The sequence below is a fragment of the Oryza sativa genome, chromosome 3, assembly GCF_034140825.1.
Source record: "Oryza sativa Japonica Group chromosome 3, ASM3414082v1".
In the NCBI taxonomy this organism is placed as follows: domain Eukaryota; kingdom Viridiplantae; phylum Streptophyta; class Magnoliopsida; order Poales; family Poaceae; genus Oryza; species Oryza sativa.
Window position 1 is genome coordinate 25,306,552 of NC_089037.1, and position 67,764 is coordinate 25,374,315.

General features: G+C 40.7%; 4 protein-coding genes, 2 long non-coding RNA genes and 1 other non-coding gene across 7 annotated transcripts; 4 read left to right on the forward strand and 3 right to left on the reverse strand.

The window, feature by feature from the left end:
- The first annotated feature begins 5,713 nt into the window (after positions 1-5,713).
- Positions 5,714-10,500, forward strand: LOC4333528 (organic cation/carnitine transporter 7). The gene is made up of 7 exons (XM_015776577.3): positions 5,714-6,201; positions 6,488-6,811; positions 7,159-7,445; positions 7,843-8,080; positions 8,604-9,138; positions 9,224-9,426; positions 10,008-10,500. The coding sequence occupies exons 3-7, from the start codon at positions 7,189-7,191 to the stop codon at positions 10,215-10,217; spliced, it is 1,443 nt and encodes a 480-aa protein (XP_015632063.1). The 5' UTR covers positions 5,714-6,201; positions 6,488-6,811; positions 7,159-7,188; the 3' UTR covers positions 10,218-10,500.
- A 654-nt stretch (positions 10,501-11,154) lies between these two features.
- On the reverse strand, positions 11,155-17,333 carry LOC9269021 (protein tesmin/TSO1-like CXC 2). The gene is made up of 12 exons (XM_026023924.2): positions 16,983-17,333; positions 15,887-16,056; positions 15,031-15,799; positions 14,365-14,586; positions 14,162-14,274; positions 14,021-14,092; positions 13,487-13,667; positions 13,322-13,417; positions 12,944-13,010; positions 12,071-12,236; positions 11,604-11,975; positions 11,155-11,480 (listed from the first exon to the last, which is right to left on the reverse strand). Exons 1-11 carry the CDS (start codon positions 17,331-17,333, stop codon positions 11,633-11,635), a joined length of 2,550 nt encoding a protein of 849 aa, XP_025879709.1. The 3' UTR covers positions 11,155-11,480; positions 11,604-11,632.
- On the reverse strand, positions 16,896-17,047 carry LOC112938381 (small nucleolar RNA Z178). Its single transcript, XR_003241580.1, has one exon. It is a non-coding gene; the product is annotated as a small nucleolar RNA Z178 (small nucleolar RNA).
- Positions 17,334-23,282: 5,949 nt separating the features above from the next.
- Positions 23,283-26,197, forward strand: LOC9271570 (uncharacterized). The gene is made up of 2 exons (XR_001544024.3): positions 23,283-23,735; positions 25,981-26,197. It is a non-coding gene; the product is annotated as an uncharacterized lncRNA (long non-coding RNA).
- Positions 26,198-28,717: 2,520 nt separating this feature from the next.
- LOC107280203 (uncharacterized) lies at positions 28,718-30,294 on the forward strand. Its single transcript, XR_003241466.2, has 2 exons — positions 28,718-28,809; positions 29,387-30,294. It is a non-coding gene; the product is annotated as an uncharacterized lncRNA (long non-coding RNA).
- Positions 30,295-32,686: 2,392 nt separating this feature from the next.
- On the forward strand, positions 32,687-37,608 carry LOC9267443 (serine/threonine-protein kinase 54). The gene is made up of 7 exons (XM_015777268.3): positions 32,687-33,010; positions 33,323-33,640; positions 35,642-35,763; positions 36,201-36,409; positions 36,489-36,663; positions 36,776-36,910; positions 36,991-37,608. Exons 2-7 carry the CDS (start codon positions 33,349-33,351, stop codon positions 37,195-37,197), a joined length of 1,140 nt encoding a protein of 379 aa, XP_015632754.1. The 5' UTR covers positions 32,687-33,010; positions 33,323-33,348; the 3' UTR covers positions 37,198-37,608.
- A 7,042-nt stretch (positions 37,609-44,650) lies between these two features.
- LOC4333532 (putative F-box/LRR-repeat protein 9) lies at positions 44,651-45,987 on the reverse strand. The gene has a single exon (XM_015773602.3). It carries the CDS (start codon positions 45,887-45,889, stop codon positions 45,005-45,007), a length of 885 nt encoding a protein of 294 aa, XP_015629088.1. The 5' UTR covers positions 45,890-45,987; the 3' UTR covers positions 44,651-45,004.
- Between the last annotated feature and the right edge of the window lie 21,777 nt (positions 45,988-67,764).

Below are 67,764 nucleotides of genomic sequence, written 5' to 3' on the forward strand. Positions count from 1 at the left end.
CTTCTTCCCCTCTCTATCTCCTTCCCTCTTCGTCAGCGCTGTGGGGATGGCGCGTGCCGTCGTGGCGTTGGGGTCGCCATCCTGGAGGGCCCGCGCCTAGCTTGTCGTCATCCCCGGCAGCGAGGTCACTGTCGGCCTCACCGCCGCTTGGTCCATACCCATCTCCTCCCACGTCTGCAGCGTCGTCAGCCCAATCGAGCGGTGTCGGCGCGCAGTGCTTGATGGAGCCCATGGGGACGGGGTGGTCGCCGTCGTCGCAGACCTCCACGGCGCCGTAGTTCCCGACGAGCTGAGCCGCCTTCCCCAACTGCACCGGCGCTGCCCTCGGCCGCCATCACGAGCTCCGTGGCTACTAGTCCTCCTCGATTCCGCAGGCGCGCGTGGCTTCTCCTCCGCATATACCGGCACGCAGCTCCTCCTTGGTCTTCGCCGGTGAGCACGTCTCCTCCTACCATCCCCGTCGTCCCCGCCGCCGTGCCGCGTCTGGCTCTGCGCCATGCCGCGCCCGCGACATCAAAGGGAAGGAGAGAGAGAGAGTTTAGTACTACTGGTACTCCATATGACATGTAGGGCCATGTTATTATTTTTATTTTTTTTTTATTGGAATGCCATGTTAGCGCTACATGTATGCCACGTAGGACAACGGTTTGGAGTAGGGGATAATTTGTCCGGTTTTGCAAGTTTAGGGTGTGAAATATCCGATATTCAAGTTTAGGGTGGTAAATCGGACGACCGCGGTAGTTCAGGGGGTAATTCATACTTTTTCCAATTCTTTTTTACCAAAAACTATATAGAGGTAGGTAGTTAAGGTTATGTAAGGACTAAGGACCCATAAACCTTGACCCATTACCCCCCTAGTTACAATTGTGGTTGTGGCTAGCAGAAAGCTCAATCAATCCCCATAGACTAATATAATATCGACAACTTTTATCACATCTTCTTGTTTTTGCATGCACGCATACAGAAGGCAATGCCGAGCAGAGATAAGACGAGCAATATCTACTGCAGGAAGACAATGCCTGGAAATAAATTTTATGCTGTTTTTTGGGTGCAGCTTGTCGTTGGTTCCAGTTCCTGTATCTGTATGCCTGCAAAATAAGCAAGCTGTGTGCCAATCCCAAATGCATGACTTGGAGGCAGTAGTTTTCTTCCTCCATGTCCACCGAGGCCTCATTCGGCATGGGCCAAGCCCTGGCCATTCCCCGGGATTAATTTGGCCCATACCAAGTCTGCAACCAGGGTATTACTGTTACCCCATCCGTTTTATATTGTAAATCGTTTTGTTTTTTTTCATAGTATTGAAAAATTTAGTTTTGTGTTGAAAATTTTGCTATATTTTTTTATGAACTTATCGAAATTAAAAATATTTGAGTAAAATAAAAATTAAAATGATTTAATATGAAATAGTTGTAGATAGACTATCCGTCCGTCCGTTTATAATAGGATAACGAATGGTGGAGTACGTAGTATAGTAACAAAAAGAAAATAGTAACTGTACTAGCTAGTGTACATATATGTACACTCCTAATAGTACGATCGTACAGCAAACGGTTGTAACGAACAAATATAATAACAGAGGTTTAACTTGAAGTTAAACTCTTACTGACAAGGAACAGAGGTTTAACAAATATAATATATACGTGTGATTACTTGTGTCTGTGACTATGATCATCTGGTCAAATACTAGTATACTTGCGCAATACGAGAACAGATTTTGCATTGCAAGTTCGCAAATTGCCACACGCAAGCTTAATAGTAATATAATAAGATCGCCGATTTCTTCAGGATGCCGATGCGTGTCAGTCATTCCCTTTTATAAAAAAAAGGGGGCAAATTATTGGGCGAATTGGTAGTACACGAAATATAGACTCAGGGGTGTTTTATTCCAACGGCAATTTTTCTCCCGTCGCATCGAACATTTAAACACATATACGGAGTATTAAATATTTACGAAAAAAACTAATTACATAGTTTGCGTATAAATTGCGAGATGAATCTTTTAAGCCTAATTACGTCATGATATGACAATAAATATTTGTTAATGACGGATTAATTATGCTTAATAAATTTGTTTCGCAATTTACATGCGGAATATGTAATTTATTTTGTTATTAGTCTACATTTAATACTTCAAATGAAATGTGTGTTCGTATATTTGATGTGACTCACCAAATTTTTTTTGCCGTGGAACTAAACACAGCCGGCCTGTGCCTGTGCTCCCTTCCCTGGATCTTCCATGTCTCTTGCCCTCTTTCGACCGCTCGAAAAATAGGTGTTCACTACCAGAGAAACTATTTTTAGTACCTACCAACAGGTACTAAAGATGCCTCCAAGGTTATTCAAAAGAAAATATCTTAATCCAAGTTAGATGTGTATAGTAAGTGAGATGATAACTCGTGTAAAGGTTGAGGTGGGAGATCTTTAGTTTGAATCTCACATCTTACATATTTTTTTTTGACTTAATATGTTTGTTTAGTACCAGTTCAGATCGAGATCTTTAGTCTTGATTTACTAGTCTCGTTTGCTACAACCTGCTACAACTGGTACTAAAAAGTTTTTAACATCCTGCAGTGGTTGTTTGCTTCAATTGCCTAAAGAAAATAATGGACATGTTTGATCGTATTGTTAAGTCAATATATGTGCATTTCTGGAACTCCTGGAGTGTGGAAATAAGGTAAATAGTGGGGTGAAAAGAGCCCATATGTAAGTTGAAATATGTCAAAAAGTGGTAGGGGAAATGAGTGGATGATAATATTCTTGCTTTAAAAATTCTGTTGCTGCGAAGTGAGCGTAACTCAACTGATTAGATTTCTTGTGGTGAAACCAGTTCATGTGGGTTCAAATTCTACATTTAACACGGATGCTCGTATTTACGAATAGTTAAGCTTAATCTTTTAGAGGTGCTCATAGAGGTAACATGTGTGCGTGTTCAAATAGATGAGTGTGTCTGCGTTGTGAGCGCGGATGGTACTGACCTGGGTGCTTAACAGGCTTGCGATGCCGCCACTGCTGATTTTGAAGCTCAACTTGTCGACACTGTGGACATGAGTGTGAAGAATTTGGGATCTTGAAGATGAGAACAAGCAGATGGGAGAAGAAAATATTAGCAAGAGACTACTTTAAACCATACCATTGTTTAATAAAATTGATAAACATATAATAGGCATTTAGATTGTTACCGTATATTAGCCATGTCTACAAAATTTGACAACATCACATTTAGCCTATTTTTACTAAAACTTAGTAACGTTGTCAACTTGTCAAAATTTTGGTAATGCCAAATTTTGAAAATGTTGAAAATAGCTATAAAATGAATAAGCCCTAAATAAATTTATTGAATAAGACGAATGGTTAAATATATATAAAGAAAAGTTAATAGTGTCAGAAACAGAACGGCGGCAGCACACGTTGCGGGGGAAAAAAGAGGATAAGCGGGAGGATTACCGTTGCAGTTTCTGACGTGAATCTCAGCTGACCTTTGGACGGCTAAAAGTCAGCTGAGATTTGTCGTAATACCTCCGTTCCATTTAAATTCCATTTTAAATATAGTTTAAAATAGTTGTAAGTTTTTTTTAATATTTGACTTCATATCTTATTCATATTTTATCGTCTAATAACGATATAATACTAATCATATTTTTTAAAAAACTAAAACAAACGGTCAAATATTGAGCATTGAAACCAATAATTGTATTTAAAATATATTTAAAATGGGATAGAGGAAGTACTCTCTCCGTCTTAGAATATTGCAACCTAGGACCGGACCGAATGTGATGTATCCTAACACTACGAAAATGGACATCCTCCGTCTAGATTCGTAGTACTAAGATACATCATATCCGATCCTAGGTTGTAATATTGTGGGATGGAGGAAATATTAAATAATGCAATGGGAAACTAGACAACCTCTGCAAGGAAAAAGTACACCGAAGAACAACCACAAAATCAGATATATGACATTTCTCAACTTACGAAATCGTTCACTTTAGGTTCTTAGGTGGTTTTGACCCGGATTTTATCCGACGTGGCAGCTGAATCAGCATAGTACCACATGCCAGGATGCCACGTCACCACCCTCTCTCTTTCCCATCCTCTCCCTTCCTCCTCTCTCTCTCTCTCTCACTCTCACTTTTCTCCTCTCTAGGCAGGGCGGCCAGCGGGTAGGGTGGAGGTCGTCGGGGCGAGGCGGGAGAGGAGGTCCGGGGGTACGGTGACGTGGGAGAAGGTTAGGGTGGCGACGGCGGGAGCACGGGGGGAGATCGAAGAGGACAGGGGGAGCACGGTGGCCTCAGGTCTCCCCTAGCCTCAGCCCGTCTTCGCCACCGAGCACTGTCACCGCTCTTCTCCCATACTGGCCACCGGCCGCGCCGTGTGCCTCCGGTCTCCCCCGGCCACCGTCCGTCTTCACCACCAAGCGTCGTTGTCGCGCTTCTCCCTTGTTGGCGGATAGACGCACCGCGCGCCTCCAGTTATCCTCCGGCCGCCGAGGAGATGGGTCACGGCCTGGACCTGGAGGGGATTACCCCGCTCATGGACATGGTGCTCGGGTTCTTCTACTTGTCCATCCCCGAGCCGCCCATCTCCGCCGCTGTAGACACCACCGGCGACGGCAACAGTGGTGTTGATGACCGCATCAGCCTCCTCCCCAACGACCTCCTGCGCGCCGTCATCTCCCGCCTCCCCACCAAGGATGGCGCGTGCACTGCCATGCTCTCCTCCCGCTAGCGCTGCCTCTAGCGCTTCAGCCCTCTCGTCCTTGTCGACACCCACCTCCTCCGGCAGGGAGGTGTCGGGCCTCGCCCGCGCACGCGTGCGCCGCCTCGTGCGTCGTCAACAACACCGTCTCCCAGTCCTGGAGGCGCACCCGGGTCCCTTCGCCTTCGTCAGCCTCTCTTGCAGCTTCATTGATGACGACGCGCAACGTGGCGTGGCCGCGCGATGGTTCGACCTCCTTGTCGCCAAGGGCATCGAGTTTCTCGTGTTCGTCAACCTCCCTACCTACTTCCCGGCGTGTCCCTCCCCACCACGCTCTTCAACTACTCTTCATTCCGCTGCCTCTACATCGGCTCATGGGGGCTCCCCGACATTGCCTCCATCCCTCTCCCTACGCCACTGCCTTCCCCAACCTATTGGAGCTCGTCCTCGGGTATGTGGTCATGGTTGAAGGCGACCTCCCCTTGCTTCTTGCCACGAGCCCTGCTCTAGAGACCCTCGCCGTGTTCGATATCCTGAATACGGTGCAGGCGCGCCTCTCCAACGGCAGCCTACGAAGCATGTTCGCCTCGAGCAGCTATTCCTAACATGGCATGGTGGGAGGAAAGGAGAGGAGGGGAAAGAGAGAAGGTGATGATGTGGCATTCTGGTATGTGGGTCCCATAGGGATGCAAGTGGGTAGTCCCGCTACCGGCATAAAGATCTGCTTGCTAGTTGATTTATCACATGGTAGTATAAAATTTAGAAGAAAAAATAAACTAGAAGTGAGATAAGCGGGCTAAAAAAACCCGCTTGTCCGTCCCGCCAACAAGTTCAAAACCACCAAAGAATCTAAAATGAACGGTTTTGTAAGTTGAATGATGTCATATATTTAATTTTACGGTAAGTGTACGATAACAAGTTGAGTGACCTTTGGTGTACTCTTTTTTTTTCTCTGTAAACACGGACGTCCAACTCTGGTCCAACGCTGTGAAAAGCCTGACCTCACCTTGTTGGACTTGGACATGCATGCAGATGTTGTGGGTAATCAGTGGGTGTATTTGGTCCGCCTTGTGCTGTCGTCGTCGACCTACCCTACCCCGTGGAGTGGAGGCGTGTGGATGATTCGTCCTCGTCGCCGTCGTCGTGGCGACGTGGGCAACCGACGCCGCCTCCCGGCTCCCACGGTCCCACCCGCGGCATGCGGTGGCGTGTCGTGGCCGCACATCCATATCCATGTCATCCTCATCCTCTGCCCCTTGTTCATCCCCCATCATCCGCCCATGTCCCTGATTGATTGAAATTCATTGGAAAGGGACATCCTCCTCCATATCCACCACAACCTGAACCTGGTAAGCAACCAACCATTTTCCTCTATTACTTTACTTCAAATGCGCGCCAATCCCTTTCTTGTTTGTTTAAACCTCTCCACCGCCGCCTCCTCCTTTCTTCCCCTGCCCGGACATCGCCGGGTCGTCTACGCCGCCGGCCGCTTCCTCACCTTCCACGGTTCGCTCCTCGCTCCCCCACAACCCCTTCTCTCTCCTACACCCCCCCCCCCTCCTCTCCTCTGGATTCAGATTCATTTGCTCCTCTTTTTTTCTTTCTTTTCTTGTTTATTTCCCTCCACTGCGTAAAAAGGACACACCCTTTTTGCTTTCTTTTTTGATTTTATAAAGAAAATAAGGAAAGAAAAGCAAGGAGTTCCTCTATTTTTTGGTTTGCTTCAGCTTACCAATCCAATATTCATCGCCTGTTTGTTCAAGTGATTCACAGCCGCTCAAATTTATGTCAGGTGCACGTCGATTTTCATTGCGGTGGCAGTGGTCCAGATTGGGGAACCTCCCAGCCAAATTCATTTCTTGGTTTATTCTCATCTGAGGTCTTCAGTCAAGTCCCTAAGGGCTATTCTTAATAAGCTACAAGAAGAAGCAAGCAACAGATCATCATTCAACGGATATTTCAGTTATATGATGGTTGAGTTGTCAACGGCAAATTGGCTGCGATTCATGTTGAAATAAAATTCTGTGCTGTCCAATCTTCATATTTATCTTACCAGTCGTCAGTCATCAGAGCTTAGGAAAAAAAAAATCAAAGACAGGGCTTTCATTTTCCTACGGTAAGTAAAGTGCAATATTTATTTATTTATTTTATCTGTTTATTAAGGTATACATGGTGTTCAAGATTGTAATGAAAATTCATATGTTTACTTGTTTCTCATCTTCCAATCAAGACAGTGGAAGATCCTGCCTGACCTACCACTGTAGCATCATGAACTGCATTGCATTGGCATTTCTCTTCTGCACATTCATTACTCTGCTTCGTCCTGCAATTAGTGCTAATGGTTATCATTCTGGCATTTCTAAATACACCGTGTGGTGCATACTGTCTGCAGACTGCAGCTGAAAAGCCGATCGATCAATTAGTTACTTTACCAAAAGTTTGTACTAACAGTTTTTCTTACAGACTCGCCTTTACAAAGCAGACGCTGTCAACATGGAAACATACACTACGGATGAAGCGCTTGAATTCATGGGGTTTGGGAAATTCCAACTACTTGTGCTTGCATATGCAGGCATGGGTTGGGTCGTAGAGTCCATGGAAATTATGCTATTGTCATTTGTTGGGCCACTGGTGCGGGAGGAATGGAACATTTCTGCTGAAAATGAGAGTCTGCTCTCAAGTGTAGTGTTTGCTGGTATGCTAATAGGAGCTTCTGGTTGGGGTTTTGTGTCTGACAAATATGGAAGAAGGTGATGATTGACTCTATGCAAGCTTACATGTTTCAGTTTTCTGGTACAATTAGGAGCTTTAACCACTTCAAATCTGCTGTTTTGAATTTGATTTACATTTCCCTGATCTCTAGCTGTTCAACTCTTGAATATGTGTCCTTGTTTCGATCTCTCTGTTACATAACTGATAACTCCGATACAAACCTATATCATAGGTTAGTATTTGCATTAGTGTAAAGCCTCTGAATTCTGGAAGCCTAAGTTGTGTTTTTATAAGAATTTATCAATGAACTCAAACTTCAAAGGAAAGTTGAGGCTACAAAAGAGCCTCCACTGTACATCCATTCTAATTATGTACTTGTTTTATTTCCTCCTTTACGATCATGGATGATATAAAGCATTATGTATCTTATTTCAGGATTTGCTTACTATTTTCAACCCTGTTTGCCAGTGGAATGGGTTTTCTAAGTGCTTTCTCTCCTAATTATTCATGCTTGCTGGCTCTACGTTTTCTCGTTGGCATAGGAGTGGGTGGTGCACATGTGTTTACATCTTGGTTTTTGGAGTTTGTTCCTGCACAAAATCGTGGCACTTGGATGGTTATTTTTTCCTGTTTCTGGACTATTGGCACCATCTTGGAGGCTTCACTTGCATGGGTATGGCACCCTTTGTTGTCCTTTGTGGCTTATAGCTTTCACCTTTTCATGCTAAACTTGTTTGTCTACTGAAGGTGCATTCTGTATGTTAAGGAAAGGATAAGTAAAAACCACAAATAATGCATGTATTTGGTTTCAAGAACATAGTCTAGGCTGATTTCTGAAACCAGTGCCACATGAAAAATCAAAATGCTGCATCAAATGGAGAATGATGTCTGTTTGTTCAGGTTATGCGTGTGGACTATTTGTGTGAGCACGTTAATCATTTTCGTACTTTTGTTGCAGTATCTGTATGACTAATAACTATTTTGTACTCTCTGATATCATACTTCTACCTTCTTATTTCAACTCTGAATTATCTAATTCAACGCAAAAAAAAACCTGATTTCTTAACAAATGAAAACCAAAACAGAAGATGTTCGATTGAGCAACGGAGTGATAGGTTTTTGATTTTGTAGTTCTTATTTTATTTTTCATAAGCATATATTTTAAGAAATTATATTTAATAATATCCCTTTTGCAGGTTGTTATATCAGTATTGAGTTGGAGGTGGTTGCTAGCATTGACTGCACTTCCATGCTCTCTCTTGATTCCATTCTTTGGAACTACACCTGAGTCACCGCGCTATTTATGTGGGCAAAATAGAACATCTGATGCAATGCTTGTCCTGGAGAGAATTGCTATAACAAACCAAGCAGCTCTTCCTCCTGGAGTTCTCATATACCATCAGGAAGCAAAAGTTGACCACAGTGATCTTACTTCTGAGAAAGAAGATCTCCTCCCAGTCAGCGAGAAGGAATGCACATTTGACAATGCCATGAGCTTCAAATATGGTGGTGGCATTGCTGCATTGCTCAGGCTATTGTCACGCAAATTGCTAAGATCAACTCTTCTTCTTTGGTTTGCTTTCTTCGCAAATTCATTTGCTTATTATGGGCTAGTATTGTTGACCGCACAACTAAGCGATGCAAATAGAAGCTGCACATCTGGGCAAACAAATGTAGTGCCACAGAAAGATGTTAACCTTTACAAAGATACATTCATTACTAGTTTAGCAGGTATCGTACCTTAATTCTGTTTCTTCACATAACATGACTGGCTACAGTACATTCCACTAGCTCATCGCTCTACTACTCTTAACAGAGGTTCCTGGCCTGATTTTATCTGCTGTTCTTGTTGATTGGTTTGGCCGAAAAGCTTCGATGTGGTTCATGTTATTCACATGCTGTGCTTTCATCGGACCACTTGTGCTTCAGCAGAATGAGCTGTTGACAACTGTCCTTCTATTTGGTGCCCGCGCCGTTGCCATGGGTAGCTTCACAGTTTTATGTTTATATGCCCCAGAGGTTTGTATCAACTTGTTATGACATATAGTTAATGTGTCTTTATTGGTCGCTAGGTTACATAGTCTCTGCTTTATTAATCTGTAGAAAATATCACCCAGTAGGCAGCTAATCCATATAGCCAATGTATTTTGGCTTGTAATTTTGAATATTCAATCCTCAATATTTTCCTTCTATTATGTTGGCATGATCTCGGCCGGCAATGCTGGCAGGCAAAAAGAGAAATGAAAATGTTCTAGGTGTAGGTAGTCACTATTACAAAATTAAGACACATTGTTTTTGTAAAATCACTCGTGTGAACACTGAACACAAACGCCATTCCATTATAACTGACTTCAGTGGAGTTCTGCCAGGTCCCTGTTTCTGGTCCATCTCAGTGACCAAAATCGATACCAATCGTGCTATGCGATCTGTTTATATTCATTTTTTAGCTAAACTAATTTGTCAAAACTCTAGCTGATAACCCGGAGTATTATGAGTTATGAGAAAGATGCATCGTCTTTCAACATGTGTATTACACAATTTTTTTTCTCCTTCCAGCAGAGCTTATGTACCATGATCTAATTCCATTTCCTTACTTTTAGGTTTATCCAACATCTGCGCGCTCAACCGGTGTTGGCATCGCTACCGCTATTGGCAGAATCGGTGGGGTTGTTTGCCCTCTTGTCGCCGTTGGCATGTTGAGAAGCTGCCACCAGATGGAAGCCATCCTTGTTTTTGAGCTGGTTTTATTCCTTGCTGGAGTTGCTTGCTTTCTCTTCCCTATTGAGACTAAAGGGCGTGGAATGGATTGATGTTCATGCTGCACTTCTTTTTTAAAGGAAGTTGGGATTTAGATGGGCATGTAGATGATTACTATTCATCAGATTTATCATTGGGGGTGTACATATCATTATACATGTAGATTTTTATAGTGGATATTAAGTTGTAAAGTTCCTCAAATATGTGGACTTTGCAAACTTGGGCATTTTATTTTTGGTGTACCCACTCCAGGCTGATAAGCAGGCCGGACTGTAAAATGGATTATGTAAACATCATTTCTTGTATAAGCATCTAAGAATGCTTTATTGATGTTTATAAGCAGGAGCATTCCAATATTTTGGGGCCCTTGGGCGTCACATAAATAAGATCCTATGCAAAAAAGTTGAATTTATCACCAAAGCTTAAATAATTCAGAGACTAAAAATTAATTGAAATGATTATGTCTATGAGAAAAGAGACAATTACCTACACTGAGTGGAATCAACACTGTAAGATATTTATAGATATGCATTGGAGTTTAATTAGCTGATGGATGATGTGTGTTGTGATCTTCATCTTTTATTAGTCACCCACAAATCCTATTGTAAATTTTAGAATCAATTGCCGTAAACATAAATATGCAATCCCACTATAGAATAACTTGTTATATGCGGCGAATAGAAGGCATTCAGTAGCCAAGTAGTAGTAACAACTAACAAGCACTATTGACTATTGTACTATTGAGTGGTAAGCCCTTGATTTTTCTAAAACAGAAAGCTGAACTTGGTACTCTCTTTACTGAGACCAACATTCAACAGCAAATTAAACACGCTGAGATCCCAATTTGGACAAGAGAATAGATAACTATAGACTATATAATATATATATATATATATATATATATATATATATATATATATATATATATATATATATATATATATATATATATATATATATATATATATATATATATATATATGGTGAGGATTGCATAGAGATGTAGCTGTAGTAAATTGTGGCCAAGATTCTATACAATAACTACTTTCCATATATGGATTGAGACCCTTTGCACCCACATGTCAGTGAGCACATGTACAAGCTGTAGTGCAAAGAACCTCTATATTTCATATATTAACGCTCGACTCCTATAAGTTACTGAGCATCAGGCTTTGGATATGAAGCAGCTTAGTCATCTCTGCACTGTTAAAAGTAAGTCCCGGTAAGAGTTTGTGAAATCCTCAGCCAAGATACTGTCAGCAATAGATGCACACAGGGTCTATGTTGATCCAGGAGATCAACAAGAAACAGGGAACCTTCAAAACAAACGGAAATTCGATCACTAACATGTACGAAAATATGGCGGTACCTTCTTAAGTACCATAAAATCGCTCTAGCAGTTTTACATCAAATGAAAAAAAAAAGATTGGGAGATATACCTCAGGTGGCAGATTTGAACTCAGGTTAATTACTGGAGCTCACTGTTAGCATCACCAGTGAGAGAAGGAAAGGGGGGGATGATGCTCTTCAGACCCAATTCCTTCCTACACGTTGGAGACAAGGTGTTTCCGGTGCGTAGGGGAGACACCCTCTTCTTGTTAGGTGACGCAATCCTCAAGCTGGCGGTGCAAGAGGAATCCCCTTGCTGCAGCAGCATATCTGATGCTTCATTCCCAAGAAGCATTTGTGTGTAGCTCCCAAAAGGAGATAGCAAAACATCTGTTCTCGTGGGAGAATGTAGGTGGGAAGAAGTTCTTGTTGATGATGTAAGTGAGCTCTTGGGGCATTCAGATGGGAATAGGGCAAAAGCTCTGGAAAGAACACAGCAACAAAATATGTATGTTATGGTATTTTGGAAGGGAGTCAGTGAGAATCATGATAAAATGTCTACAATTTGTACACAAACCTGCGAGAATCCATTGAAGGTGTTGTGAATAGGTTCTCCGTGGATCGAACACCCCAGATTTCACATAATGCATGATATTTGTCCATCTCAGACTGTTCTTCCTTGGGATGATCCTTCATTTTTCGGTCTGCTCGCTCAATTTCCTTGGTTTCAAACCGTTCAATTCCTTCAAAGGCATTAAGGCATTAAAATTGGTAAAAACGGACAACTAAAAAGGCAATAAAGGCAGAGCAAAATGTAGCATATTTTCACATAAAACATGGTTACAGCAGCAAAATAATTGACGATCCATTTTAAAATTTACGTCTAGGATAAAATTTTACTTTGATTTACTTTATTTGAAACTGATATTTATCATAATTCAATCAATGTGAGATGCTGCAACTATGAAAAATACTCTAGCAACCTAATATGATTGATCTGGAAATTCAGGGGCGTAAGACCTCAGGCATGCCTTAGTAGAGAATGAGGATAAGACAATGCCACCTGCCAAGTTATGGCAATCTCAATGTTCCACGGTCTTTGGGTGAAGAACTTCCCAACAGAAAGTTAACCATACGGCCCATGATATTGCTCATTTTGATCATAGTACTTTAATCTAGTTGGATGGGGATTTCACATGAACAGACATTCTTGAGATGGTATAACCTTTTGCAATTTGACCATACAAAGATCCTAGGAAAGCGATGTCATTTTTACAGTATGGAACTAGCAGCTAATAAATTTACTCCTTTTGACCTAAACCCATGCGGTGGAATAAAACATTGCAAGCAAAGAGCTTATAGAAAAATGCAGTGTACATTAAATTGAGTGACTTATGAATTGCTCAATTGCACCTTCCTAAGAAAATTATCAAGGAAAAGTCAAACTCACCTTTTCTTACTCCAAAAGAATTCTTACAATTCTCACATCGGCAACTCATGGAGCACCCCACACCACTCTAGATATAAAATATGTATCAGATGATAGTCAGTATGTTAAACCGATGAAAGGCAATAAAGTTATCAATGGCCCTGTTTAGGGGAGCTTAAAATTCTGAGAAGCAGCTGGTAAGAATCTGAAGAAGCTGGGAAATCCAGTTTCTAGCTTCTAGTTCATTTTATGGTTTCTACAACTATGGGTTCTTAGGATATGAGTGAAAATCTAGACTATTTGGAGGAGCTTATGGCAGCTGTTACTTCTAGAAGAATCTCCCGCTACAAGAAGCTCTCCCAAACAGGCCCAATATAAGACTGGTACAAGGATTGGAACCTGAAAGCATTCACAGTATTTCTTCACACAATATGATCTCTTGCAATTGCAACCTCTTTTATGACGAGATGAAGCAGGAGTTGCATTAGAGTCTTCCTATGCCATGAAAAAGAACGTTATGAGCAATAATGACAGAAAAGAAAAGCAAAAGGAATGTGCTCTTACCCCAAACTCCAGACCAGGCCCACAAGTGCGAATTACTTTTGGAGCAAAAGCTAGTGGATTACGAGATTCAATCCGATTGCGAGTAGATAAAACTGTTTCCTCATGACTATGATCATTAAAACACCCTCGGCAGGAGCAAGATTCTGAACAGTACACTTTGGAAGCAAAACATTCGCAGTAACTGCAAAGGTATTAGCAAGGATGCAAGGTTATTACTTTAAATATAACCATCTAGCAACCATTACTTGCAAACATCCAGAATGAGGTACTGTAAATGATAATATTCAAAACCAAGTCAATGTTATAACGGCTTTAATAATTAAGTTAGAAGCTACATACAATTCAAGCATAATATGCATGTATTTTGGTCCTAAAACCAGACTTCAGCTGGGATCATCATTTGTGGTTAAACATACCTTGGAATAACCCAAGAATTACAGTATTGTAATTTGATACAGTTCCCTATGACCTTTCTATGGGGATATTATAAGAGAATGCACATAAAAAATAACAGTTAACTGCAAGGAACCTTACAGTTTCAAGCATTTTGACTTCTTACAGCTGCAACGTTTGCACGAGTCCACATTGTCATTTTGACATTTCTGCCTGCAAAATTCGACATGATTTTATGATTGGCAGAGTAATCATTTAATTAGACATATATACCTAGAATACCTTTTTCTCTTGGGATTTTCTTGACCAGAATTACCAGCACTCGTAGGCATCGTTGCCTGAGAAGAGTAGTCGCCTTGATTATGTGTGTTCATTTCACTGGTATTGGGAGCCAGCTGATTGACAGGAACAACAGTACTAATCTCAGTATTATGTTCAGATATTGAAAGAGTGGAATTAACAGTGCATGTCATGTTATATGGTACCATTTCTTCTGTCATTCGGACCAAATGCAAATCAACATTAGGTAGTGCACAGACAGGGGATCCCACAAGCTTCGAGTAGTTATCATCAGGTATACTTCTATGCCTAGTAGCACAGGTTGAAGCACCAAGATTTGAGACACTCTGCACACCCATAGTAGGATCCCTTACCTTGTCATTGAAGAGACTGCGCCTATGCAAACCACGTAGATGCTGTGATACAGCCTGCCAGATCAAAACAAGTTGTATTTTAGTACTAAATAATACTTGATTTGGATTAATGCAAGATAAAATAATATGAGACAAGACTGGAAAATTTGTGATAAAAAATAAAATAGTTCTGACAATATTTCTTTTTTAAAAAAGTTGACTATAAAACATAGAAAGGGGCACCAGACAGGTCAAATTAAAATTTCCTTAATCACAAAAAAAAATTGTCTTGCTGATTCCATTGCATTACATAAGTAAACAATTAAAATTTTGATACCATAATTTCTAGCCAGTCAACAAGACAGTCAGACTGAAAATTTAAATTTGATATTGACAAATACTATATCACATTGAGAAATGAAACAAACAAAGAATCATTTATTTCTATGAAGAAGTATACAACTATAATGCAATGGTAGGTAGCTCAGAAAAGTATATAGATGATATTAAGATGCCTACGCTGGGGTTCATTGCCATGTAATCGCTGGGCACTTCAAGTGAGTCAGAGAAGTGATGATCTGGAATCAATTGACTTTCTCTAGGGCAAGGTAGAATTCCAGAGACATGATTTGTTGCGACCTCTTTCCCTCGAGAGGTACAATAAGCATGAATGTTATCTACAGCACTCTGAGAATAACAGTCAGCTGATCCCTGAAACAGCTTTCTTCTTGAATTCTCCAAATTTGCTTCAACAATTGGCAAGAAAGATTTACCAGGCATGGCATCACCATTTTTTGGTGTCTCCAGTAATAGTTCTGCTGTCTCAAATCTCAGATCTGACTCTGGCACAACACTACTATCATATTGAGTACCCAAGTAATCCCAATCACATGCTGTTATTTCATCGTTATGTGTTTTAGCCAGATCTCTTTTCTGAACATTCATTCCAGAAGTCAATTGCTTCATTTTGTCTAGGCATCTTTGATCAAAGCATGATAGTTTTGCATGTTTCTGGGCTGTTTCATGATCTGTTTTGCCAGCGATGCCGTGTCTCTTGTCACTTCCCAAGGTATCACTACTAAGCTGGATGCGCTGAGCCAAATTAGTTGGCAAAATTGATGCATTATCAGGAGAATCATGATAAGCTTGGCTGAGGGAACGATCTATACTGCAATTTTTTGAAGCAATTGTCATGGGTCCAGACTGTTTTATACAACTTGATCTTCCTATTTGAGTCATGTGACAATAAGGAGACAAGCCGTCTTGACAAGGTTTTGCAGAAGTATTCCTAGTAAATATATAGTAAGCATACATTAAGCCAAAATGAGTAAACTTACAGAAAGTCAGAAATCAGTTAATATAAGACTAAGGTTACCAAATTGAAGTCTTGGATCCCTTTTGTGAATTAACTTCTGGCGGGGTGAAGATTGAAGGAATATGAACCAAATCTGATGACTTGATCATCTGTAAATTTGGTACAGCATCTAGAGGTTGAGATGATGATATAGGGGAGAGAGATTTGACGAAATTAAGAAAAGGAGAGTCCTGCAGGTGTAAAATCTAATTAGAAACATATATAACTACCACATAACATGTAGTATCTTTTAATCAGAGTATGCAACAATTGTTTGCTCACTTAACAAATAAATTGCAAGAAGCATCACATTACAGATCAAATGTTAGAAAAATGATGTTGTCCTAACAGCAATAGATGTGAACACATTTCCAAGAGAAACCATTTATGCAATCTGAGGGGACATCAAACGGCTTTAAGCTTTTCCAATTTTAATTGTGAAGAATGAACAGCATAAAGGGGATAACATTTTGTGGGAAAGCAATGAAATTTGAAGATCAAGTGAATGCAATCCATTACTGATCGGCATCAAAACACAAATATTCCATTATGCTCCAGCGAGAGAATCTCCCACGAAAGTAGACAGAGGCAAGAGGATCCGTTAATCCTGAATTTCTGACAGAGGGAATGATTTTTAGATCAGTCAGTTATTACTAACCAAAAATGCCTCTCTTCAGACACCAACAATCATTAAAAGAGACACATTTTCCCAATCAATAAAAAAGTTGTGGCCAACAAAACACATAGAAGCGCACTTGGCATCCAGAAAAGAGATAGAGAAACGGAAATTCGATCCACAAATATCTGGCAGCACATCATCAATCTTGCATATGAAAACATGCATAACTACATAAAAAATAACGAACAAAAGAATTCACAGAAATGAATGATCTATTCCAAAATTCCCAAAGGTGGTAAATTTGAGAACCTCTGCAAGCACCCAATCCACGTCCATGAACGCACATGATTCAAACTCATAGATCAAAACCAGAGATTGAATCGACAAGGGCAGATCTTTAGAACAACAGGAGAAGCAAATCAGGCGCAAGAGTGAGTGAGCGAGCGAGTGACAGAGAGAGGTAGGTGACGACGGGGAGAGACGAGCTGGAGGGTCGACCTTGGAGGCACCGTCGGCGCCGGCGGGGGGCGGCGTGTCAGACGGTTCCATCATCAGTCTCCTCCTCCTCCGGCGGCGGTGGCGCGAGCGATCATTGGCGCCGGGGTCCGCATCGGGGAAGCATTTCCAGTCCAGGCAGTCGTGCGGCGGCGGCGGCGGAGAGGAGGGCGTGAATGGTGGGGGAGGCGTTGGCTTGGCGCTCTCAACGGCGGAGACGGCGAGGGTTTTTAAAACGGGAGGGCAGCGCGTTGGGCGGGAGATAGCGAGGAACGGATTATTTTTTCTGTTGAGAGGACATGGGCCGGCCGGACCTGCTGGGTAGTGGGCTGGCCCGCAAGGACTGGGGCCCATATTAGGACTACTACTCCGTTACTTTGTGTTTAGTTTCTTTCAAACTTCCAAAAATTCCGCCACATCAAATGTTTGGACACATGCATGAAGTATTAAATATAGACGAAAAAAACCAATTGCACAGTTTGCATGTAAATTGCGAGACGAATCTTTTGAACCTAAATACGCCATGATTTGACAATGTCGTGCTACAGTAAACATTTGCTAATGACGAATTAATTAGACTTAATTGATTCGTCTCGCAGTTTACATAATTTGTTTTGTTATTAGTCTATATTTAATACTTCAAATGTGTGTCATGTATGCTTCAAAAATTTTGCACCTAAACAACTAAACACGACCTTTACTAGTACATGGGAAAACGTACTATAATGGTTGAATCCAATTCACATCCCTCGATCACAAAACCTTTATACTTGTATGTCTTTCCCTCAACTTTCTTTGGTGATTTCTGTCATGTGGCATCCACGGGTAGCTTCATTGTCAAAGAAATTAGAAAAAAAAATTGAAGCAGGTGTTAGCCCCCACTCTTCTACTCCTTTATCTATTTCTTTTCCCTTTATTTTCCAAACAACAACAAGCTCTGCACCACGCTCACTGAGATCTCCTATGTGCTCGTTCGCTAGTTGCCATCCCTAACGTCTCCCCACCCACCCCCTTCCTTTGTGGTGCACCTCTTCTTTTAATGCCCGCACCACCGTCAACTCTCTCCTCTCCCTTGCAATAGAATTGTCCAGCCGACATTTCTTTCATGCAGCCGACAACGATAGTGACTTCACACGTGGTTGCCACGACTGTCATCAAGGCAACAGTAGATGGAGCCAACTAGCTAGCATAACACTTCTTGTTGTAGGTGTTCTTGTTCTTCTCGATTTTGTCTTGCACATGAGAATCAAGTTGAACTGAAGCCAAAAATCACAGTGAGTGGAGCTCGAGGTGGCCACCGGCCACCATTACCTTCAAATTGACCTCCGCCTCTAGCACCTTCCTTATTTGTCTCCGACCCCATTACCTTCAAATCGACCTCCGCCTCTAGCGCCTTCCTTATTTGTCTCCGACCCCAGCCATTGCCTTAAAATTGAGCTTAGACTCTAGCACCCTTCCCGATCTACCATGAAGAGGCGAGCCCAGATAGTTCCATCTTTCGCCGCCAGCACCCTCCTTGACCATACCACTTCCTCCCTTGTGATGTTAGCATCGTACTCGCCCCGACAAATCTTGATGGACATCCTCCCTATCTCTACCGCTCATTAGAGGTCACCTCCTCTCCTAGGGTTAACTTTGGCCTAAAGCCCAGGCCGGTTAGAGATCCATCACTGCCCTCACCCTTTCCCTCCCATATTGGCCTTGGTAGTCCAATTATGAGGCGTCCATTAGAAAAAGATGGAGGCATCGCTGCGGACGCATCGTTTTCGCATCACAGCTAAGCTCCACCGCCTCCGCTCCACATTCTTTCTTGGTGATGCATCGACGTCTGATTCAGTGACGGACTGACCGTGAGTTTGCGATAGGCTGGTACGCTACTTCGCATCACGTCTCTAGTGTCTGGTCTCCCTCCTCCGACAAGACACTATCAGCGGCTAGGGTTAAGGGCCGGTGAGATCTTCTAATTTTCAATTTGTCGTCTCATATTCTCATTTGCATCTACTTAGTCCCGAAATTAAAAATTAGGTTAGGATTTTGTTTTGGCATTTAATATACTTAGTAATTTTTAATGTACTTAGTAATTTTAGGTGTTGGAATGTTTCCTTAAAATCATCTTTTCTATGCTTAGAAAAGGAACAGAATAAAACTGATAATCATATACGGTGCATTTCTGGTGATAATCCTGAGGATGTATATGTCAATGTGATGGCTGCTACGTGTAGCATTGAGAATAGTATCTTGAATAACATTGATATCTAAACTATCCTTAATGAATTTGCTTAAAAAAATGTTTGAAGAAGTTCTTTTATAAGCGGAATTGAATATTTACAGTCTTCTAACTAAGATATTCATACTATTTTGTTTATGCGGTTATCTTAGTTGTCTATTATACTATCAACATTGTTTATCGAAAATAATATACCATATTACTATTTGCAACTAGTTGATTTATTATTTATTATTTTAGTAACGTTTACTCTTCTCACCTTTATAATGCGTGTTTATAAAATATATATTACAACTAAAAAACTATTTAGCCTTAAAGGGCAGCTAAATGTGCATAAAGTTATGTTTGGGGTACATGAGTACTTGATAAAAAAATCTTATCGGAGTCCTCTTTTAACGGATCCAGTCTCACCGCCAAATTAAATTTCGTCTGGACATGAAAACATAATTATCTGTTCATCGGGATATGAAAACATAATTATCTTGCTGCCATGGTCTTGGATTGTCAATACCTTATGAAAAAATTTTATGTGTCGGATTTATGATATATTTATAAAAATGAAACCTATGGAACGACAGCTTTTTATATTTCTATAATTTTAATTTTAGGGTTCACACTTTTACATTCAATTCCCTATAATTTTTATATTTATATTTGAGTCCCTTGTAATTTTACATTGAGATTCTTAAGTTGGTTTGCTAAAAAAAATAAAAAAAGAATGCAGAATGCAGAAGGCAGAAAGGTGCTTAAAATAGAAAAGAAAAGGTGGCACCATAAAAACAAGAAAAGAGCAAAACAGAAAAAAAAAAGAAAGCAAAAAACGAAGGAATGAAAGAGAAATTTTATTTGCTATATTTTAGATTACTTTCATATATTGGAGTTGTGCTTGTGTTGTTTCTAGTGCTATCTTGTGAAACGTTTGTGTCTACGCTCGCGTCTCTAATACATTGTAGCGTAGGACCAGCTCGGTACTTAACTTTAAACGGTTATTCAACTTTGCATTCTCTGATTTCAGCATTTGCTATTCCTTTGCAACATACTTAAACCTACCCAAAGCTCTACAGATTTGATTGCAACCATAGAATAAGTGTTTGCTAAGGCATCGATAGCAAAATACCAACAACATTGGAATTCATCTGACTCTTTCTTCCTTACTCTCTCCCTATTCTAATGTACATAAAAGGTACAAAAGAGACTCTTCTAATTCAGCTCATGTTTTGGTGTGTACAAGTGAGGAAGAGATGGGTATTTATAGGCCAAGAGGTGCCTTGGGAATGTGAGATGCTAAGCATCCAAAGGAGCATCTTCACTCTTGAGCTGCCATCTGTCCTCTCTATAATGATTTCTGCCGGTACAAACGGTCACAACTGCCTTGGATAGTCGGTAACTACCGACCTGTGAAAATTAAGGCCGATCGGAGCAGTAGGGTTCGGCCGAACCCTTGCTGGCCCATTTGGCCCTGGTTTTTCTTCTGGCACTCTGGTGGAGAATCCCTGTAACGCCCCGATTTTAGTTTGGGATTAAAAATCATGAAACAATGTATTTCTAGAAATTAAATAAAAGTTAAAGCAATTTAATCAAGCGAAATCATTGACGGAATTAAAAATTTCCATTAAAAATCATGGCCAGAAATATTTTGTAATATTCTTTGTGCCCTAATATACTCTCCGGATTTTTCCGTGAATTTTCGGAGCTTAAGAAGTAATTTTAACAAAGTTCATTTAACCAATTAAATAAAAAGGAAACCAATTAAAATTCCTCTTCTCCCTTTGGGCCGCTTTCGGCCCAATCCCCTCCTTCCTCTTTTCCCCTCCGGCCAGGCTGCCTCCCTCCCCTCTCCTCTTTGGGCTGCTCGGCCCGCTTGCTCCCCTCTCCCTCTGAAGTTCACATAACCCCTCCAACGGCCTCCCCTCTCACCTTTGGCCGATAGGTGGGACCCGCGACCCCACCTATTAGGGCCATCCCTAACCTCTAGCCAGCCTCCATGGCCTCCCTACCTCCCCACGTCGCCACCTCCTCCGACTCCCTCGCGCCCTCTCCCGTGCGGGCCCGATGCTGCCCTACTTCCTCCACTCTCCTCCCCAACTTCCCACGCAAGAATCGGCTCCAGTTTGCCCCCGCCACGTGCCCACGTCACCACCCCACCTCGCCGGCCGTTGCCGCCCATCCAGGCCACGATTTCCCCTCCTAGAGCTATAAAAACACTCCCCGCACCTCCCTCTCTCTTTTTCCCCAATTCCCCCAAGCTGCCATGCCCTCTAGCCGCTCCCTCGCCACAAGCCTGAGCTCCGCCGCCCGCCGGCGTCCTCCAGTCGCGTAACACCACCGCTCCCGCTGCCGCCGCACTACGGCGCCACCACCACCAGCTTAACCGCCGCGCGGGCGAGCTCGGCCACCGCTCCATTTCCCCAATTCCCTGCCGAAACCCCGCCGCCACCACTAACCCGAGTCGCGGATCTCTCCTCGGCATCTAGTCGCTCCCCGCCGGCGAGACAGGCCTCGCCCAGTCGTGCTGCTACCTCCTACCGCGCTGCCACACCTCGCCGCACACCGGCCTTTGCTCGGTTTCCCCAAATTGCCACCGCAACTACCATACCACCACGAACTCGAGGTCATCACCGTGACTGTCGCCTCTGGCCACCTCTTGCCGCCGTTTCCGACCTCCTCGTGCTGCGCCGTCGGCTTCGCAAGGGTGCGAAGATCCTCGGTCACCACCTCCTCGCCGCCGGGAACCGCCGTAACCGTCTCCCATCGCTCCCCGGTGAGTCCCGTCGCAAACGCCGTGCTCGGCCAGCGTTCCCTACCGTGCCGCGACGCCTCTCCCTCCCATAATCCTTCCTTTTTGCTCCCCAGGTCCTGCCGGTCCTCGGCGGCAGCTCCGCCGCGGTTGGGAGTCGCCGGAGCACCGTCCTAGGTTTCCAGCGCCGAGCCTTTCCGGCCGTTGCCCCTCATCGGCGCCACTTGGTGAGCTCCCCTCCCCTTTCCTGCCGCCCTCTAAAGCTCTCCCGCACGTGCCGCCGCGCCAATGGTTGTTGCCGGCGACCATCGGGCCGAGCGCCGTGTAACATACTGAAAATTTGCTATATGCATCATGCCGATTCTTATGTTTTTAATATCTTCTTAAACCTAAGAAATTATAATTAGAGGGACCTCCTAAAACTAACATGCATAAAACCCCTCTTTGGTATTTAAAATCTTTCATGGTTTTATTCTAAAAATTGATCTTGTTAAATCGAGGTATTCTCTTTTATTTGATTTTGCATCTTAAACCTTCTTTCGACCAAAATTTCCTTTATTCAAATTTAGTTTGAAAATCCTTTTTACCTTTATGAATTATGGTCCAAGAAATCCTCCAACACTACCTTTGAACCTAAACCAAAGTAATTCCAATTTTCTTGGAATTAATTGTTAACCCATCCCTTTGATCTTAAACCTATCCTTGATTATCGATCCAAATTTCCTATTAGCCTCATATACTTCTCTAGAATCCATGCCATATATTTTGGGCTAAAATTCTATGTACTCTACTCCCTCCGTATTCCCTCCACATACTCAAAAATATTCAAATCTAGAGCCATATTATTTATGGTGTTGAATATTTTGAATTCCTATTTGAGTGCATTAAATAAACTCCATCTCTAAGATATTGCACTCAAATAAACCAGAAAATATCTCTTCTGGAAATTATATTTGGATATAATTTCCTTTCAAAACTTCTTATTCAAATATTCTCCGAATTCGAATCCCTCGTAAAACTTAGCCATCCAAATTTCCTTTGAATCAATTATTCAAACCTATATGAAAATTAGACTTTCTTTCTCTTTAAAGTGGGCCGAATTTTCCTTCTCTTCCTCTCACTCCCACTGCCCAATTCGGCCCACAATCCAGCCGCCTCCCTCCTCCCAGTGCGCGTGTTCCACACGCGCACGCCGCCGCAAACCTCGCCGCTAAGGAAGCAGACCGGCGCCGTCTTCTCCTCCTCCAAGTTACCGTCGCCGTGACCAAATCGACGACCGCCTCTACAAACGCCTCTCCGCGACCTATAAATAGTCGGCAAGGTCGCTCTATGTTCTCCCACATCCGAACTTGAAGCTCTCCTCTCTCTCTCCTGCCATGGCTGGCCATCACCCACCACCGGCCGATCTCCTCCTCCGTTGATCCTCTTTCTATTTCCTTGCGCCATAGCGTTTGCCTCGACGAGGAGAATCCATTTTTCCCCTTTCCCCTCTCCCTCCACCTTGAGATAAACCGCCACCACCACCTTCTCTTATCGCCGGAGTTGAGCTCCTGCCGTCGCCGTTCCGGCCTCCTCCCCTAACTCCTTCGCTGGGCGACCACTTCCCCGGGTGCGTGTCGCTCGGGAACACACTTGGCCGCCGCTGTTGAGGCCGTTCCACCATCGGAGCACCGGCGTCCCTTCTCTCTCTCTCTCTCTCTCTCTCTCTGCTGTTCACGGGAAGAAGAGAAGGAAGAAGAAGACGAGAGGAAGAAGAAGGAGAAAAGAAAAAAAAATAAAGAGCTACTGACAGGTGGGCCCCTACAGTACTATTTCGCAATTTCTAGATTTAATTCAAAAATCCAATCTTTAGAAGCCCATATCTCCTAAACCGTAAATCCGATTCCAGTGAAACTTGGACCTAAATTCATCTAAATTCAAACCCTACATTTTGATACCAAATTTGCTATTTTAATATTTTATTTGAATTTTCTTAATTTATTCAAATAACATTTGAATAAATATTTGATTTAATCTTATAATTGAATTTACAATTTAGACTTATATTTGCTTTCCGAATATTTACGTTTATTCCCAAAATACCCTTTAGCCACTAAAAAGCCGCCGGTTGGAACTTTACGCCTTCCATGGGGACGTTCGCGTTTACTATTCCCGACGTCGGACCGTTGGTTGTAAAGCCCGGCAAAACCAAACCTAAGGTCGAAGTGCTGCTTCTGGCACCCCACGCCTTTATGCGTACAGTGGTCGGAGCTTCACTATTCCCTCGACCTCCACAGCACGCCGCACGGTTAGCTCTCGGGCTCTGTGTGATCCTAGCCACTCTGCCGCCACTTACGGTTGTCAGAGTAACACTTCCGTCCCACTAAACCCACACAAACCTCCTATCCCTCTAGCCGTTATGCTGTCTGTTGACATCGGCTAGAGAAGATACCAATTCTAGTCGTTATACTGTCCAACTCTAGCAACGACTAGCAAACACCCAAATCCCAGCCGATATTCATCCTACCTCGATATTGGCTGCTTAATCAAATGAAACCCCAGCCAGCCTGCTATCCAAACTCCATACCAACCATTTACCCTTCTACTACCCATAGCCTATGCATGAAATACGAGCCGATATGCTATCCTATTTTAGCATCGACTCGAGAACAACTAAATCCTAGCCATTCTTCTACCAAAGCCCAACCTCGACCAATGCTAGCCACATATCCACTTAACCAGTTAGATTATTCGGTATATCCCCTATTCTCCAAGAAACCAAAAACCACACATAAAATATAAGTGACAATTGTTACTTAATCCCCTCTAGCCTCCAACCCTTTAGAACCTACACATATTAATCCAATAATCCCTATACCCTTTAAAGGAGATAGATATTATACCCTGAACCTTAGCTCTCTTAGCCGCTTATTGATCTTTTGTCATTTTATGGCTTTTATTGAATTTGGCTCTTCCTCTTCTTCAATAGAGTTTATTTTATTTTGGATGGCAACCTGTGGTATTTCAAGGATCGGATAATCAGGTTGCCTACCTTAGATTTATTCGCGTTGGAGCAAGGCAAGTTATTATTCCTCCCCTTTGAGCATAAATAACATATATTCTTATATATCTATTCTATGCATTAGTCATTCATAATTTTGAATGCATAACCTGAACATATAGCAAACCAGATATGCTAGCTTTGCTTAGTTAGTCTGCATAAAAATATAATGAACTTAGATTGGGATAGTACGTAGGAATTGGTTGATTTCCGGGTGGCTAGTATTGTCTCAGTCGATATAGTTATTACCAAGTACTTATGTCAAACGAACGAGTACGACCGCAATTCTAGAATGGGGACAGACCTTGCAAAGTAGGTTATCTAGCAAAGGTGGTACCTCTGTACAGTGGTTCTTATTTAAGTCCTCGCGCAGGAGGCAAACTTATGCCGCGAAGGGCATATGCCGCGAAGGGCATATGCCGCGAAGGGCATATGCCGCGAAGGGCAAATATAACATTTACCGAGGCACAGGTAAATGATTTGTTGAGCTCAAGTGTGTGTGTATTGTAAAAACCTGGTTGAGATGACGGGGGTCTCTCAACCAGTTCTCTCTCTAAAAACCTCGAGAACGCCAGAACTCCTCTCGCTGCTGATAACGTTATGTTCAGAGCGCATGAAGATGAGAGTTCATGGAACAGGTGCCACTGATGTTAGTAACCGAAAAGCTTTGCCATGACTAAGCTAATGAATATTGGCATGTCATGGATTGCGGGTAAAGCGTACATTTACTGTAGTAAAATAAACATGAATCTATTCGAATAGCCGTGCTCACGGAATTGAGTATCGGGATTTGTATGGTACTTTGGTTAGAAACCTAATTCAAGATTTTACTAAATGTTGCGGCATTTAAAACATCAGGCTTTCTATTTCTATATTCTCTGCCTTCTGCAAGTAATCGTAATCCTACTCAAATATTACCTTTTCATACATTCATTATTGAATATAATAGCTTGCTGAGTACATTGTACTCACCCTTACTTCAACCCCCTTTTTCCAGAGATAAATTGAAGTTCTTGCCGAAGCCAGGAGTTCAATCATATAAGTTTGTCTTATTTCAACCTAGTTCTCAAATATAGATTAATTAGATGGTTTAAGTCTATAGCAAAACCTTAGAGTTGAGTCACACTATAGCTTCTGCTGTAATAGTTAGCCACAATCTTGTAAATTCCCCTATTATTTTATGTAATAACATCTCCTTTGGAGCCTTGTTCAAATGTACGCAATGAAGATCCAGATTGTTGAAGCTGTATCAATCTACTGATCCAGGGCTTGATACAGTTAAACATGTCGGTTTCCGAATCATTAGTTTTGGGAGCCGACACGCTGCCGCCTCCCGGACGGCCGGCCGGCCGGCTGCCGCCACTCCCGTTCACCTGTGGCCGCCTGATCCCCGTCGGGGCGATCTGGGTCGTCCACGTGGCCCTCCCCGTGCAGCCCGACATCGGTGCCCCCGTGGCGCCACGTTGGCGCCACCTCATCCTCCCCGTCCGCCGTGGCCACCACGTGGCTGCCACGTGGTGCGCCCGCGGGGCAGTGCACGCGTGGACCGGTCCACCGTGCACCCGTCTCCCTTGAGGCACCGACAGGTGGGGCCCACTTGACGGTGCCACCTATCCCTCGTATGATGTCATAAATCATTATTAATTGCGCAATAAATCAATGGTAATTATAGAAATTCATTTAAATAGCTTAAAACTTTAAAATTCATAACTAATTCATACGAACTCCGAATTGGGCCATTTAACTTGTAAAATTCATCTAAAATCGAGCTCTACATGTTTGTTTACTTTCCATATATACTGTTTACTTGGTTTTTATTATAGTTTTCCTCGTTTTGTGTGCTAGCGCGTAGATTCCGCCGTTTTGGAAGATCGCGATCGCGAGGAAAAGTGTTCAGAAGATTCTTTTGAAGAAGCAAGGCAAGTCACACATTCCCCTTGAACATGTTGATCTCAATTTATAAATGTTTTATCGTTGGGGCAATTGCAAATAAATATGCATGTTTTGCTAATTACATGGGAATAGGGTGTACCTATCTGCTCGCTTGTGCCATATTTACTTGATATCTGTCCTTTGTCAACCTTGGGTAATAAATCAACTAGCTTGTGTTACTTATGTTGACCTAGCTACAACTACATGCTTAGCCATGCTTAATTACCACTAGCTCAATTGATGGGATAATTACAGTATTAGACCTCTTAGTATCCAGACGAGCTGCGTGATCGGAACATCCGGCCATGTTTCTTTGGTCATAATTATCCTACTAAAATGCAACATAATGGTGGGCTGTGGGTGCATGGTTTTGCTAGTCGCACCCATGGTAGGACCGGTTCGCGGGAAACCCTGGAAGACATACCACGCTTGCCACAAGCGGGAATGGGTAAACTACTTGATCTGTAGTATAGCTTTCCTCTAGCTGACATTTCCAAGCTAGGGTGGGTGTGATGGAGTATGGATGGGCCCTACGACAGCCTTTGCTGCTTCCGAATTCACCGTGGCATGAGGGGGGGCTGCCCGCTGCCTGCTGGGGGCGGAGGTGAAACCTGCGGTGTGATGTGATTGGTCAGATGGGGTTATATGAAGGATCTTGTCACAATCACTCGACATGGTGACATGTCATGCATGGCACGGTGACATGAGTGGATTGTGTCTTATGGGTACAGTTGTGCACCTCTAGCTAGAGTAAAACTATTCGAATAGCCGTGCCCGCGGTTATGGGCGATCGACCAGATTCACCGTGATTAGTCTCACCCTAATAAATCGACCCAATGCACTGTGTAGTTCAGGTGGGATGGTTGGGCCTGTTCAACGTGGCATAGCGTTGATCAGTGAAGATCGAATATTACCTTAATTAATCAATTGTTTTACTATTTTCCAACTGTAAATGCTTTACAACCACCTTTATGCAAATAGCCACAAACCTTCCTTGAGTCCCCTTGCGCGCCTGCATCAATGGTGTGGCTTGTTAAGTACGGTGGTTATACTTAGCCTTGATGTTATTCCTCATTTTCAAAAGTGTAGTACTTCTGAGCTGAAGACGAAGTTAGAGGACCAAGGCACATACCCAGTTGAGTTTTGCCTGTGGAGTAGAGCTGAAGCCCCGCTAGGATCGCCTTTTTCGCTTCTATCGTTCTCTTTCGATGTGAGTACTAAGTGCCTCTTTTGTAAGTATTTACACTTTATTTATGTTTGGAACTATATATTACTTGTCGTTTTGTGTACCTGACTGGTCCTGGATAGGGATTTAATACACAAAATAATCTAGAAATTTGGGGCTAAATTTCTGGGCGTGACAATCCCTCAGCCATATATATGGTGATGGGTGAATGGGCCCATTTGAATATGTTTCGTTAGGTTTGTGTGCCCAAAACTCCATAGGCTTGAATATGAGTTTGATTCTCCTCCTACTTTATGTATATTTCTTCTCAACTTTAGTAGTTTGTCACCAGCGTCCAAATATACACCAACTCTCGTGGAATTTGTTAGAAATAAATCCTACCACTATGTTGGATGTTTTACATTTTCATATTAATGAAGGTATTGACGGTGTAAATTTGGTATTTAATTCAGTAGTGGCATATAATGGACATGCTTGCCAGTCAAAGTTACAAATCTATTTCTCATTTGTTACAACTTGCTTGCAATACTAAAAGTCAAATAGAGGAGGACATGGAAAAACAACACGCTATGTTTTTGCCTCCTTTTACTAACCATTTGCTGGAAGTGCATAATCATGAAAAGGAGGAGAGAGACATGATTGAACCATCATTCCCTTTATTCACACTCAAATTCGATGCACCTCCATCATCTGAAGAAATCACCAAAGGTAAACTAGATGATGCTAAAACTAATCAAGGTGAATGTGTTGTTAATAAATTGAATTTGTCCACTTTTCATGCTATAGTAGGGCAACCATTAATGAAACCAATTGTTGAGATTACTTTGTCACAAGTTGATTTTTTTTTGTTGTTCCTTGTGATAAAGAAGAGTTGCGTGATACTGCTTCACTTATACTCATTCCACAATTAGTGAATGAACATGATATTCCTATTGTTAATCCTTTATGTGTTGATTTTAAGCATGTTGTTCACATGTCTAATGAAGTTAAGGAACGCAAAGTATTGTCTTCTTTAAATACTTTGGGCTATGTTCAGTTTGATGATATTTGTGAGCTAGTAAATAATTTGAAGAAGAAATTATTGGCTAAGTTTGAATTGCCATGTCCAACTAATACTATATTTTATATCTTTGGCAAACATAATAATAGAGGATTATATTTGGTGCACATAATTTATATATATTTAGATTTGGAACCTCTTATAATTACGTGAGAAAATAGCAAGCTAGAGAGTAGTATCATTGCTAATCATGTTATCTCGAGTTTGTGTTGTTTTGATTTGAAGCATCAGGTCGGTTTTAAGGAAGAGGAGAGACCGGATCACTCTTTGTGGTCACCATGCACCTAGATAGTTGCGCCATATGAGTACTCGGCTTCTGAAGAAGGGAGCAAATGAGTAGCAAGCGAAACAATCAAATGTGGCATCGATGTTCTTTGTTGTGCGTCTATATCGGGTACATTTGTTTCATTGGATATTAATACTATTTGCTAAATAACTGATGATATTACATGACGAAAGTTTGTTGCATTTATTTTCATGTAGGCACTTCTATGTGCAAGACCATGCACTACACGATAAGCACCATATGGAAAAACTGAGGACGGTTTTCTATGAAGAAGAGGAGGATGATGTGACCTGGCTACCATAGGTATAACAATTGTTCACTTCAGGGATCAAGAAGAATACATCAAGATCAAGCCGTCCAAGTGATGGAATCAAATTCGGCTACCTGCTACCGTGCTGACTTCAAACGACTGTCAAATATGTATACAAGCTCTGTTTTGGTTCTGTGAGTATTTGATGGATAGCTCTTATCGGAGTCCTCTTTCCAACGGATCTAGCCTCATCGCCAAATTCCATCTCAGTCATCCGCAATCAAAGAAACATGGTGCTAAAATACCTGTCGTGGGCCTTTGGATTTGTAACTTCATTTAGGACCCCGGCCCATGTGGGGTGAGCCCCATCCTGGTGGAGCACGACCCTAGGGACCCTTTGGTCGTCCCCTCATCTCCTTAAATAGCCATGTATCCCTTCAGAGTGTCTAGAGTTTGTTTAGATTAAAGTTTAGCCATTGCTACTTTACCTTGTACTTACACGTGTCGGCTAGACCACCTAATTACTCATCTTTGAAACCCCAACTTATCGTGCGTATTTAATTTCTATTTGCAATATCAAATTGCTTTTATCTTGTTCTTGCTTGTTTCTTTGATTTGCTAGCGACAATAAGGTTGATTTGCACCAACAAGATCTAACAACACACACAGAGAGGTGTATCGATCACTAGGGCGCAACACAACAACGTCTTGTACAGTTGTAGTCAGGTTGTAAATGTTTCTCCAAAATTGTTGTTATCATCAACTCATCGAAAGATCGGGCCAATCAAAACTATGAGCTTAATTAGTGGTGCTCATGGTTGATCAAGCCAGGGCCACACAAGGAGGCCCCGCCATCTCTAGCACATGCTCCTCGTGCAGCTCCTCACCGTATGCATCGAGGTTGCAAGTGTGACATCCTGGCCCAATTAGGATTTGGAATGTGTGGCCTGTGAGAGCAGTGTGCGCATGTTTAGTACCACCTTGCTAGTTTAGCAATGGTGAAACCAGCTCATAAGGCCTTTTCCATCTAACCATACCACTCCCGGGTTAACCCTTGTACACGGAGCGAGGATGAAAGTGTAAGTGGGGTGGTATGTTTAAGTATGCCCGCTCATCGGATGGGCTGATATAAACTACTCTGGATTGAGTTAGGGTGATAATTTGTCTGGATTGAAAAATTGGGAGTGTTTGCTAGTTTTAGGGATGTAATAATTCACAATACTACAATTAATTTGGATTTTTTTCCCTATGCATAGTTAGGGAGTAGCTAAAGCTGAAATTGGTCTCTTTAATCCCCAACAAATTTACGCGGAACAATTTAATCCTTAGCGGTGTGTGTCTGTCACTCGGCAGTAAGAAATACTTCTTCTATCCTAGTTTGATCATCACCTAAGGTTTTTAAGGTCTTCTCAAAATGATCATCCTCTAACAAGTGCCTTTTTATTTATTTGTGTAAAAACTAAATGAATATCGAATGCATTGCATGCAACAAACCATGATTAATTCCTATTGGTACAACTACATGCAATATTTAAAACTTGATACAATCCACGGGATACGAAACAACGTAGTACCTTAATCGTGAGAATTAATTACAGATTAATAAAGATTTAGTTATCCTTGGTCTCTGGGCTTTTTAGTGATGATCAAAATGAGATGAAGAAAGCACACTGAGTTCGTTAGGAGGAGATGGGAACAAATCTCCTGCGCATGGAAAATAGAATGGTCCATAAGTACGTGATTAATTAAGTATTAGCTAATTATTTTTTCAAAAATGGATCAATATGATTTTTAAAGCAACTTTCTTATAGAAACTTTTTGCAAAAAACACACCGTTTAACATTTTGAAAAGCGTGCACGCGGAACATGAGGGAGAGAAGTTCGGAACACAGGATGCCGAACACAGCCTTAGTGTCTTAGGGCATGTATAATGGAGACCACTACTACTAGCGGTCTTGATATGCCATGCAGGAAAAGACAACTTAAAGACCACAACTCCCACAACGGAAACCACCCTTGAGTGATTTTTGTGTTTCAACCCTTAGTTTTTTTTTGCATGTCAGCCCATGTAAAACTTTATTATTAAATCAATTGATTTTTTTTTATAATTTGGACCCCGTGATAACAAAAAGAAACACAAATATACCCCTAACCTCATGTCGGTCCCACTTGTCATCCCCTATCTATCTCATTTTCCTCCCCTCCCCACTCCTTTTCCCTACCGAACCGAAGCCACCAGACACCACCAACACGGTGACGCCTCCACTCTCACTCCGCTCACCGTCGGCAGCAGTGTCGCCTCTACCATCCCCGGCTGCATAGATCATGGTGTCAAGCTCCGTGGCAGAGGGCTACGAGCTCGAGCTCTCTCCCCTCTCCGCTGGCGAGTTGGAGATCTCTTCCCTCTCCTTGCGACGGTTGGGGAGCGCGATGGCGACCAGATAGCGAGCTCGCCGGGTCCGGCCGTGACCTCGGCTAGCGATGAGCTCGCTGGATCCGGACGCTGGCGACTCGCCAGACTCCTCGGAGGCATTGGCGGCAATCGGCGACGACCTTGGTAGTGGCAGCAGCGCACGACGATGAGCTTCGAGGATGTGATCTCTTTCCGGCGGCGCAAAGGAGCTTGTCGGCTGCTGGTATGTGGTAAGCCCCCCTCCCCCTCCTACTCCTCCGAGCTACTTGCTGAGGCCCACTGATTCACCCAACCTGTGACGTAGACCGTGGCTCCGAGCTAAGGCGCGGTTGGGTTACTGTGACGTCTACAGGGCACGCAACTTCCCCTTGAGCCACCCCACTGCGCGGGCACATCTGCCCACCCGCCTAGCTGGAGGCCTGAGACCACCGTCCACGGTGGAGCGTTGTACATGGCCTCATCGGACGCCATTTGGACGGAAATGAATTTTAACGGTGTCAGGAATTATAATTTTCAAATTAAGAAAAGAGGCCGACGAAATGCCCAAAATGCCCTCCCGCTGCCCCCGGGCCGGGCGGCCGCCCCAACTCTACTGGTCGTCTGGTCTACTCCGTCTCTCCTCTTCTCTCCTCTTTTCCGATCTGCTCAGCAGCCGGAGCCACCCAGGCACGGCCGCCCTCCTCCCCTCGCGCTCGCCGCCGCCGGCGAGGCGCCAACCCCCTCCCCCCTCCCCTACCCCCCCGGAGGGCACGGTGTTCGACGCCCTCCTCCTCCTCCTCCCCTTCTGCGCGGCCCACGCACCGCCGGCGACGAGCAGGGTTTGGAGGGTGTGACGCGGTGCCCCCGCCCCCCCCCCCCTCCTCCTCCCCCTCCCCGTCTCGCTTCCGAGTCGAATTGAAGGTAATCCTCCTCCTCTCGTAGCAATCCCTCCGCCGCCGCCGTAGTAGACTCACTCGGAGATCCATCTTTGACTCGTGCCGATTCCTTTCCCCTCCTATTGATGCAAATTAGTTTGCAGTTTGTTTCGAACAAAAAAAGGCAATAGAGAATTTATCAAATTTAGCTGAATTCCCCCATGCCCCAGCGTTAGCTCCGCCTCTTGATTTCCCATATATCATTATCTTGTGCTTGCGAGCGTGTTCCCTGCAACGCCAATTGTGAAATTGTGCATTTCGAGTAAGGGAATTCTCGGTTTTGGGGGATTGTTTGTAGTTATCAGGCGGCGGCCGGCTGGAGAGATGGCGTCGAGTACCAGCGACATCCCCGAGGGGAGGGAGAAGCTGAAGAGGTCAGGGAGTCTGGGGAGCAGCGACACGGCGTACGTGCGCGCCGACAAGATCGATCTCACCAGCCTAGATATCCAGCTCGAGAAGCAGCTTACCAAGACCTGGGGCAAGGCCAATCTCAAGGCGCATGGCCCCAAGGAGGACTGGGAGATCGACCTCGCTAAGCTCGAGATCCGGTACGTCATTGCTCAGGGGACCTACGGCACCGTGTATCGCGGCACGTATGATGGCCAAGATGTTGCAGGTATCTGTCACTCTTATCAGACTCTTTTTTTTGTTACAATGTATTGGAAAATGTGAATGGACGTTGCTCGATTAGGAGCTGATGTTTTCAATAGATGGTCTTATGGTCTCTTGTGTATGATGGTCAGTGACATATGCAATTCTAGCTATTACTATTAATTGATATAAATCTTGTAGTTGTAGGTAATATGACACATATGTTGAAACAAGTAGACACAAGCTTGTTTCATACAAGGTATAGGATGGTTATTATTACTTACCTATCTAGTATGAGCTGAACATTTTGTGTTTGTTTGTATCGAACACATTTATTTCATATGCTTGATTTAACTTTATTACACAGGCACACCGGATACCTCAATTGTGTAGCAAAAGCTTTACCTAACAGTCGCTCCTGTGCTTTCTTTTACCTGATTTAGAAGTCTCTTGTTAATTGTTCATGCTTCATTTAATGCATCATGTTTTGGTGTCTAATTTGGTTGGGCTGGTCCATATTAGTTGGGAGAAAAATAGGATTATAGCTTTGTAAAACTGATGTTTCCGACCTACCATGAGTTCAATATAACCACCGCAAGTTTTCTCTTTCATTCAATTTGAATACTTGCACGAATAAAGACATTTTATGAAATGCCAATAATTGATAGAGCTCCATGTAGAGTCTATCCATGATAACTTTATAGCTAAGTTGCAGTACAATGTTTTGTTGGATTTGGGTTGAGAAATGCAGCAAACCAGAAACTATGGACTGGAGTATGATATATGGTTATCATAGATGCAAGAATTTAGATGCGCACATTCTTGTCCATGAACAATTTTAATATATTGTTCTCTTCCATGAGTACTTTGCTTTCCTTGCTGGCATTCTGGATATTCTCTAAGCAGTGTCGACTGTTATTATGCCTTCAACAGCGACCTGAAATCAGGCCTGCTGTGTTTCCTCACCAAAAAGAGCAGATCATGGTGATGATTCTCTGGTCCATGCAATCTATTCAATAAAATCAAAACCATGCACATTTGAAGTTATTATATAACTGTAAGAAATAGTATAATCCTTATTTATTAAACGAATCGTAAGCTTTTTATTAGTCGCAATGCTGAAGCAAACCCCTTCATTTAGTTTTCCACTAATATTTCTACCAGTTGATATTCTCTGTCTTCTTTGAAATTGGGTAATTTTCAAAAGCTGAAAAACATTGTTTTAACATTCTCAATAGTAATTTTTTTACTACAGCAAATAAGATTTTCCTCCAATCTCTGAAGCTTAATATTCCCTACTCCATGCTGCATGTCTTTTTGCTGGATAAAGATTTGCTTTCTTTGACCCCATGGTTGTCAAGTCAAGGTACCCCTGAACCGACTTATCAACTTGGTCGACTGGTCCACGACTTGGTTGTGCACAAACAGGGAATGCACTATATAGTCTTTACTACTATTATACTGTACTAAGCACTATATATAGTATAAACTATGGACTATGGAGTAGCCAGCAAAACATAAGCCAACAAGAAACAAAATTAAAGTATTAAACACAAAAAAAACCAATTAGCATGGTGAATTGGTGATTTTCTACGACAAATCTACGATTAATTGCGCGACTTGCTGTTTGGTCGAGTCGTGGCCTTCTAGTTGTGTGGCTTTGACCGACTTTACAACTAATCTACGACTAGTCGTGACTGATCGTGTGGCTTGATAACAGTGTTTGACCCATTGCTGATTCTTTCATCTGTATATCAGAATTTTATACTAGGACATTTTCGTCCATGGAGCATTTCAGTTATGTGGAATCCTCACCGTGTGGATGAGGGTATTTGTTAGTTCAGGACAATAGGCCATACAACTCTCTAAAAACATATTGCTTTGGTATCTAAAGTTTAATTCTTTGTGCTTGTATTGTACTCACAAATGATATGGCGCTTCATCATTTCCATTGTTTTGTTCAAAATTATGTGGCGCAAGCCATATTTCATGTAGAAAGTAAATAATAATTCTTCATGATATACAGTGAAGCTGTTGGATTGGGGAGAAGATGGTTTTGCCACAGAAGCTGAAACTGCTGCTTTGCGGACATCATTTAAGCAGGAGGTTGCAGTTTGGCATAAGCTCAGCCATCCTAATGTTACAAAGGTGAATATTTCCCAAGCACACCTGGCTTCCAGCAATCATGCCTACATTCATATCTGATACTTCATCCCAAAATATAGCAACTTCTATCATTCAAAATTTTTCCCAAAGCATAGCAACTTCTCCACCTATTTCTTCATATAAACCAATCACAGCCATCTCATTTAATTTTTCCACCTACTTTCTTATCTCAACCCCTTATTTAATTGCACCTCTCTCCTTAGTCTCTGTGAAAAACTCTAGTAATGCTTATATTTTGGGATTGAGGGAGTACATATGCTTGTTCTTGTGTTAAATTTTGTAAAGCTTCTGATCCATGGTTTACGGAGTATTAAATTTGATTCAAATTAACTTGTCCTGTGTTGTCCTTTTTTTTTTTTTGACTTTTGGGTTATTTCAGAAGTAGCTCACTGCTCACATGTTGTATTGTCTTTTTGCAGTTTGTTGGAGCCTCAATGGGGACTACAGATCTTAAGATTCCGACCAACAATTCCAATGCTGGTGCACGCACCAACTTGCCTGCCAGAGCATGTTGTGTTGTGGTTGAATATCTAGCTGGAGGAACTTTGAAGCAGTATCTGATAAAGAACAGTCGACGGAAGCTTGCATACAAAGTTGTAGTTCAGCTTGCATTGGATTTGGCCAGAGGGTAATTAGCCTTCCACCTGAATTTATTTTTGTGCCCTATTCACCTCTGAATACTAATTAGCTGGTGCTTTGCTTTGCAGATTGAGCTATCTCCACTCTAGAAAGATTGTACATCGTGATGTCAAAACTGAAAACATGCTCCTTGATACACAGAGAAACCTTAAAATTGCTGATTTTGGTGTTGCTCGGGTCGAGGCTCAGAATCCAAAGGATATGACTGGTGCGACAGGCACTCTTGGTTATATGGCCCCAGAGGTATTCACAGGCCTGATCTCTTTAAATTTCTTGCTTTCAAGATGGACACCTTTTATTGAGTGATTTTCCTTGTAACACACAAAAAATCTATTTTCTTTGTATGCATTAACAGGTTCTTGATGGTAAACCGTACAACAGGAAATGTGATGTTTATAGTTTTGGAATTTGCTTATGGGAAATCTATTGTTGTGACATGCCATACCCAGACCTAAGTTTTGCCGATGTCTCATCTGCTGTTGTCCATCAGGTTTGTCTTGAGTCTGGATATACTCCTATTGTCAGTTTATCTTTCTTCACACAAATGATTAATCCTACTTCTATGGACAGAACCTGCGCCCAGACGTTCCTAGATGCTGTCCAAGTGCATTCGCAAATATCATGCGGAAATGCTGGGATGCAAATCCTGATAAGCGTCCTGATATGGATGAGGTGGTGCAGCTTCTAGAGGCTCTTGACACAAGCAAAGGTGGTGGCATGATACCAGATGGTCAGTCATCTGGTTGCTTGTGCTTCACAAAGGCTCGTGGTCCATAGCTTCCTTTTCGTGATACAGTCTTCCCTTGACCGCGTTTTGCCCATCTACATGACTGGGAAAAACCATGGCATATGCTTCTCTTTGCCACCTGTGCAGTTTGGCGCTTACAATTCCCCATGGCTCCTTGCCATCTTTGTACGTTCGTTGCAGTTGTCATATGGGCCTTTGTGGTCAACAGCCTTTTTCTATAGCGGTGTGATATTGTAACAGTAATTCTTGAGAGAGTTGGTGACACTCCGTCACATGTATTATACTAGAGGGTTATACACACACATACCGGGTCGTGCATTCTTGATACTTCTACGTTTCTGTGCGTTTGGTGCCACTGGTCAATACTTCTTTTGAATCATTTTTACTGTTCATATCCAAAATGAATACAATAAAGGGCGGAAAGATGTTTGTGTTCAGCAGATCGCATGTTATCAACCTTCTATCCGTGGTCATTTTGTGACATGATTGTGCTTATCTTTTGTCACCTTTAAACCTGGGCTCCCTGAGTGGAATTAATTTCATATTTTCGTTCTTTTTGCTTCGAAGATATATTGGAATTACGTACTGTCGGCCTGTGATTTGTTGTCAAATGAAAGCCTCAATTTTACAAAAACCGGTTATATTTCAGCCAAATTAAATAGTGTCCAGCACTGATAAGTACTCCAAAGTCCAAAGTAGAAAGTAGGATGATGGAATCACTCGCTGTCAACTTTGAATCAGATTTAGTGCTTGAGACCGGTTTGATTGATTGGATTGCGGCCTCGGCATGCTTTTGTCCAGTAAAGCTGATGGCAAAATATCACTCTTCACTTTTATACTGTGGCTTGGTTTAATTCCCAACTTTTTCTTCAAACTTTAAACTTTTCCATCACATCAAAACTTTCCTACACACAAACTTTCAACTTTTCCGTCACATCGTTTCAATTTCAATCAAACTTTTAATTTTAGCGTGAACTAAACACACCCTATTGCTGCCGCCATCAATGGAAGCCATGTAAAAACAATGAACTGATGCAGACGTGCACAAGCTAGCCCCTTGTAAGCAGCAAAGCATCATCGATAAAGCTAGTGTCTGGTCGCTCTCATGACCTATGGTGGCCAACTTCACTTCTTCACATCCAATCTTTTTACCTTTCTTGCTAACCCTGTAATAATAATATGCGATTTGTACTTGTCTTTAGCTAGCTTCCTGCCTTCCTCTCTAGATTAATTTTCGCGAGCATAGTCGAACGCATGTGTGATGCTTGGTCCGGTCGTAGTCCGATTTGGCCCGTGTGTGTTTGAGTGTTTCAATTCCGATTTAGACCCGTTAGGTTTAACCGTTCGTTTGGAAGAGAGAATTCACATGAAAAATCTCTTCACTTCTCTCTAACTTAATTTGCTCCTGATAAAGAACAATTCTTAATTACCCTGTAAGAATGATTTTTTAAAAGTGTAGTGTATGACCGGTTCCTAAACTTGTGCGGACATACCATCTAGATCATTGAATTCTCAAAATACATTTTCCAGTCCTCTGAACTTGTCCTATGTGTATATAAGTTCAATTGAGCTCCAACATGCTCCATGACCCATATGTTAGTCACATAGAAAAAATTTGAAAAAGAGAGGAGAGATAGGAGAGAAATAGAAATTTTGAAAAAAAAAATAAAAAAGAGAGAGGAGAAAAATATGTTTTTATTATTTTTTCTATATGTGACTAACATGTGGGTCCTATTGAGAGGTAGGCGCTACCATAGTATACCAAGTTAGCACACATAGCGGGTTGGAGCCCGTTTAAACCTACATGAAACTCAAGATAAATTGGGGACCTAAACTACATTTTGGAAGTTCAAATACCTATATCACATACCCATACACCTTATTGATTCTTTGGAGATTTATTTTCTCAAAATAACATTCTTGAAGCTCGTGGAAAGCATAAAAGCATTTTTTTTTCGCTTTCTTTAAACTTTGAGCCAAGAAAGTAGCGTTCTTTGGTTGGCTTCAAAGTTGTTAGCACGATAAGACATGCTGGTAAACAGGTTCCTTCTCCCAGATCACAAAATACAAGCTCTCTCTATCTCTTTCTCTGTCTCTGTCGATCTGTGTCTCTTTACCATGCTTTTTTGAAGGGGAATTGAAAGGCATGTCGAATCGAGTTTACACAAAAACATATGGATATCCTGAGGCGTGCGTGCGCGTTCACGATATCCACATATATTGTCGTGGGTGCATATATCTTTCATGGTGAAAACATTTCACTGTTTTGCTTTTTTTTTTCTCCCCGAGAAAAGAAATTAAATGGAACCTTTTTTTTTGAGAGGGCATGTCTGTGTTGTTGTGTAGTACTTGTGTTGCTTCGAATAGACACTATATCTTAAGTCTCATCAAATGTCATTTTGCAACGGTTAAATGGCGTAGAACAGTAAAAGGTGAGGCTGGAATTAATTAAACGGTTTAATTGTTTGTAGGAGTAGTGTATTTTTATGTGTTTTACAATGGCCTCCAGTGGTAGTACTAGTAGAATTGATCTAGATGCAGGGGGCGGAGGCAGCGTGGGCACCCCCTGCCCTAATATACCATCAGAGCCCCATAATACCCATCTAAAATTCTAATCCATATATATATATATAGATGAGGGGCTAATATAGACTTTGTTTGAGGCTGTTAGGAAGTCAAAAAAAATTCTAAACAAACCTAAATCTCTCTTAGTTACTCTTAGTCATTTTGGTTTAGCTTTCACTATAATTTTATCCTGACTCCGCCACTATCTAGATGATTCATATTTTCTTAATTTAATAAATATATATACTGCCACCGCAACTAATCTACTGGCCAGTGGCCAGTATATGTAGAACTCATAATCATAAATTAACTGTTCATATCGATTTTTCTATTGATTATATTAATGGTAGTAGTAGATTAATAGAGACCACTCATGTTTGGTGGCCTATAATTGCTGTTCATGCCCTGCACTGAGGCCTTGTTTGGATCAAAAAGTGTGAAAAAAGTCAACGGTATCATCAATTAAAAAACGAAAGGATTATATTCATTAAATAAATCACTGGATTCTAAGTTAACACATACTATCCCTGTCCCAATATAAGTACAGTTGTGGTTTTCCGTGTCCAACGTTTAACCATTCGTCTTATTTGAAAAAAAATATAATTAGTATTTTTATCGTTATTAGATAATAAAACATAAATTATTTTTAATTTTTTTAATAAAATTTTTAAATAAGACAGACAGTCAAAAGTTGAACACAAAAATCTATAACTGCATTTATATCGGGATGGATGAAGTATGGCTAAAGAAATGTGTGGCGGGAAAAATGGTTCTCACATAATAGTAACTAGTTGCACATGCCCGCGTCATGCTTGCGGCCGGGATTGGCAGCAAAGCATCTCTCTGAAAGATTAAGTAAGCGATGTGTCACACTTCATAAACTTCAACTTGCTAAGGTCGGAGAGCCTCAAATTAGTTTCTTGTTTGTAACTCCTCACAACTGCCTTATATATCCATCTAGATGCAATTTAATTTCTGTATGTACCACACGTACGTCAGATCGATCGTTTGCTTTGATCATACAGTAGGAGGTTGTTAGCTAGGCCAGGAAATTAAACGTCGTCATGGAGAAGCTAGGAAAGTCCTGTTACTGCAAGCACACAATAATGATTGTGACTTGCTTTTACAAAGCAATATATCAGCTTTGGTTTGGGTCCGATTACAAAAGTGTGAAGAGAGTAAGGAGTCTTTTCATTTTGCATGCTAGAAATTGAAGACGACAGTCATAAATTTGAGAGAATCTATTATATGCCACTAACTTTGTCACACGTCTACGATTTACCACTGATTTTATCATATTCTACAATATGCCATCGACCTTTGCTTAACTTCTACAATTTACCATCGTCGTTCGGTTAACCTCCGTTAGCACTGTACATTCTTGTACAAATGACCAAAATACCCCTAGAACAAAAATTTCCAAAATTTGGATAAATTTATCAAAATATCATATTATGAACATAAGCTTGTAAACATCCAAAATTTGGCCTTAAACTTAAAATCTGTCATTTCAGAATTTTTATCCAAATTTTGAATTTTTTTGTCCCAGGGGTATTTTGGTCAATTTGACAAATTTGTACACTACTAACAGAGACTAACAAGACGACGATGGTAAATCGTAGAAGTTAAGCAAAAGTCGATGACATATTGTAGAACGTGATAAAGTCAGTGGCAAATCGTAGACGTGTGACAAAGTCAGTGGTATATAATAGATTATCTCTATAAATTTTCATCAACTTTGGATGAAAATTTACTAATAAATTAAATTGCTTCTTAAATAAATTATCTTTTTCCCTTTTATCTTTTTCCCTCCGTTTCAAAATGTTTGACACCGTTGATTTTTTAGCACATATTTAACCGTTCGTCTTATTAAAAAAATATTTGTGAAATATGTAAAACTATATGTGTACATGAAATATATTTAACAATGAATCAAATGATATGAAAAGAATAAATAATTACTTAAATTTTTTAAATAAGACGAATGGTCAAGCACGTACTAAAAAGTCAACGGTGTTAAATATTTTGAAACGGAGGAGTATATGTTTGTGTTGGCGTAGAGATTAGCTAAACACCAAAGCAGTGGACCATACATATCGTAATCAAATCAACAGCCATATATACATATCGTAATCAAATCATCTCATTAATTGTGCTCCTCACAAAAACCGAACCACCTGGTTTATGAAACCGGACAATCTGGATTTCACGGACTCGTTGTTAAAACCTATGAACACCCATTCGAGAGGGACCTCGTTAGAACGGTGCACCTAATTAAGGTTGCAGACCTCCTAGAGCGTCATTAATCACCGTGAAAACGAAGGGAAGACAATAGTTAGAGTTTGGAAGGGTAAAAGCTAAAGGATAAAGGAAGAGTTAAAAGTAATTTATTTGATATCATTTGTTGATTGGATATCCTCAATCGATCGGCTGACACTTTTCATATTTATAGGGTGGGGATGTCTTACCCTTTGTACACGTCAAATTTGTAATGAATTTGTGGAGAATATAAAGTTTCTTTCGGAATACTCAAAACAGCGTCATCCGGCTTATAGCAAATCGGGGCATTCCCAAATTTCATTAATTGTTAACAGCTTGTAGAGACTTTGGAGATGCCACATGGTTGTCCATTAAGAAAACACATAATGTAATTATTGCACTTCTATTTCAATTTATCCATAATTTAATACGGTGAAAGGGTTTGAATCTTTTTTAGATAATGGTGAAGGATGGTGAAAGGGTTTGAATAGTTATGTTTATAATAAAATAGGGACATACTATATAGCTATATTTCCTACTTTCTGTTAATTAGTTTTGTGCCACCTCGTATGCAACCATGGGGGATGGACGATTCTTTTGAATAATGGGGTGTGGCTCTTGTATATGAAGATATCTAGGCAGTATATCATATCGATGGAAGGTTCAATCAATAATTAATAACGGAAAAGGTTTGTCTGGTCCATATAGTGGTACAAAGAAACGTTCTGGATTTTCAATTTTTTTTCACTTCCATTTTTAAAAATTATTTTCAAGTATTCCGTCTTGTCTTTCATCATCACTGGGAAAGAAAATGTAATATAAGTATTTCTTTGTCCAGAGCAGTATTTCGTTTTTATTGAACTGTTAATTTTTTGAGTAAATTTCACAAAACGTGAACTACACGTTTTGTGATCTACGTTGCAGAAAACCACTTAAGTATATATATTTTGGTAGTGTAGTTTCACAAAACCACACTATCAATGAAAGGATTCACTCACGAGATGACGTGGTTGTTTCACATAGGACGAAGACGTGGCATCCTATTACCAGCCATCGCACAAAATTAATAGGATATGCCACGTCATCACACGGATGAATCCATTCATCGATAGTGTGGTTTTATGAAACTAAACTACCAAAATACATGTACTTAAGTGCAAAGTGTTAAAATATGTGTGGTTTTCTGCAACTTGAACCATAAAACATGTAGTTTTGTGAAATTTACTCTAATTTCTAATATTCAATTGAAATGTCTGCCAGTAATCAGTGGCATATATATGTGCTCTGTTGTTCTCCTTGGTAAAAGTACCTCTGCAATATATACTCCTAACTTATCCATTGTCCAATATATAAACAAAAACAAGAACTGAGCAACTGACCTAGCTCTACAAACATAAACAATAAGTAGTCAAATATTGATGTTGCTGTGTGTAATATGATATTCACTATGGATGCAGTGTTCACAAATTAAGGTGCCATTTCTAAAGACTTCATCTTCAGTTGGCTGCGAAATTAAATATGTTTGCTTAAAATACTGTTATTTAAGGATCAACTCTCCGTGGATAACAAAAGACTGGCAACTGGAATAAGAGATACAAGTACTAACTTATCAACAACTAGTATTCGTGCATATGCAACACACGTCTCCGCAAATACATTAGTAATATAATGATTTTTGAATGGAATGCACTTATTCATTAATTATGATATTTTTTCTTTATATCGAACAAAATCACAAAAAGAAGACATAAACCACATATATACATATATTAGGCATGCTATTTTGAAATAATTTTTACAGAGTTTAATTAGGTGGTGTTCTTTTCTCCTGAAGATAAAGATGAAGATGACGCAAAACGAGGTGATATTAACGTATGATTGATTGAGTTTTAATTATTACAAACTTGAAAATAGATTAATATGATATTTTAGAGCAACTTTCATATAGAAAGTTTTCGCATGAAACGCACCATTTAGCAGTTTGAAAAGTGTGCCACGAAAATCTTTATGTTCATCCAACTCTTGTTGTTGAAAAGAACGGGACCTTAGACATGCTAATTTCACTGATGCTACACGGATCGGCAGATGAGCTTAGGGATGTCAACAAACCGAGCTCGAGCAAGCCTGCCTGCCAAGGCTCCAAGCTCGAGCCGAGTCTAATCTGCCTTCAAGCTTTTAAGCAGGCAGGGCTCGAGCTCGGCAAGGCTCGCGAGCTCGACAGAATATAAGATAATGTATATTTTGATGATAAAATTCTATAAAAACAATAATTTTAAATTAATAATATTGAAGAAAAAGATTATGAAAACCTAAGATTAATACTCCTATATGATATCAAAATATACTAATTTTTCACATGAATATATATAATTTATCCTTGAGCTATGAACTTATATCATATAAAAAATAAAAATTACACGTAGTTAGGCTCATGAGAAACCTGAGCTCAGCTTCACAGAGCTCGATCGCAAGCTTGCAATTAGGGGGTTTAGCTCGTTAAGAGTTTGAACCGGGCTCGATTCGAGTCTGAGACGAACTGAGCTTGAGCAGCCTCGAGCTTTTTTAACAGCCCTACATGAGCTGCACAACTCTTTGGTCGTTACCTATATACACCAAACTATCTGTACACCCAAATGTAAACACAAAAAATCCCATCCAAAAGAAAGAAATGCCCTGTCAACCACTTCAACTACTTTGACACCTATCAAATACAAGGCCAACATTGGCTGAGCCAACGATGTAGTCGAGGCTCTAGACATCTAAATAGATTTTACTATCTGACAACAATTTCTCATAATGATTTTTAATTACTACACATGATAGTCGTCCGATCAGCCCGGGAGCTAGCTAGTTTAGCCATTGAAAGACCAGATGCAACAATACCGGATAAATCAAACACTTTCTTTCTAGAGAAAAATTCAGAAAATGCTCACAAAAATTACACGTCGTCTAACTACACGTATACACCTATATATATAGAAGAAAAAGAAAATCAAAAGTATTAAAAGAAAATCAGATGACATCGACGTAGGAGGAGTCGCAGTAATCATCACCGTTGGTCGCGTCGCCGTCGGGCTCGTCGAGCAATCTGGACCCTCCGATGTCGAAGCGCTCGATGGCGGCGCCTCGCGCGAGCACCTCCTCGTCCTTGTCGTCGAAGCCGACGCAGAACCTCGCCGTGAACTCGCGGAGCGGCGCCGCGCCGCCGCAGCCGGCGAGGATGGCGAGCAGCTCCTGCCTGGGGAGGTAGCAGCGGTCCAGGCACAGCGACCGGAGGCGGCCACGCAGCGGCGACGCCGCCGCCATGGCCGCGGCGTCCTCGGGCTTGACGGAGCCGGAGGTGACCCTGAGGACGGCGAGGTCGGGGCAGTGCAGCGCGAGCGCCGCGGCGACGGCCGGGAAGGAGGACGGCTTGGAGTCGAGCTCCAGGTGGGTGAGGCGGCGCCACCGCGGGAGGAGTGACGGGAGGCGCGCGTCGTCGGCGGGGGGGAGCTCGGGCAGTGCGAGCCGCCGCAGCGCCGGGCACTCGGCGGCGACGTGGTCGAGCTCCGACGAGGAGAGTAGCGGCGGGAGGGCGAGGTCGGCGACGGTGCCGGCGGCGCGGGCGACGCAGAGCCTGAGGAAGCCGGCGAGGGTGAAGCGGTGGACGCCGTGGAGGCGCGCGAGGGCGCCCGCCAGCGCGCCCCACGGCATGAAGCGGGCGAGGTGGTCGCGGCGCAGGTCGAGCGCCCGCCACAGCGATGGGTCCGCGGCCGCACGGCGCCACCCGCGGCACACCAGCGGCGCGGCGGACGCCAGCTCGTCAAGGTCCAGCCGCCGGAACACGTGCACGAGGCAGTCCGTCGGCAGCTCCGCCCACTGCGGCGGCGGCGTCGAGCGCGTCGTCCGGTCCGCCATGGCGAGAGGAGTTCGGAGCTTAGCTTAGCTAGGTAATTGGAGATTAGGCGGGGGAGGTGGGTGTGATTAGATTAGAGAGAGATGGATAGGAAGTGTGTGATTTGCGTCCGAAATAGACGCGGTGTTTATATAGAAGGGGAGGAGTGGAAGCTTCCGTTCGTTCCGACAAAGTGAGAGTGCACGTGCCCTGTCGCCTGGAGATTTGTTCTTTGCTTTTACCACTGTCTTGGAATCGCTGACTGTCATCCGCCGCCGGATACTGTGTGCATTCTAAGTGAGTATCAGACTGAACGTCCAAACGAGTACTCACTCCGTCCCAATAAGACGAATCTAGACTAAAAGTGAGAGACATGTCTAGATTTATTGTAGTATGATATATCACATCTAGGACTAAGTTGGTTTTTTTAGGGACGAAAGGAGTATTAGGCTTCCTAATCAGATATTTCTCACTGCTGGAGCTATCGAGCTAAGCAGGGTTGAAAATCTCGTTTACTCTATTTTGTATCGGGTACTGAAATTTTTGAAATTTTGGTCCGAATGAATTTGAAGTTTTGAAGAAAAAAATCATGGTACAAGTGAAATGGAACATGCAAAGGAGGGTACCGAATTTTAGAATCAGATATTTTTGGATGACGGAGCTAGGTGCTTAAGAAGTTAGATTACCATAATATTTTTACCTCTCCGTTTTGACATATAAGTATTTTTTAGATTGTTTAGCATATATATCAGTAAATCTAATTGGAGAGGCCTCTCCAATTAGTCTTAATCAGAGACACCCACGTGCTAGTACTTACTTTATTGAGCAAGTAGGGGAAATATTCCTATCATCTATGCTTCAAAAAAAATTTCTCTTAAATTACTCATCCGATTTACAATCCGATTACACTGTTGTGTTGGTAATAATTAAATCTTTACAACAAGATCTCACATGATTATATTTTGATGAAAAATCACAAATTACTTTTATAATATGTCTAAATTACTTTTAGATTTCACTAAGTTACTTCTTAGATATAAAAAAGTAAATTCAGTAAAGCCTAAAAGTAATTTACATATAAAATAGAAGTAACTTAAAAAAATAACTTTAATTAATGCCTTTTTTCATTGAACATTCATAATGCTCTGAGGTGATTACTTTTATTATTATTTTAGTTAATTCCATAATTTGTGCTGATTAATTTAATTTATAGATAGAGTCATGTTTTTATCTCTACAACGGATTTACTTCAAATGACATGCCAAAGTTAACTTGGTTTTGTTCTAAGTTACTTCTATAATATATGTAAATTACTTTTAGTTTTTACTGAATTTACTTTTATATATCTAAGAAGTAACTTAGTGAAATCTAAAAGTAATTTAGACATATCATAAAAGTAATTTGTGATTTTTCATCAAAATATAATCATGTGAGATCTTGTTGTAAAGATTTAATTGTTACGAACACAACGGTACAATCAGATTGTAGATCGGATGAGTAGTTTAAGAGAAAATTGTATTTGAAGTATAGGTGGATGGTGACTCTTATAGATGGAGTGGTAGCTGGTTTAGACAAACCAGCTACCACTAGCTGTGTAGTTACATCCCATATATATACTCCCTCCGCCCAAATACATCGACGTATAATGGGAGTGCATTGCATCTAGACCCATGCTATTAAAAATCTCTCCCGTAATCCATTTGCTCAGGATCGATCTAGCAGTGTTGTCGCTTTGATAGCCCGCACATAAAAAAACGTAACACTTTCAATATCAAGTCGCAACATTATCCTTCCATATATGAAACATTGAACTCTATGACTAAGAACATCCAAAAAAATTGTAAAAAAAACTAAAATGTGCAACAATCAAAATTTTAGTTTTATATTTTACTTCTCATTCATAAAACATTATGTTTCAACTGTTGAAACATCAAGCAACCCAGCCTCTCATCTTTTATAGGTCGAAAACAGTAAATAGATAAAAAAAACAGAAGCAATAGAAAAAAGAAATAAATCTAAGAGAAAAGAGTCTAGAAAATTGTTACCTCGTGCACTATGAGGCTGGTGTTACAATTGAGATGGCCTTGCTCGGCCAATGCAGTGGCAGAAGGCTGCCCCCGAGCTTGGCTTTGGGGATAATGCCAAGGTGGTGGAAATTGGGGATGAGAGCGAGGAGTGGTGCGTCTGATTTTTGTTTTTAATCTCGCGTTAGGCTCCAAGTTACATGCATGATATTGACGAACATTTCTAGATGCATAAAAATGCTATCAAATGATTTATTTTTTTTTTGTTAAAATGGAAACTAACATACTCCGGTCCTTTTAGAACCAATGAAATTGTTGTCCAGCTGCGCATGCACTATGTAGTGTCCTTTGTGCTCCCCTTGATGTTGCTGTATGAGCTGTTTGATGGCCTTCTTTGTTGATCGATTGTGGTACCTCGTAGCTTATATGTCTGCCAGCAACAACATATATATCAAGGATGATACATCGGTAGCTTAAATTCTTGCTAAATGATACTCCAGCTAGCCACTGTAGAAGGTTAATTACTGCTTGTAATGCAAACACCAAATATTATGAACACAGGTTGTTCATCACATTCTGCATATATAATACTCCCTCCGTTTTACGATATAAGTCATTCTAGCATTTTCCACATTTATATTGATGTTAATGAATCTAGACATATATATATATCTATCTAGATTCATTAACATCAATATATATGTGGGAAATGCTAGAATGACTTACATTGTGAAACGGAGGAAGTAGTTTAGGATTCTTTTCATACCAAAAGGTTTAGGGACAATTAATATATATCCCTTTCACAAAATAAGGCTAGGCACAACTCAACTAATAGTGTAAAAGAATCCAACACAACAACCACAAAATGGTCCGATAAGGGACACCTACTAATGATCTTCTTTAAGCACAAAATTGAGCTACGATAGACCTAATTAAATCCTGTATCCGTCAAATTTTGGGAGTAATTAGAGTTTGAATGGCTTTTAGCTCAAACTTGTTTACTTAATTATTTCATTCTACAGTGTTTCTTCTCCATCTAATTAATCAGCAAGTATAGCTAGTACTGTAGCGTCTTGATTAAATTGTTGGACAAAATTATTGTTAAGAGACAAGAAACACGTTTCACACAGAAGCAGACCAACGTTAGGTGAAGCCTACCAGATGAGAAAGCCTTTTTTTTTTTCTGAATCCTGCTTGGAACAGATCAGGTTGACTCGGTCCTGCATGCAGAAGATTGCACAAGGAAACGAGGAGGAGGTTGCCACGGTCAAAATTTAATCTAATCGTCCTAAATCTAATTTATCGTCGATTGGTACACGGTGAAATTAACGTTTTTGTTTCATCTCAGTTTATCCTAAATATATTGGATAGTACCCTTTTTTTTTTTGTAATTAGCAGGACTTTTGTGCACCATTTAAAGGACAAATATATATCAATAAGAGGGTGATGAGTTTTCCGTGTTAACACCAACCTTCAATCGTCACTTTTAAGAGATTTTCAATACACTTGTATTTAGTGGGTGTGACTTGTGTTGTGTGGTTTATGCATGAGGCCCTCAATTCGATTTGGAATTCGTGGCTCCCACAGCTTGTAGAATCATCGAGGCAAATGGATGGTACACACACCATCGTGAAGAAATAATATAGCAAGAAAGCATGATACTTTCATAGCGTGGATGCTTGATCTATCTATAAGACAAATCTAAGTAACAAAAAAAGACTTTTGCATTAGTTTCCTTGGTAAAATTCTACATGTCTCTGGAATTTTGCTCTTGTACTTAACTATTTGGAACTCAACCATCTTAAGGGCATGTGATTCCTGAGGACAAGAGAAGTTGGGCAGCTCATTTGGAATTATGGAGGAATTTTGCAAGATTCAAATCCTGTAGAAAATTGTCCTATTTATACTTTGGAGAGCTTTCAACTGATAAATATGCCGACGATAATTTACTTTAAACGCAATGACAAGCTTTACACATTGATTTTGACAGGGCATATGCACATTTCTCTTTTTGAGAAATTTTCAATATTGAAGCTATTGACTTTGTGTGAAATCAAAATGTGTTTTGATTATTATTTTATGATAAATAATTGGCATATGAGATAATTGGTTTTGGCATTTATAGATTATTGAAGAAAGTGGTGCTTTGTGGTTTGTGGGGTCGATCCGGTCATACCGACACGTGTTGCGTGGCGGCCAACCCGATGGTCTGACTGACTGGTTCTTGATTGGAGTCGGTTTTGGTTTCAGGTTGTTGGTTTATTTTGTAAAAAACACATAATAACATTATAAACATGAGAGGAAAAGGAAGATGAAGAAAATTACTTTCAACTGAAGAATATGCTGATGATAAATTGCTTCGAACGCAATGACTTGCTTTAGACATCAATTTCGACGGAGCATGCACATCTTCCATTTTAGGGAAAAATTTTCCTTGAAGCAATATGTTTTTTTTCATTAGAAGTATAAATTAAGATTAATTGAAACATGATATATGCTAGCCATCCTATTTGGAGAAAACAAAGAACATATCCCCCATGTCTTTCTTGCTTAGCATCTCTTTATTCGATATGCATTATCTTATATGTATTTCCCAGTGTCATAATTGTGATAAAAATATTAAAAACAAGTCGCAGAGATGTTTTTACAAGACTAACATACACAAAACAAATAAACAACTCAACATTTTTTTTATCATAATGTATAATAGATTTTAAACTTATTAAGTGATTCAAGATATAATATAATAACAAGCTCGCAATTGTTGACAGTAGGTAACTATATCCATTGTCCATTACCTTGGCCGGATTAAAAACAAATGTAATTCTGCTTCCGTTTTTTCATACAACATATAAATATATAAAACATAATACTCAAAGTATAATAAAATTAAAAAAAACTAACTTTTGCTACCATATCGTTGTTGCTTGACCTGATAGCTTGGTGACATATACACACACAAAAAGTAGCCAATGTCTTCTAGAAGATAGGCTTCGTGCACTTTGTAAGTATAATAACAAACAGATTGCAAATTGGGTCCCACACGCCGCACAATTTCCCAACAAATTAATATTTGTATTCTCCTTAGGTCCCTACAAAATCGAATTGATCAAAACCATAACCCTGCACGTAAATAAATCATTCTTTTTGTTTGTGACTGCACGTAAATAAATCCTTGTGAACACGTTAACCTACATTTGGATTCGTCGAATTTGTCCAACTGCCAACGACACGAGTACGTCTCCTTCATGAGACATTTAGATAAATTAAACTAAGTTAATATAGATTTGTTTTAGAAAGTATGACATTGCAGATGAAAATCATGTATGTATATATATATATAGCTGGGTCTTTATCTTGCTAATGAAATCCAAGTACTTCAAGCCATATCGATCATAAAATATTTTTAAACGATGCTCAATTGAGATCACGTCTGACACGTCATCTTGAAGGCAGTTAATTTCTTCTCTGCCACGAATACGATATGGCACACGTATAGCCTTCGTGGTAGATTTTTTCTTCGGAAGTTTCACTCACAAGAAACAAAGTAATCCTGGACAAAATTCCATTGAAAAAGAGGTGAAGTAATATGTAAGTTTTTTTACAGCAAGTTTTCAAACCGCACACGGAAACAAAGTATAGTGACTAATACACTATTTTTTTTTACTTTTCGATATGCATTGGATCATTTATTTTATTTTATTAAAGATATAAAAAATCATACTTAAATTATTTTTAATAATGAAATAAATCACAATAAATAAATAATTATTACCACCTCTGTTCTAAAATATAGCAATCTAAAACTAGATGAGACATATTTTGGGGCGGAGAGATTATTAAATTGTTTTTAATAGGATAAATAATAATGAAAAAGATATTTAAAAGTTAATGATACCAAATATTAAAAAAGTATCCCCAAGTCAAAATTTGTATGAGATGAGATGAGCCATAGCTACACACATATGTCGTCGTCGTAGGTTGATCTACTTTGTTTCAGCTGATGGGTACGTGCAGCTTTTCATCACTGTTCTTTTATTCGTTGGAAGAGAACTACTCAAACTCTCAAAGTGTTCACTGATCAACCACTGTTATATTTTCTTCGTTGCAAGTAATTTCAGGTCGCTGTACTGCCTCTTAATTTATTATCTGACCAATTGACGGGGCAATACTAAACAACCATTATTAACCGCGTGTTGTGAAGAGGATATACGGATAATCAGAGATGTCCGGTGTTAGTTTGGGATATTGAAATCCTACTATCTTCTGAATACAGCTACGTATACCGAGCTAGCTAGGCAAGCCTCTGTCAGTGGTGCATCACGATTATCCATCTATACGTACGCTGAGCTACAAAATTCACACACATAATTGACCACTTGCTTCTTCACCAACTACGATTACCCACCTATGCAATTAATGCTTGTTTTTTCTTCACAAAAAAGATGAGTAATCAGCCAAGAATCTATACCTATATATCTTGACTATATTTCTGAAAATAATGTTGTTTTTTCCTATTGTCATATCAATACACTTTCACAATACTCCACATACATGTAATTAAATTTTGGAGGTCAAATGTGATGCCATATTCTAACAAGGGCATATCTATCAGTTTTTAGGCGGTTCATGTATGTTGCTTTAACATTATGCACAATTCTAAACCTAATCCCCTTTTCTCAATCACTGTCGCCTCGCACATGAGGCATAAGTCTGTGCGCTACCTCCGTCTAGCCTCCTTCCTCATGGCTGTTTGTCATGTACCCTGGCCTTATCAACTGACTGATAAGTAGCAAACATGTTACAATAATTACTGCATCTAAGTTCAGAAAAAAAAACTCACTACTACATACCCGGACATCAATGATAGGTCAACGCGACTCGTTAGAGATGACTACCGAAAAATATCCTATTTAAGAGGACACGTCACAAAATGTGAGGTCATCTATGACAGGTCGTAGTTGTAACCCATCAAAGATGATCTGTGATGGGTCACAACTCACAACCATGGCTCGTCACAATTATCTTTGATGGGTCTTTAACTACCACACGTCGCAGAGCACATTATCTCTGACCGGGTGCTAGTTATGACCCGTCAGTGATGAGTGAAAATTCAAATTTTAAAATTTTGCAAAAAAAAAATCTTGGATTGGGACATGTCATATATAAAAGTTGTAGCTCTCGATGATATCTAGAACTTTATAGCTAACAATATTTTCATTGGAGATCATTTACATCCCTGTATATGCATTACAAGTGATGAGAGCTACTTTTAAAAAGCAAAATTTCGAGTTTTTTTTAAATGACCTGGACGAAAACATGCCCCATATCAAAATCGTAGAGATCAACCAGATCAACAACATTATAATTGACAATATTTTCATTTGAGATAGTTTGCATGCCCGAATATATATCCATTATAAGGTAAGATCTATTTTGATAAACAAAATTCTGAATTCTTCTAATGACATCGGATGAAAATATTCTCTATGTAAAAGTTATAGAACACAATGAGATCTATAATTGTTTAGTTGATAATATTTTTATTTGAAGTCATTTAGGGGATTAAATATATGTTAAATAATTTAGACAGGCATAGAAAAAATAATAACATAATCAATATGTGTTGAGTAGGTGAGTTGGTAAGGGTGCTCTTTGTGGAGGTGGAGGTCTTAAGTTCGAAACTCATAAAACGCATGCATGTCTATGTTGTGCAAAACATTGTGGACTTGTAGGTACTGATGTATTGATGTATGACCATGTATAGGATGTTAGTAAGATTCAAAAAAAATTTGCATTTAAAATTCAAAAATCTTAATCCTTACTTTGTCATCAGTGAAATCTTAATTCTTACTTTGTCATCAGTGAAGGGTCGTAAGTTAGAACCCATCAGATATGAGTCATCAGTAAAGGAAGGGAAATTACGAAACGTCATTGTTTTGTAGGTACTGATGTGTGACCATGTATAGGATGGTTAGTAACATTCAAAATATTTTTTGTTGCATTAAAATTCAAAAATCTTAATTCATGCTTTGTCATCGGTGACGGATAGTAAGTTACAACCCATCAGATATGAATCACCAATGATGGAAGGGAAGTTACGGCATATCACTGATGACTCATATGTGGCAGGTGATAAGTTATGATCTATCACAGATAATTTACACACTCATCAGAGACGGGTTGAATACCCATCAGAGATGTGATTTTGTCATAAGTGACCACTTATCTCTAATAAGAGCTGAACCCGTTAAAGATGACGGTTTAGGCCCGTCAGTATTCAGTAATGACGTGGTTCGGCGTAGTGACTCGAGCAATGCAGGGCATGAAAAGCCAGAAAGAATTTTGCATCAGTCCACACATTAAGTCGGTACATGTACAAGTCTAGTCATCGGTCAGGTGAAATTTCTGCTGATTGTGTTTGACTAATTAATCGATCTGCTGATTGTTTCCTTCGTTTCTCGAATCATACCTAATAAAGCCCTGGCATGCGCGCGGTCTTTGTAGACAACTCAAGGGTACAGAAGAAATTTCTGGAATATATATATGTGCAGTGTGTGAAAGCTTTTCTTGTGTAAGTATCTTTGTTGAATTTTATCCTGCTGGGTGTGGAAAAAGAAAATCGAGGGCAGGGTTTTATAATGACACGAAGAACGTACGTTGCATTGGTCCAAATTTGGTCGGTATGGGACGAAAATTTGATGGTCATCAGTCAAGTGAAACGTTCATTTTGCTGAGTTCATCTGTATTATTCTGTAACTTCACTTTTGAAGGTGTATAGCAAGTCTTGCACCTGGGACTGGGAGGAGGTCTAGTCCTCCTCGCATCGCATTCAGTTGCAGTCGGTAAAGAAATCAGCGAGAGAGGAAGAATAATGATCGATGAAGGAGAATCACAGGTTAACGGTGGTCAAGAAGTATTAATTTGGTCAGGGTTTTACATTTCGGAGTTCAAGAAACTTCTGAAATTTGGGGGTTTTGAACAAAAATTTCAAAAAGAAAATATTAAATGGAATTTTGTATGTAAATTAGCTAAAGTCAAATAAAATCGAAAACTTTGGGACAGTTGTAGTTCTTAGGGCTAGCTAGACTACGGTGCTCTTTATTGGTTGGAGTCCGTAGTATGGTGCTCTCTGCTACGTACTAGTAGTATCCTACTACCGGTAGAAACAATCTAAACCGGCCATTGATTAAGTACGTATTAGTACTTTGCTAATTCTTCTTTAGGTTTTTTTGCGTTTCTCCCGTGTTTTTGCCTTGGTTTGCTTGAGCCTTCTTTCCGGCGTCAGCTCACGTTGCTGCTCTCGATCAGCGCACAAGCCCGCTTCCTTTCGTTCCCAGCCACCTCCTCCATGGCTCTGTTAAATCATCGCCGTCATCACCGTCGACGTTAAGCTCGATTTCCCCCATCGGCGATATGATCATAATCGTACCACTCCTGCCTAGCGACGACCAACTCCCCCCGGCGACCAGCATTGCACCGACAACCACGCCGATCGATTAATTACTTCCGCCCTAATAACGATCGATCGATCGTATCGATCCACGCCGATTTCTTCTACAGTACTATGAAAGATTGGTTCCATTACCACGTGAGATCGGTAGTACTAGTGCTTAATAGTTACTCCCTCCGTTTTAAGTCATTTCAGCATTTCCCACGCCGATATGAATGTGGGAAATGCCAGAATGACTTACGCTGTGAAACGGAGGAAGTACTTCAAACAGGACTATGTTGACACACCAGTTGCTTCACTTGCTCTTGGTTGATGTTTCTGTAGTTCGGTTCATGATTTTTGGATCGCTGACAGGATGCAGTTCGTGAGTTTTTATTCGAGGGGACAGTTCTGAATTAGCAACTCAGTTCCTGAATTTTTTTTTTTGGGAGAGCAGTTCTTGAGTTACTAACTCAGATTTAGTAATTTATCGATGCATGTCTACAGAAAGACTCATAAACCATCATGATTTATATTCTTAAACTGCTATGATATTTTTCATTGTGATCGAGATGAAATTTTAAAGCAGCGGCGATTGCTAGACTCACTTGTATCACAGAAATTTTAATGAGCATGCTTAGAACGTACCGCTAGGTACGTACATGGCACCTTTCTGAACATGCTTGCAACTTGTGAAGAAATTAACAAGTTGGAACTATGAGTGAGGAGAACATGTGTAAGCATCAGCACCATTAATTTAAGTTTGCGGATGCATCATTAATTTAAGTTTTCCATTAATTAAGGTGGTAGTAGTATGATTAAATCTTACCCCTTTAAATAAAAGTAATCAATGCTTTATTAGAGTAGTAATTTTTAGTATTACCGTAAAGAGCACCTGAAATTAATGCAACAATTTGAACGGGCAAGCATGGGTCCTCTCTCAAAGACTCAACTGTCAAAGCGTCGTTCTATCTTCTAGAAGGTCTATCGACCAGCTGGCATTAATCTTTTGTGATGATTTAACTTCAATCACATGGCCCTACAACGACTAATACTTCCCTCCGTACATGACTATAAAAGATTATGATCCTTTGATTTGTACACAATTATAAAGTATTTAAAATTAGGGCTTGTTCAGGTTGTAGCCAAAATAAACCTTACCAAGTTTTGGCAATGCTAAAATTTTGGCAAGATGACAATATTGCTAAAATTTTGGTAGGATTTCTTATATATTGACTAAATTTAGCAACAAACTAAACGTAGATATTTTTTGGCAACTTTGCCAAAAAAAAATGATATGGTTGAAAATGACAGCAAAGTGAACAGGCCCTAGAATTGTGAGATATGCAAAGAATAGCATTAGACATTACCCTGTACTGCTTGTAAAAAACAATATGAGTTATTATCTCATTTGATCGAAGGGTTCAAATCTATTTATATGATCACCCTAGTTAACGATAATAGAAATGTGAAAGGACATTTATTGTCCAAATAAAATAGGTGCCAAGGGGTATAATCATCATTTAGCAATGACTAAACATATTTTTCCCTTTATTTGGCTTTCTTGATGACATGTGAGCGATGCCAATGCAATGGATGACCAAATATTGATCTAGCTGGGAAAAAAAGCATAAATAACAAAGTTACCCCATAATCATTGTATTAGTAAATTACTGATTCATTCTTAACAACGAACGGTTGAGATTGTTTTACTAGTAGTATAATACTATCAGTAGAGAGACTAGGAGCTTCTCCCTCCAAACTTTTTGTTTAAACACCCCCACCCCCGTTCAATTAGAGAGAGAAAGCACATGCTTTAATGCTTTAAGTTCATTCAATGTGCCAATCCAATCACTGCCTTTTTCATCTATATTTTATTCTCTATTCCTTATCAACCTAAAAAATATAATCTTTTATATTTACGAGCGCATGGATTATATTCTACAAAGACTAATACATGGACCATGTAAGTGATCAGTTTCTCGTGACCATACACGCGCATGGGTTCCCGATCGTCAAATTTGTCCCGCGGCCAACACACGGCTCACAACTTCCGTTTCACCTACTATGCGTATTCTCCGTCGATCTGTCAATTTTCTTCTTCGCTAGCTAGAGGACATAATGAACATGCAAATATAGCTAGGACTCTGGTTCAATATATTATATATAGAGGACATTTTCCACTAACTTTATGTTCCGGCCTAGTTTGTTTGGAGAGGAATCATTCTTAGTCAGCATGTTAGTTGACTAATTATTTTCTACACGTCAGTAACCTAAATTAGCCATTGCTTTTTAAGTAGTACGGATGTTTGATACTCCAAACTTGGTAGTATAGGATATATGCTAGTATAAGTAAAAATTGGCAACAAATCAAATATTCGTATGATCCTATTGAAGTGCTAAGATATTGGTAGCGTAAAAATTGACGCCAGACTAAACAAAACTTATTGTGATCTTCTCTATCCGATTTACTAAGGTGAGATACGTGGGGGGACAGTATGACGGATATAAACGAGTTAGAGGTAGCATGGTCAGGGTAGTTTGTTGATGCTAATTTAGAGGCAATGACAGATATAGAAAAACATAAGTATCTATACACAAAGTCTCTAATACAAAATAGGCACCGACATTGTAAAACACTACAGCCATTTCATATTATAAGACTTTCTAGCATTGCTCATATTCATATGGATGTTAATGAATCTTGACATTTATATATATCTTAACATCCATTTGAATGTGGGCAATGCTAGAAAATCTTATAACCTAAAACGGAAGAAGCACTAGTGAAATATTGGTGTGTTTATTCTTTGTCGTAGGCTAGCAAGCCTACACAAGTGCCCAGGTGGCCCTACGCTGGCTCTGCCCCTGTTTAGAGGAAGGTCGGTCGTACTGGTGGTAGCACCACCATGAATCACATGGATGGAATAGGGGAGAGGGGGCAAGTTGCACGGCCGGTCTGTAATAGGCACGAAAACATTGGTAGATAATTCGGTAATAGAATCCTATAAAAACAAAGGACTAGGCGTGGGCTTTTTTTTCGCCGGAAAGGCCGAAGGAGGCCAGCCGAGTATATTAAGAGGAGTAAAAGTTACAAGAAAAGACATCAAAATGCACTAAGGTGCATTGCCACACACTATGCACTATCAACCAAGCACAAACCGCTGAGGGTGAAGCCTAGCACCAGACGACCCCCGCTAAGCGTGGCCGAACGCCGCTAGGCCTACGGCAACACCGCAGAGATGAGGCTCCGAAAACGATGCCACCATGGTGGTCATGACATCCAAGGATGCCGCCATCGCTCATCTAAAAAAAGATGTAGTTTTCAACCAGAGAAGCTCATCGAGAAAGGGAGAGGGTAACCCTCGACAACGCCCCAAGGAGGTTACGAAGCCCGAAGACGTAGCCGCTGCCGGCCTGGTGAACCACCGACTAGGCTTTCGCCTAGGACCCTACACCCTTGACTGTAGATCGCCGTCTACCAACTCAGAACCCCCCACACAGACAAATGGCAGCACGCAGCATCCACCACACCGCACCGACGCCCCTCCGTCAGCTGACTTCATCGAACCACCACCCCTGAGAGCTAGCCTAGAACCCCTCCGTTCCACCACCCGCTAGCCGCCTCGCCAGTTTTGGCCGAAAGAGAACCCGGGACTAGGTGGCATTGCTTCGGCATCCTGAGCTTCCCCCGCTGACGAGCCGCCGCCTCAATCCAACCTAGAAACTCCCCGCAAAGAAGGGGAGGAGTTCCAAGAAGGGTGAGGGTGCCGACCGGCAACGAGGAAGACGACTCACCACCGTCAGCTCCCTTTACACTGCCATCTGGGCTTGCACCGACGCCGGTGACGCTACTGCTACTCCGGTTCCTGCGCAACCCGCCGGCGCCCCCGTCGCCCGGCTGCCGTGCCACGCCGCCCACCTGGCCGCGAAGGGCACCGCGGCGGCACCTCGGAGGTCGGGGCACGCGGCCGCCGCGCCCTAGGTTGCCGCACCGAGCCACGGGCCGCCGCTGCTACCAGCCGCTGCCATCACGCTCGGCCTGCCGCGCCGGACCAGCCGCGCCGCCGCTCCTAGCCGCCGAGCCGCCGCCGCCCCCCAGCCGCCTCGCGTCGCCGCCGCGCCAGATCCGGGTGGATGGCCAGATCCAGCCTTGGAGGCGCCGGATCCGCCGTCTCTCCACACCGCCCCGCCGTCACCACCTCTGGCCGCGGTGGGGGTCTTCATCGGCTTCACCCCGTCCACGTCGCGCCGGGGTGGGAGACGCCAAGAAGAGAGAGAGCCTCATCGCCGCCTTCCTTGCTCGCTGCCGGCTTTGCCGCCGGCGAGCTCCGGTGACGGCGAGGCAGCGGAGAGGGAGTGGAAGGCGCGGGTGGCTAGGGTTTTTTTGCGCCCTCCCCCCCCCCCCCTCCCCCCTCCCCCAAAGCTGCCCGCGCGAGAGCGACGCATGGAGCGACCCGAGCTGTCTACTGGGTTAATGCTTCTACTAGGCGTGGGCTTCGCTTCATTGGAGTAGAGAAATGAGTTTTCTAGTTTTGTAGGAAGTGGACAGACCGACGGACCTCCTTAGCATCGTTATGTTGTGAGACGGATCGGAGACGGTGTAAAATCTTAGGACTTAGAAGAGGACATGACTGTAGCATCACAACGAAAATGACGTGACATAATCAAGACCTGAAAGATAAGTGCCAGTATGATATGCATTTAAGGAAGTTGGGTTGATCGGGCCTGCGGCAGAAGCAGGAGAACGGAGGATGAGATCAGGTGGGATAGAGAGGATGAGAGGGTTAATTAGATTAATTACAGTGATGCTATATATGGATCTTTACAACAACAAAAAGTTCTATAGGTTTGAGTAACCGGCAGATACAAAACATCGGACAATTAACCGGTAGGAAAATATGTGTTCCTTGCAGAATGGGAAAAACGAAAATCCAAGAAACATATCCTTTTTGTGCTCACTGGTGCTCACGACTGTTGAAGCTATCAACTTTGCATGACTTCCAGAGAGAGTGCAACACACATGTGGAGATTGCCGTTCATACTAAAGTTGAGATAATAATAAAGTATGAGAGCCGTATTGCTTGACCAAATTCTTCATTATTATCTTGAGAGGACAGCAAAAAGCTTCGTGTGTCACGGTAGTAGTATCACCAAAGAAAGAATGAGACAACTACTATGGAAGTTAAAATAAATCTTACCAAGTTTTGGCCGTGTTAAAATCTATTATATGCTAAAATTCTATTAAACTTTCTACAAACGCTCTCATGCCGCCACATTGGACTCCTACAAACGCGTCTAAGCCGCCACGTGGTAATATAATAAACCGGTGGACCCGCTATTTCAGATTTTCAGTTATTTGATTTACACTTATTTGGTGGACCCAATATTATATGGAATTAGATATATTTTTGGGAAAAAAAATCCATATCCCGCTTGGCCATGCCGTGCGTACGGGAGATCAGAAATGTACGCTCTCCCCTCTATCCCTTTAATTCTCTCCTATTTCTATGCTATATAATATCTCCTATTTCCATGCTATATTAGTCAGATGTAAATCACTATTTATCATAATATTTTCAAAAAAAAAACTTAATCAGCCGGTGTCCACCCTTTTCTCCTATATTGATTAAGTACAAAACAAAAAACCTAAAAAAATTATAACATATAAATCAAGCTGCTAATTTAAATTATTACGACTAAATTTATGGTGCGAGAAAAAATCTACTTCGTAGGTATTCTTGAAAATAAAATACGTTGTGTTGGCTCATGTTCTAAAATTTTACCGGTTGCTCAAATAATCATAAAAATGTAAATGAAAAATAGAGAAGAAAATATTCCTGCTACTATGGAATCATGATACTATATGATTTATAAGGAAAACTATAAGAAAACTAAATTCATGTATTTATATTTTAAATATATATATTACGAATACATATCTTGACGTCAAATCTTAACCATCATAAAATTCTAAAAACATGATAATGGTGATTATATTATTGTATAGAAGTCAACAGATACAGATAACTAAATTATATCTACGAGGCCATAAGAAATAAAATGAACCTAGCTATGAGTGATCGATGTTCCTTAAAAAATACTCATTTTATTTTGGATTGATAATAATTTTATTAAATCTGTTATGAAACTATTTTTCATGTATACAGATTTTTTTTATTGTGAAACGGAAGTAGAAAAGATAAATATAAAGCTCTTAGTAGGGTTCAATCTGGTCAGGTTATACGCGGATAAATTAAAGGTCAAGCATATATATGTTCCACTAATCTCTAATGTGTCACTTTAATGTAGAAATACATATCCACCAATCGTTGAGTTACAAATGGTAGCGAAGCATCCGTCCATCACATCAGTGTAGGATCAAGGAGGCCGACTAGAAGGGGGAGAATAGGCGGTTTTAAAACTTAATGGCACTTAAACAAAACTAACCTAAGTTGCTAGGCAAGGTAAGGTGCAAGGTTAACTAAGCAACTAAGTTAAGTTTTACAAACCTAGGTGATATGGGCTCAAATATGTCTCTATGAATGTAAATAGCACAAATGTAAATGCAACAAATAAATGTGACAAGAGACAAGGAATTTTTCACCGAGATTCGGAAACTCGCCGGTTTCCTAATCCCCGTTGAGGCGAGCCTAACTCCACCGCTCAACCACGAAGCCACCGCACGCCCCCTTCGTCAAGGGGTGGGCAAGGCGGGAGCCGGCCCATGGAGAGGACTACCCAAGCCTCGATCACTCGGGGTAGTTCTTCCTTCACTCCGAAGGTGGTGAACTCCAAACCACTCACAAACGGCGCCGGGCCTCCTCCACAATCTCCTCGGAGAGGTCACCGGGCAACACCTACACAAGCCGTCTAGGAGGCGACAACCTCCAAGAGTAACAAGTCTAGGATGCTTGTCGAGGATGATCAAGTGCCACACTAGCTAAAACAATGAAGCAATGCACTTGGATTGGCTTAACTCACTCTCTAACACCTCACTAGGTAAACTAAGTGCACAAGGGTGTGAGATCTCTTGCAAGGGTTCAAGATAATGCAATGGAGTGCCAAAACCTTACCCTTGCTGCTGGGGAGTGGGTATATATACCCCCAACCACCAAAACTAGCCGTTGGAACCGAAATCCCCAACTTTGTGCTCTGCCGGTCAGACCGCCGTTGTGAGGCCGGTCAGACCGGACTACTTTGTAACGGCTAGAAAACTAGCCGTTACAGGGCAATCATTGAGCCCACTCAACCTGGCCGGTCTGACCGCAGTGTAGTGGCCGGTCAGACCGTCCACGGCTCGGTCAGACCGCCGTCGGCTCGGTCTGACCGGTTGCGGCTCTGGCGGCTCTGTATCGCCACCAAAAACTAGACCAGTGCAACAGACCAATGGGGCCGGTCAGACCGGCCTTACCACGCTGGTCGGACCGGCTAACAGACCCGGTCAGACCGGCCTAAGGCCCACGGTCAGACCGCAGGTCACTTTTCAGCTCAACCGACCGTTAGTAAAACGGCGATATCTCTTGACTCGGGTCTCGGAATTTGGCGTTCTTGGACTCTATGGAAAGCTTATTCAAAGGGCCATCCAAAGTCTTGAACCATGTTTATGCTGAGGTCTTGTCCATCCTTTGTCAAGACTTTATTCTCATCATAAGCTTGACTTCATTCTTGCCAACATGACGATGTCCTTGGCTTGGTGACCACTAACCCATGGTGTCATTCATTAGCCTCATCATAGTGGGACCTATTCCTTTTCACACCTCAAAGGAGAACATTAGTCTCAACAAATCGGTTGTCATCCTTCACTTGATGACCAACCGGTTGCATATGAAAGATATGGATATGTTTGTTGAGTATTCATTAACATCACAAGTGTCATATACTCGTATGCAAGCTCAAGTGCAAAGATCCGATATAAATAATAGGTGAACAACATGGATCTAGAACATGCACAATAAATGTATAGGATTTGCTCCCCCTAAATATATGCATACAAATAAATATACAAGAGATGCAAGTGTATGCATAATTAGAGAATGACCAATGGGGGTTTATCCTATACATATAGAGAAGGCATATGTAGTAATGATGTAGACCAACATAAAACATATACCTTCATGATCTCCATGTTCTCAATGTAAATGAGACTAAATAAGATAACATTCGAGTAAACATTAGTCTCACACTTATATATCAATAACATGGAAATCATATATATGAACCTATCAAAAAGTAGGAGATAAGAAGTGGTACATATCGTTTTATCTCCATGCATTTCATTCTTGTCATAATTAAGGTCCATCACAAAAGAATGCATGTCTTCCACATCTCATTGTCGGGAAATAACCTAGTAGACAACTTATGCAAAAGAGAGGTTAATCCCATAAATATCGGTTTATCATCTATCACCAAAGTAACAATTACACAAATTGTTTAATCCAAGATCTTTCAATCTTTTCTCTCTTTGGTGATGGATAATAACCCGATATAAATAATATAGAGAGATGAGATGAAAAATGATTTCAAATCAAGATAGAAATCTTATAATAAACAAAATATAGAATAAGCTCCCCCTCAAGATGTGCATACATATGGATATGGAGGAACACATATGCACATAATCGATAAATCAAATAGGAAGCTCACACTATATTTTGGATCCACAAGAGAGACCAAGTTAGAATATGTGAAGTTTAATACATACCTCTCATCATTTTTACTTCCATATCCAAATGAGACTAGTCAAAGAAAGGCTCATAAAAACGTTAGTCTCATATAATTAGATTTGTCATTAATCACCGAAACCAAATTAAGGCACTTGAACTTACAGTCGGCTACTATGAGTGTGCATAACATCATATAATAAAGATAAAGTGACATTATATTGTAGATTATATTATCTTATATCACTTTATAAATATACGTAGTTGAATACAAACATTATTTAATTTAAAGCTAACGCAAAAACATACATGTTCACGATAATGAATAAGAGATTCTATAAGAATTTAAACAATAGAAAAACTCAAGAGCATTGATCCTAAGAGTAAACAAAAAATATCAACGGCTAATCTATAGGATATATAGAATTGTAAAGCATTTTAAGGCCCATTAAACATCCTATATAACCATCCTACATCATCTATTAAAGCTTCTAAGAAATAAGAAAATAAACTTCAAAAATTCACTATAAAAGGCAAAACATTCAACGCTTAATCCTCCATTAATTTCATGGTTCCTTTTATCTTGGCCATTGGATGATTTCAATCGCTTTACATATGTATACGCACATGATAGCTAGGCCACCACATTGAAGAAAAAAATAATCAAAGCATGTTATCTTATAGAAAATCAAATCACTTGAGGTGTCAAGTGGGGTTATAGTGATTGTTGCAAGGGTGTACGGTGTTATAGCAAGGATTATTAGCACCGAGTCGTACGAGATTGCGAGCCATCCAATCACAACACTAAAAGAACCCAGTAGGAGTTACAAAGAGCCACCACAACAAGCCAACAAGGAAAGGCCATGATAATTAAATTGTAATGATAAAACGTTCTTTCAACTCCCATATATATGCATTATTATTTATATCACATCATTTGAAATTAACATGCACAAAATGATAGCATAGTAAATCTTTGCGGTAAAGAGGCTACATATGAAATCATTCAATTAATCCCCTTAACCTTGGAATAATAATACCAAACAAGAACTCAAGTGGGTAACAAACAATTTTGATATTGAATTTTAATCCCTGGAAAGAGAGAAACAAAGAGAAGTGTTCAAGCATTTAGTGAATATTACCCATTTTATAAGTGAGTGTTTTATTTAAAAATATGAGACGGTTCAGCAGACTACTTATTCCGAAGTATTAACATACTATTTAAGAGTAGAGCAAGTAGGACATTCTATCAAAATCATTTTATTTGAGGTTTTTATAATAGAACTATCTAATGATGAACTTGATGAAACTTTGCTACAGTACTATTTGATGAAAACATATTTAAATGACTTTTTTATGTCATGTTTGGAGATCAATGACTAACAAAAAAAAACTTTAATGAGGCACTACATATTTATTACCACGCTATAAATTTATATTACAATGAATAATATTACATAGCATCATTGGAGTAGGGAAACTAGAACCCTAACTCCAAAATCTATATTACCCTAATTTTTATGTGGATTATGTATATATATGCATACATAGTACTTCACTTACACATTCATTCTCATTTAGTGTAAAATGGTTAACACACTGTTATCATATTTAAAGTGCCAAGACTGATTTATAAGCTGACCTAATTATCCATGTAAACTTTTAAACTTTTATGGTAGTACCAAACCACCACTTAATTATAATAACTTTTTGCATAGATGAGTCTCTATTACACCGTTTTATAGGCTACAAACACGCTAGGTAATCATGGATCGTAGGTCGCTTGAAGAATGGATATGTACCATAGGAACTTCTAAATTTCATATTTAGAAGTCATATTTGTGGATGTCCAATTTGATATCACTATAAATCATGAGAAAATTAAATGCTCATGAGTCATTAAGAAAAAAATACAAATATAAAAAAGAATAATTAGTTTGGTATTATCAAAGATCTCAGCTGTAGCTAAAGTTTATACGTGCAAAGGTGTGAAACTCTTAACCATCAGAAATTTGAATGACTAACAACTATATGATGTGCGTGACTGCTATATATATATATATGAGCTTTTTACGAAAACTTTATATATATATAAAAAAGAGTCATCATAAAAAGATTTTAATACTTAGAGAAAAAGAGAAACCCGCGCAATCGCGCGGGCTACCTTTCTAGTTTTGATAAAATTTACCAAAATTTTAGTAGGATTTTTATGTATTGACCAAATTTAGCAATAAACTAAACGTAGATATTTTTTTGACAATTTTAAAAAAATAATACGGTTAAAAATGATATCAAATTGATCAGGCCCTACAGCTACTCTGCAAAACCGTCCTACAAATCCCCAAAAGCAAAGAGGGTCCAGAGAAAAAAGAAAAGGAAATCTCGCTCGTCTTCACTTGTGATCTCACCAATGCTTGTACACACTCACGCCTTCTAGAAGGCACGTTTTTTTGGCGAGGCTCAAACGGCCGTATGACCTGTATATCTTTCTCCAATTTTTATGATTTTTTTAGAGGCACATGTAACATTACACTCATATTCTTATAAATGGTCTCATAACATACGGTCTAAAAGACAAAAACCAGTGTCACATATATCTGATCTTCCTAAAATTTTATTGAAAAATCATCTATATATGTAATATTCGTTGGTATTAGGATTTAAATTTTGTATATGACTCTACCATCGTATCACTAGTGCTTTCCTCAACTTCTATGAATTTCTTGTACACCAAGCTCAAGATCAGGACTTTATTTCTCGGTGAATTTCGTACCAACTTTAAATCTGTTTGTGTTCTTGTCCGTACAATCGATACCATCATGGAGTTTGTTGGGAATAATTAAACATTACATTAAGGAAAACCCATCTTTACAAAGGCACATTTAGCCTGTTCTTTTTTTTATTGGTTATAGTTTGGAACTATATTATATATTATGTGCATCGTGCTTGCTGAATATGCATGTGGAAATTAACTAGGACAGAATTTGACGTGGATCGAATTGCTTAATTTGTACCCCTCCGGTCAATATTATTGGGTACTGGGAAATATTAAACTTACTGCTTCCAACGTTAAATAATCAGCGCTGGTGTGTAAAAGAAAGAAATAAAATTAACGCTGATGTGTAAAATAAAGAAATAAAAATTAACACGCCCCGTCTATCATTCAAAGAGTACAATTCTATTAAAAATACAAATTGAGATTTACTCCGATCCTGCAAAAAGTATCTTGAGATACCGGTATATCATGGTACTAAATCATTTTTGATCATTGGATCTAGCAGCTAAGCAGGATGGACATTGTTAGATCCAACGATCAGAAACGATTTGATACCATGAGGTATTGGACGGTACCTTGAGATACTTTTTAATGAATCAAAGCGAATCTCATACAAATTAGAAGGGAAGAGAAGTAAACCATATGCTACATGAGGGGTGGTTAGGAGCCCGATGATGGTTTTTGGAAGTAAGTTAGAAAAAAAATTTGATAAGAGTTGGTTGGAGAGAAATATATAGTACAGCATGACTATATATACTCTTTATGAGAGAAAATTTAGACACAATAATTTCACTGGATGGAGGGAGTAGATAAACATCGTTAACAGCATATCGATTTCAACATCCCAGTGAAACCGATCCCACAGCTTTAGCAGCATGAGAGAGTTGATCATGACAAGAGTCCTTTGGGAGAAGGTTAATCAGCACTCAGATATATAATGTCAACCCTCACAGCCGTGGCTCCCATCAATCCAATCACAAAAGGTAGCATATGATATCGAGAT

Bases quoted from the DNA above. Each gene is read 5' to 3' on its own strand.
- LOC4333528 (XM_015776577.3), top strand. From the start codon at position 7,189: ATGGAAACATACACTACGGATGAAGCGCTTGAATTCATGGGGTTTGGG. The intron at 7,446-7,842 runs GTGATGATTGAC...ATCTTATTTCAG, and splicing joins TCTGACAAATATGGAAGAAG to GATTTGCTTACTATTTTCAA. The intron at 9,139-9,223 runs GTATCGTACCTT...TACTCTTAACAG, and splicing joins ATTCATTACTAGTTTAGCAG to AGGTTCCTGGCCTGATTTTA.
- LOC9267443 (XM_015777268.3), top strand. From the start codon at position 33,349: ATGGCGTCGAGTACCAGCGACATCCCCGAGGGGAGGGAGAAGCTGAAG. The intron at 33,641-35,641 runs GTATCTGTCACT...CATGATATACAG, and splicing joins TGATGGCCAAGATGTTGCAG to TGAAGCTGTTGGATTGGGGA. The intron at 36,410-36,488 runs GTAATTAGCCTT...TTTGCTTTGCAG, and splicing joins GCATTGGATTTGGCCAGAGG to ATTGAGCTATCTCCACTCTA.
- LOC9269021 (XM_026023924.2), bottom strand. From the start codon at position 17,333: ATGGGCCCCAGTCCTTGCGGGCCAGCCCACTACCCAGCAGGTCCGGCC. The intron at 13,418-13,486 runs GTAAGAGCACAT...TTCATGGCATAG, and splicing joins GGCCTGGTCTGGAGTTTGGG to GAAGACTCTAATGCAACTCC. The intron at 11,976-12,070 runs GTTTGTGTACAA...TGTTCTTTCCAG, and splicing joins CCTTCAATGGATTCTCGCAG to AGCTTTTGCCCTATTCCCAT.
- LOC4333532 (XM_015773602.3), bottom strand. From the start codon at position 45,889: ATGGCGGACCGGACGACGCGCTCGACGCCGCCGCCGCAGTGGGCGGAG.